This window comes from Fringilla coelebs, assembly GCF_963513975.1.
Source record: "Fringilla coelebs genome assembly, chromosome: 15".
NCBI classification, from domain to species: domain Eukaryota; kingdom Metazoa; phylum Chordata; class Aves; order Passeriformes; family Fringillidae; genus Fringilla; species Fringilla coelebs.
Genome location: NC_140041.1, coordinates 8334021 through 8405732, shown reverse-complemented (window position 1 = coordinate 8405732; position 71712 = coordinate 8334021). Strand labels below are relative to the sequence as shown.

At 45.8% G+C, this 71712-nt stretch overlaps 1 protein-coding gene across 1 annotated transcript; it reads left to right on the top strand.

The window, feature by feature from the left end:
• Positions 1-28391: 28391 nt before the first annotated feature.
• On the top strand, positions 28392-71266 carry PDLIM4 (PDZ and LIM domain 4; the record flags this gene model as incomplete). The annotated part of the gene is made up of 7 exons (XM_084215655.1): positions 28392-28484; positions 42517-42668; positions 50910-50994; positions 61943-62121; positions 66142-66299; positions 70003-70123; positions 71007-71266. 7 exons carry the CDS (start codon positions 28392-28394, stop codon positions 71209-71211), a joined length of 993 nt encoding a protein of 330 aa, XP_084071781.1. The 3' UTR covers positions 71212-71266.
• Between the last annotated feature and the right edge of the window lie 446 nt (positions 71267-71712).

The window sequence follows — 71712 nt, the reverse complement described above, 5'->3', positions numbered from 1 at the left end:
ATTTCACTGAGGCTTTCAACGACTGCTAATATCATAAACCATAATAAAAGGGTCCAGCTGTCTTGTCACCAGAACATACTAACACAGTTCCATATGTTACACATGCATACACTTTGTACATTCACATTTATTGGGTGAATTTAGAAATGATTGCATCATTATCCATGAGAAAAGCAAGATGTGAGTCTGTGATGGCATTAAAGATATTAGTACATTTTTGAGACTGTAAAAACACCATTAGTCTTCAGATCCAATGACGTGAGTCAGACCTGCATTTCTTACTCAGTTCTGATGCTTCTTTTTTAACCTATTTTTACTATAGACTTCTTGCTCTTTTATTCAGATTTTTTCCTTCTCTTTTAGTAGAAAGAATTTAAAATGTGTTTGTAGAGGTGTGTTGGGTTTGTGTGGCAACATTTTGGTAGTGGGGGGCTGCAGGTGTGGCACCTATAAAAAGCTGCTGGAAGCTTCCCCCATGCCTGATGGAGCCAATTGTCCATTGCTGCTGGACTGTGCTGAGCCCACTGGCAACAGCAGCTGTATTAATGTACTTTAAAAGGGAAAAAACCCCTGCACAACTGCAGACAGAGAGAGGAGTGAGAATATGTGAGAGGAACAACTGAACCTGGAGAGTTATGACATGGAGATCTGCTTTAAAACTAGGAGAATCAAGCATCCTGTGGGTGTTTGAAGGCCTTACATTTCTTTAAAGTAAAAATCTCTTTGCAGAGAGCTTGTCTGCAGAAAGTGCACACATGTATTTTTGGATGCCGCCTTGTCTCTCACATTACAAGGGTTTGGTCAAGACCTAGACAGAGGAAATATTAAAATTAACTGAAGAGCACTTATGTCATGCCATATAGGATTTCCCATAAAACAATGCAGTGACTCAGAACAGAGGAGGCAGAAATAGGCCTGGATAACAACACTTTCTGACCTCAGCAGAGCTCAGGTTTCTCCCTGAAACTGAAGCTAAAACTTACATGTGTAAAAAGGCCTTGTACAGGAACGAATTCTAAAATTAGCTGTGTCTGTTGCGCTTCCCTTTTTTTTCATGAATGAAAAAATAATCACACCAGATCCTAGAAAAGCAAGGATGGAAGCCAAAAGTCAAGGCATGCCAACATCCAGTGTCTGCTGTTCCAAGATCCAGCCAAAAGCCTGAGCAATGTCTTTACATCAGCTGTAGATAAAAGATTGTGCCATGCTGTAGAGGGGCTGTCTGCTGAAGAATTATCTAATTTTTAGTCTTCCTGGGTACAGGTGGATCTCACAAGCTGAGGATCTGGTGTACCATAGGAAACACTAACTGTATTGCTGATGATGGGCAGAAGCCAGGGGGCTTCTGAGGTGAAGGAAGGGTACATGGACTGGGACAAGCCTCCTTTGCCAGATGTACCTGAGGTCTTGTCACTGTCAGGTACCTGACAGCAAAATCACAGAGCATTTCCAAACACCAAAATTCCTGAGCATTGTCAGGAAGCCATCCTGAATCAAATCTTTGGAGCGTTAGAGAAACTTCCCCATCACAAGAAGGTGGGACTAAGATGCAAACACTGGAAAAAGGCAACGTGGCCAGGCACACACACACCTCACCGTGAACAGACTGAGTACATCTTCCTCTAGGAATAACACACGGTGCACAGCAGCAACAAAAAGCTACATCAGGTTACTTGCACTTCCTCAGCCCACACAGACCACTGCTCTACGTGCCCCCACTGCTCCCCACTGGGCATCTGCTGTCCTGATTGCAGGTAACTTTGTCCAGCAGCCAGCTCAGGCCAGCTCAGGTGTCTCTGCATGGGGCTGCCTGCACAGGCTAAACAAACCCAGTGTGTGAAACACAGAGGTATCAACTATACCATGCTTTGTCCTCTGACAAAACTCAGAGACCTTGGCTGCAAACAAACTCCTGCTCTGCAGGCTTCCTGAGCAGTCTGACTCGTGCCAGGATTCTCCTGGAATGGGCAGAAGGCTTTATGCTGACAGACTGTTTTGGGAAGTCAGTCCTGTGAGGCCCTGAGCCACCCCAGCGCTGGTGCAGCTGACCTGAGCAGACAGGGAGGCTGCAGGCAGTCATAACTCAGTGTTATTCAAGGCTGCACCCCTTGGGGACACTGAAGCGCAACAGAGAGAAGGGAAAGGATGGGATTTATGCCTTAAATTCTGCTGCAGATGATCTAGACAAGAGGTGAGGTAAACATGCAGCGTTCAGATGGAAAGGTCTGGCACACAGAGCAGGACCTCCAGCTGTCCCTGAGCCAGGCTTGGCACACTAAAGCTGGATTCACCAGGATCCTCCCAGGGAGGGACCTGACAGCTCCTGCTCCTATCCAACATAATTATGATCTGGTGGAGGCTGCTCTGGCAGGGCTCTGAGTCGTGCCCAGCTGCACATTCACAAGGCCAGTTAAACTTCTGCAAACACAGAAAAAAACTGGTAATTGCCTGACTGGCTTATTTAAAACTGCACAAGTGCACCCATACAGAATTTGAGGGGTCTGACTGCAGGGATGGAAAAATACATGTATTCTCCCCTTTTCACTTAAAATTGCATTGCCCATGTTTTAATTAGATTTTCCAAATTATCCAGGGATGCCTGAAAGAATCAGGAGATGTAATGATGCAGACTGCAGTCCTTGCTAAGCATCCAAGGGGCTTGCAGGACATGAGGCAGCTTTTATAAATTATCTTCTGATATTGTGCCTTGAAATCTGTCAGGGAGCATTTGGGGTAGACAGCTCTGAGCACTGTGACCTCCATCATTTGCATGCAAAAGAGGCAGTGTCCAGGCTGAAACATTTTTTAACCATATCCACATTTCATGGTTTTTAATCAAAACTTGGCCCCTGCCTCAGCAAATGAATAAACTCTTTTGTAAACTTGGCTAGCAGGAATGATGAATCACCCTGTGTTCTCTGTTTGAACTAAGAAGGAAATGCCCTAAGTGACTGGAGCCTGAGGAAGATGCTGATTTGTGCAGAAAGACACATTCCCACCTCCCTGTGTCACCACAGCTGGGGTGTAAATGAAGTGGAATGCACCTGGGTGGCTGCAAGCAGGCACTTCTGAGCATTGCCCACCCAACCCCTGTGTTCTCCACAGAGCAGTGATTTTCACTAAAAGAAAGGAAGACTTTGAAATAACACAGACAGATGACCCTGTCTGAAGCTCAGAAAGCAAACTGCAAGGGATTTAAGCTTGTGACACATTTAACATAGGGGCTTGTGGAGGAGAAGCACGTTTCCTGCATAATAAATTCCGAGAGGGAATGTGGAAGAGGACTGGGTCATCCCACACTGCACTGGGCAGGTCTTTCTGTGCATGCCCTGGATTTCAACACAGATTCTGTACAAGGCTATGCAGCCAGTGGAAAGGCTCTGTAAGTCATTCCTTCACAGACTGCAGCATAAATCAAATCCAGAAATAGGAAAGGCCAGCCAGTCACATTATTCCTTTTTGGTTTAGAGAAAGATGTTATTAAGAAATATGGGTAAAAGACATTACAAACCCATGAAAAAAACCCACAAAAATCTCTTTATTTTATTTAGACTACTAATTAGTGAATGAAAAAGCAGACCTTAAAAAAACCCATATTGAATCAGTCTGAAGTCAGACCAGGATGAAGTATTTCTCTCTGGAGAGATGGTAATTTGCAGTCACTGCACTTTAGGTGGCAATCATCTGCTGGGCACAGCTCCTGCTATGTGTGTGGGTTTTCCACATGGAACTGAGGTATATTTATCCAAAAAAGATTCCTCACATGAGGAAAGGGTCACTGCATCTGGGTTTTTTTGTACTAAAGAGAGCAGCCTGGGCAAATGCTGCTTGCAAACTCTGTAGTTTAACTGCTGACTAGCTCCAGCACTCTCAGCTCTGTGTCCTTACTCATTCAGCATCAGCCTGTGCTGGCTTTTCACATCCCATCTTTGCACACAATATAATTTACAGACACCTTGGAAGGGAAACCCAGCTGATGAAAAATGCTTGTGCAGAGGGCTCGTTAGCTTTGTGCTGAGATTCTGAAATCTCAGATCTTAGAACTGAGATCCTAGGGAGGATGACAGCATCCTTCCTAAATCTGATTAGAGGTGTAAGTTCCACTCTGACAGACTCATGACCTCCAGTCCTGCCAGTAGCCAGCCAAGGAAAGCAAATATATCTTTCCTCCAAATGCAGAATATTTTGTCTTTTAGCTTCTCATCATTCTCACGTAACATCCCTTCGTTTGTGTTTTGTATCATTCATGGTTCGTGCACAGCCATGCAGGCCAGAGGGGGACAGGGTCAGTCTTCCTCCCAGAGGTGCCTCCTCTCCTACCTGATCTGGAGCTGCTCCTGCAAAGTGTCTTTTCTGAATCCCCATTTCAGCCATTTCAGTGCTCAGTCAGGGCAACCCTGGCACCATGAGTCCTGATCCTTCCTCTGAGCAGCAACATCTGCACAGCAAAACGCAGTGGTGGAATTGCTAACTTCTGGAGTTCCTGAAATCCTTTCTGGCACATGGCTTCATTTTAAAAATATTTGTCTGACTTGAACAGTAGATCTTTATTCCTTCCCAGGCAGAAGAAGAGGCACAGTGTGTGCACTGTATACTCAGCATAAGTAAACAGTGAATACCTGAGCATGAGCATTCATGTAGAGGTATTAAATAAGGCAGTGAACTCCTTTCACTACAGCGGCTGGAAGGGAAAATACATCTTCTGCATATACCCATGCTATCATTCCATAGGTAAAGTCACACCATTCACTTGCTGGTGTTATTCCAGAGCAAACGCTTTTTCTTGGTCCTCCTGTGATAGGATACATAAGACAGGTTCATTTTTTTCATTATCTGGGGAAATGCAGAGGCAGAGATTTCTCCCACAATAACTGGCTCCATAGTAAATAGTGTGTGGGGAAGCATCTTCAGCTCCACATTTTCTAAGCACATTTAAATAACTCAAAGAGCTTAAATCAGTATGGGCTCTGTTCTTCCCTTACATTAGAAAATCATCAAGAAGAAGAGAAAAAAAAAAAGTAGACAATGGATTTAAACTGCCATTGCAAGAAATGAAATTGCATATCTGTAAAGAGTATAGACATTTAACAATTTCTAACATTTGAACAGATTCCAGTGTTCTTTATAGGCATTTTCATAACTCCTGATATAATTGCAATGATGTAATTGTGTGGTTTTATGTTCTAGTCTGCTCTTTCTTATGTATGTCTTCACTTCAGCTCTGTTGAGCAATTACTGAACCGAACTATTCTGGTTAATGAAGATTTAAAGCTCCATAGTTAATATAGAAAAATAAAATGTTTGGAAAATATGTAATGCAACAAAAAGGCTAATAACAATATTTGCTTTAACATAAAAATGTCCCTTGACTTTTTTACTTGCTGTAGAGCTGGATGGAAATTCAGAAAAAAATTAAATTGTATTTTCTCATTTGTAATTCAAGAAACACATTAAAAGGTCATAAAATAAACCTTCATTTCCACTCTGCTCAATCTGGCTAGTACTGAATTGTATGGGTGTGACAGAGGAAATTTATCACAAGGTTAATAATTTTGGCTCTACAGACAAATCCTCAGTTTATACAGATTGTAAACCCCTAATAATTTCTGGAGAGAGACCCTAATTAGCAAAGTTTCAGGTCCCAAGAGATGAAACTATTTTTAATTAATTGTGGATACAACACTGACATTGTGCCCTAATTTGCTGTCCCTGTAATGATTTTGGGAAGTCAAAAATGAAATGACTCACCCTGGGCAGAGCTAGTGTTTGTGCTCAGTTTTCCTGGAGGGTGTAGCCTGTGGCACAGCTCTGCTGCTGTGGTTTTACACTCTGCTGCGCAGATTTACACATTTACACCCTGCTACTCACATTTACACATTTATATATTTACATTTACACCCTGCTGCCCACGGGCTGCCAAGGGCAGCCAGGAACTCAGCCACAGCAGAGTCTCACGCCTGGAGCTGCCCTTTCAGCATCATTTTGCTGCGAAAAATTCAAGGACATTCTTGGGCTGCTGGGAAGTTCCCTTGGAATCATAGAATATCCTGACCTGGAAGGGACCCACAAGGACGATGGAGTCCAGCTCCTGACCCTCCACAGGACAACCCCAAAAATCCCATGATGTATCTGAGCGTTGTGCTCTTGTTAAAGAGTTGAGTCGTGTTAAACCCAGAGCCATGCGGCAGTGCGAGGTGACTTTTGGTGCCTCGGTGTGGCACTGTTTCTTTCCGGGAGCAGTTTCGGTGTGACTTTTGGTGCCTCGGTGTGGCACTGTTTCTCTCCAGGAGCAGTTTCCAGCAGGGCTCGGTGAAGCCCTGGCCCCAGCTGCAGCCCAGCGTCCCCGGCATACAGAGAGCCATCCTCGCCTCGTGCTGCTCCAGCTCGGTGCACCCCGCGTTCTGTCCTCACCGAGCGCTTCAGCCGCCATCCCTTCCTGAAGGAAGGCTAGAGCTGCTCTGCCCCAGGCCCTGGCTGCTGCCCAGACCGCTCACCCACCCTTCCCACCGGACAGAACACCGCTCTAGGCTTTGTGCATCATGTGTGTGAGCCCGGCTGGTTGTGCCTCGCCACCCCCGAGCCCAGCCCAGCCCAGCCCCGGTGACCGACAGCCGGACCCGTGTGCTCGGGGCGGACACCGGCGCTGCCTCCGGCTCGGCCCGGCCCGGGCTGCGATTCCCGGAGCGGCCGGGAGGGAGCACAACGAGCCCGGCTCCAGGATCGGCCGGGACCAGCATCGGCCGGGTCCAGGACCATCCCGGTTCAGGATCGGTCGAATCCAGGACCGGCCGGGTTCAGGATCGGTCGCATCCAGGACCGGCGGGGTTCACCAGGACCAGCCGGGTTCAGGATCGGCCGTGTCCAGGATTAGCTGGGTTCAGGACCAGCCGGGTTCAGGATCGGCCGTGTCCAGGATTAGCTGGGTCCAGGACCAGCCGGGTCCAGGACCAGGCGGGTTCAGGATCAGCCGTGTCCAGACTCAGCCTGGTGCTTCACCTCTGGAGCAGGATGAGGGGCTGCCTGCCTTCTCTAGCCCTGCATTCCCGTGCATCCATTTCCAGCCTCCACAGCTGAGACTCAACCTTGAAATAATAAACACTCTTCTTGCTGTAGGTGCTCAGAACAAATCCATTCCCCCCTCCGGGTAGCTGTACTAACTCCACATGGCTGTGGTAAAATGGTTATTACCCTTGAAGTGAAGAGTCTTAGCTAGCCAAGGAAGCAGCACGGGAAAATACTGAAGTACTTGTTACCTCACAGCAAACTGAAATAAGAACTCACATTTTGCTAACATACTGTGGCTACACACGTAAGCAATATATTTCACTATTCCTTACACAAATCTAACTCGATACCAGCATCTGCCACACATAATTGGGTAGTAACAAAGTAACTAGCAAAAAAATCAGAAATCAGATTCAACATTTCCAACAGTGCTGTTATAACCCAACTGGAAAACAATGGGTATTTCTGTATTTAGGATGTGTGCCATGATTATTTTAAAGTAAAAGAATGGAATTGTGTTCTGCAAAACCCAAGGATCTTGTCTTTATCCCTAAAAGCATTAAATATACACAAATACAGACCAGTGACTGACTCAGCAGCTTGACAGTGAAACACAGAATTAGCGAGATTAATAATAGGCTTTCAGCCATCCAGATAGCTAATGCCATTGTTACTCTCCTTATCTTGACAGAATCATTTTGATTCAGTTGAAAGGGAAATCTGCTGGCCATGAAGGGAGGGTGGTTTGTGACAGCCCCTGTGAATCACTGGGACAAGCAGAATGAGGTCCAGATGGCATCAGTTGCTGTCATAGTTCCTGCTAAATGTAGCCTTTGTTTCTACTTTGACAGGCCAGCCGTGAAACAATGAGCAGGAAAGAATGAATTCCCCTTTGGCATCACTCCCTAGAGACCTACAGAAACTATGTAGCCTGAGAGAACCTCTTTCTAAATTAATTTACTTGAATTGCACAGTCACTTTCTGGGTGGGAATTCAGGTGAGCAGGATGTCAGCAATAGCTGCTCTGTGTCTGACCTCTCACCATTGAGCCAGGAGTTGCATCACAGACTCTGTTGGGTGAAAAGACAATTGAGACACAGCAAGACTATTTATTTTCATAGTTTTAGAGACACTTTCTCAAGAAAGATGAAGTGAGCAGAGACCAAAGTTCATCCTATAACTGCCTGGACATTTCCCTGCATCCCAATGCCTCCTTTGATTGTGAGCTGACCAGAACCCTCTCCCTCCTCCTCCTCCCGGCCTTGATTTTGGATTGGCTGTGGAAGGAGGGTGTGAAGGAAGCAGAGAGGAATCATGTGGAGGAAGAAGGAAGGAGGTCTCCTGCACACCCTGTGTGTGCATCCTGGAGCATCGCTGAGCTGGGAGGATCCACTGCCCCCCGCTCTGGGTCAGACCTTCCCTTCTCTCCCGGAGCGTGGTCACCATCAGTCACTTGCTCAGCACGAGCAGAGCCCAGAACACACACTCTGTATGTAACTCCCACCCCTTGGGAGAGAGCAGAGCATCCAGGGCTGAAATCCTTCTTGAGAGACAAAGTAAAACAGAAATTTAACACAGCTGTTGACAGCTAACGCAGGTAACCCAGTGCAATGGGCAATGAGCAGGTTAAAAACACAGCAGGAATTTAGCTGGTGCTGAGCAGACACTCCTGTCAGCTGGGCAGTGTGTTTAATACAACCTCCCCGCACAATTTTTCGAAAGCATTCTCCAGAGTGCTGTGGAAAGTGGCCAGCAGCTGTGACGCTGCCTGGTGCTGGCAGGCGGTGCCGGGAGGCCCTGACAGGCCCATCCATAACATCCCAGAGCTGCTCCCGGCGGCACGGCCCCGCCGATAAGGCTGACTCGGGCGGGCCAGGCCTGCTCAGCGCCTGCCACAGCCTCGGGCTCCAGGCCCAGGGACTCATGGTGCAATCACCCCACCCTGCCCTGGAAACCTCTCCTGTATGCTGACACAAGCTCTGCGCTCCTCCTGCTCCGCTGCTACGGTGTTTGGCTGTGTGTTTTGGGGATACATCACAGATGTGCACGCTGTAAGCCAGCAGAAGACCAAACTCCCAGCAGATCTGAAGAAACAGTCCTTTTGAGGGTTCATCGTGGGCCTCGGTGGGACCCACTGCTTGCTGGGTGTTTTCTATGCCTTGACACAGCTGGGATGGCAGCTGAACTGGAGCATCAAGGCCTTGCACTGACCTGCCTCTCATCTGTCAGGTGGAAATGCCCCAATGAAGAAATTATGGGACCTGGCTCCTTGCCATGGCCTGGCTGCAAAGTTGTGGAGCTTAGTTTGTTCTAAACACATCAAACCAGCTATACATTAGCAGAGGGTGGTTCCCAGTGCTGGAAAAGGACTTTGGAGACAGAGAACATTGGGTCTGGGGTTGGGTATGACACTGAGCTCCATTCTGTCAGCACTGATGGGAATCAGCCCTGGCTATTTGAAGTACCTCCACGAGCACCAGGGAGCTCAGCAGAGGCCTGCTGTCTGCAGGACATGTGTGGAGCAGTTTGACCTTCCTACTCCTTCATAGCTTGGCTTTTTATAGCTCCAGATGTGCTCATTAACCACAGAATTATTCACCTCCTCTTTGAGTCCTACTCATTCCTAAATAAAAGCAACCCAGTCATCAGACTGAAAGATGAAAAGCCATCACGGCTGACATCTGGGTGCAGACTGCAGATGCTCATGCATTAGTGCATTAACACAAGATATTTATCGGGGCTGAAGGCAAATAGTATCTTTCATCTCTCAACAAAGTATTTTAGTCACTGAAGGTCACAGAGAGAGAGAAGAAGGGGAATACATCATCCCATTTATTAATGCAAGAGCATGAAAAATTATGTACGATAGAAGATTATATTATGAGACAGCCATAAGAGGGACAATTTATAGTTAAAGGTCAAAAGAAGCAGAAAACTAACCCACAGAGCAGTTCTTGGCCTTCTGTGTCTCATTCTTTTTCCATGTCATTGTTTAAAGACAGAATTCTGGGCATCCTTCACAACAACAGGCAGCTCCTGTTCCCACAGCAACAAAATTCAACAACGTTATTGGTATTTTCCATCTTAACATGCAATTTTCCCTCTGCCCAGGACAGAGGGCTCTGTCTGTGACTGATGAAGGGATCCAAGCATGTGGGCAGGCAAAAATACTCTAAGTGTTGGATCAAAGCAACAGAGCAACAAATTAAAGGATCAACTTTACAGAGATCCAGGATATGGTGGTAGCATCCTAACACCATGCTGGGCAGACAGACAGAGAGACAGACAGACAGAGGCTTCTCATGTTGGTACCTAAACCCAGGCTGCTCAGGCAGCTGAGAATTGCCTGACATCACGACAGAGCATTGAAAACAATGGATTAAAAGGTGTAAAACAGATCGAAGTGATGGTGGTCAGTTCTGCCCTTGCAGTCTGTTTCCAATCCATTCATTTACAGCATGAAAAGTGATGAATACCTGTCTTGTTCTCTAGTTCAAGGTGCTCCCTCCTCCACTAAGCTGGGAATGTGCTATTACATGACACATCCCCAGCACAGAACTGTGACCAAGAGGATTAAGCTGTCCTCAGAGGGGTTATAATAAAACTGATTTACACAGAGAGAACTGTAAATGCCACTTTTGCTCCCTAAAGAACAGATTAAAAAAATAAACAACAACAAAAGCACAGAGAGGAAAAGCCTGATTTCAAGCACGAGTTACAAACCATAGAAATTGAGAGATCACGCCCAGTGTCTCAAAAAGTGGTATTGGCAATGAAAAACTGTTGAAGTCCATGTAGTTTGTGTCTCTGCCCTAAAAAGGACCAGCTTGCATGACAAACATCCTCACCAGCTGGGGCCTCTCCCACAGCAGGCACAGAACAAGGGTTCCTTCAGTGCTCTCACATCCAACTCTGCTTCTGTTCCAGCACCATGCTGTGTGTCCTGGCAGGACCTGTGCAGATGGGATTTGCTTGCCCCCCCACTTATTCTGTGCCCCTAAAGAGTTAGTTCAGAAAGCCCAACCCAAAGCAGCCATGGATGCACAGCTCTAACCCATAAGTCAGTCCAGCAACTGGCCAAAATTCAGCTGCTGATCTAACATCTCTCTTGTTCTGAAGGGATTTTTTCCTGGGGGTTTCATACTGAATGAGTCACTTTTCCTTTTAACCTCCCAACTCCAACTGCATGGATGTATATCTGTCATCCCAGCCACAGCTGGGGTAATGCAGAGGTCAAAGGGATAAATAGCAGAGAGGCTTTTTATGAACTTTCTCCCCCACAAAAAAAATCCCGTTTGTAGCCAGGAAATAAAAATCACACTAAATCCATCCAACTGCTTGCTTGCATCATTGCTACTATAAAAAAATTATTAAAAATGTATATAAAATACCCTTTGTCTTTCTTTTCCTTTTTTTTTTTCACCTTCTTTCTTAAAGTCTGTGGAATAGGATTCCCTATTTTCCATGTTCTCCTGACATGGTGCCAAACAGCAGAGAGCAGCTGAGGCCATATTTTGTCAAACAACCTAAAAGCCAACATACTTGGCAATGAATATGCACAAGATGCTTCTGATACAATGAGTGGATTTCATTCCAGACCAGTCTGTTTTCATTGCTCTTAGAGTTTTCATGGCAATGGTCTGGCAGGGTGATTATTTTTATTCACAATCAAGTTAGCAATTTGGTTCTTGCTAACACTATTATTACACTAAATTATCATGAGAGCTTGAAGTCCCTGCTCACATCTGCTGTCCACTTCAGAGACCAGAAATAAGGTCCCAGTCCTCCTCTTGTCTGGAGGTGGAGTCAAGTGCATTTCTGCCTCTCTAAGCGTTCCTGACTTTATTAAGGAACAGTTTGGAAAACAAAGCAGGGAGCTGGGACCCAAGGAGAGCTGCTGGGAATTACTAGGGTGCAGAGCTGAGGAAGGGAAAGCCTTGCTCTGCTCCTGCAGAGGATGAAGATGTTCATAGGTATAGGTCCTTTCAACAAGAAGACATGGATCCGTTAGAGGAGGTTCTCAGGAGGTCACAAAGATGCTCAGAGGGCTGGAGTCCCTCTGCTTTCAGGACAGGCTGGGAGAGCAGGGGTTGTTCAGCCTGAAGAGAAGCAGGGTCCAGGGAGACCTTAGAGCCCCTTTCAGTGTCTAAATGGCCTCCAGGAGAGATGGGGAGGGGCTTTGGACAAAGGCCTGGAGTGACAGAACAAGGGGGAATGGCTTCAAGTTGATGGAGGTTGGCTTTAGATTGGATATTAGGAAGAAGTTCCTCCCTGTGAGGGTGTTGAAGCACTGGCACAGGTCATCCAGAGAAGCTGTGGCTGTCCCATCCCTGGAAGTGTTCTAGGCCAGGCTGGACAGGGCTTGGAGCAACCTGGAGTAGTGGAAAGTGCCCTGGCCATGGCAGGGGGCTTGGATTGAAATGATCTCTAAGGTCTCTTCCAACTCAAATCATTCCTTGACTCTGTCAGGATGAAGCCACGTGTCCCACGGGGACAGGGAGGAATCAGGGCAAAGGGCTGTGACCTGCCTCAGCCCCTGCACAACCATCCTGCACTGGGCACAACACAGAGCAGCCTGACTGTGTGGAGCTCTTTGCACAAGGGGATGTTTGCAGCAGAGCCAGAAAACTCCCTTTGACAAGGATGCTAACTCTAGAGAGGAGTGGTGACAAGTGAGGATGTGTTCCCTGCTCCATCATGGCAAGCAGCTGGGGCCCCTTGCACCTCTGCCCTCCTCAATCTGTCCTGTCCCCACTGCACCTACTGAGCCTCTTTTAGGAACCTGCTTGTTTCCCATGCAGATGGACACACTCCTTGATTGGGGTCCCTGTCTGGGCCTGTCCCATCTGCCATGTCTGGGTTCCTGGGTGAAATGGAATCCAGACTCCTGTGATGCCTGTGCCAGTAAAAATCCACATGTCAGAACCACCACTGATTCCTCAGAGGAATAATTAGCTTCATTAACTGAGGTACTCTCTAGACTAAAGCAAGCAAAGAGGCTGAGTGAGCTGCTCACAGGAGCTGTGGGAGTGACTAACTCCACGGGCACTTCCCAACCACAGGGAAGGGCAGTGAAGGAGCTGCTCCCTGCACTGCTCCTCAGGATTCAGCAGCCGAGGTCAGCACTGCTGGCTCCAGCCTCTCAGGGTTGTTCTTCCAAGCCAGGACTCACAGCTGCCACCACCGTGAAGGTGGTGACAGGAATTTGGGGGTTCTGGCTGAAATGCCTCCATGCATTTCACGCTGGGGCACAGCAATTCAAACAGCTGGAAGGGGAGGAGAGGGCAGCAGCTGAAAATAAACAGTGTTTAGCCAGGGTGAGCACAGCCCAGTACAACCAAGTGATGTAAACACAAAGCATATCTTCAGCACTTAATTGGCAGGATTCCTAATAAACAACCCTGATGGCAACCTGAACTTGTCCTCTGCTGTAAAAACAGGCTCTGATGCCCAAAATGCTGCAGTCTGAGACTTATAACGTCCCTTTTGGCTACTGTCACACCCAAAAAAGGCAAAAATTTTGCTGGTTTGGCTCAATGAATGAATAAATAAAGAGCAAATCCTTACAATGCTCTGAGTCGATTTCAAAAGTAAAAAAAAATGCATCCAAGCTGAAGATGCATTCTTTTAAATGAAAGATTTCTATGAATTTATTAGAAACTCAGATTCTCTAGGATATTGCTGTTGTCCTGAATTTAATTCCAGCTGCAGATTTAGTAGTCAAACACAAATTAATCAAGATTGGTTGGGTTCAACTCAAGATACACACAACACACTGAGAATTATGTAACACGTTTCTTAACAGGATCAGATTCTTTTTTCTGGCCAGGTTGTTATTAATAGTAGCACTATACCAACAGTGTAGACCAGCCTACATACATTTGTGAGCACCTGGTCCAAGAGCAAAAAAGCAAAAAGCCTCAAGGTAAAGAAAAAAAAACTTAATTTTTTTTCCTTGGCAACCAGAGCAAGTGGAATATATGATTCTTTCCACATTAAAAAAAAAAAAAAAAAAAAAAAAAGGAAAGGTTTCCTCAGGGTTATCCTGAAGTGAACTCCATTTAGGGCCCCAGCACAGCCTCAGCAAGTTAAAAGCCATCTTTCCACTAACTTTGGTGGGAACCAAGGATTTGTGAATAAAATGTTGGCACATCTTTAACAACACAGGAATTCTGTACTAGGTCCTTTAGGGAATAATCCCCTCGTAATGCAGCAAAATATAGGATTGTGTGTTAGTTATTGTCCGTGAAGAGAAGCAGGTGCTCCTAACGTGACTTCCAGACACTGAAGGAAATGGAAACCCTGCACAGCCTGTAAGTTCTGCAAGCAGGTTTTGTGTGGAAAACATCCACCACAGCATGCTTGATTCTCTGTGTGCTTTGGAAATACACAACTGGAAGATCAGGGAGCACTGAGAGGAGCTGCCAACCTCTCCAGGCACATTCCCTCTGGGCTGACTCCTGCTGCTCCTCCCAAAGGCTCCGCTAGCGCTGAACACAGGGAGCAGGAAGGATGGGTTTCTATGAATTCACAGCACTGCAATTGGAAAGACATGGACCATGCTTTTGTCCCCAAAGGCCTCTGTCAGGTCATTTCTACATGTCTCAGCTTTGCAACCTGGAAAACAGTTCTTCCTTCTCTCCACCTCACAAGTTGTCCAGTCTCCATCTGTTGGCCCTGGAGTCACTGGACATACCAGTTCCAGCCTGGGGCCAGGTCTGTCATTTGTCCTGGCTTGAATTACTTCCAGGAGCAGGAAGAAAAGCCAGGACTGCAGCTGTTGACACCAGGGTCGACAAAGGTGCCCCAGTGACAAAACACTCCACCATTAGCCATTGAATCATAGAATGGTTTGGGATGGAAGAGACATTAAAGATCATATAGTTCCAGTTCCCTGCCAGGGGCAGGTTGCTCTGAACACCACCCAACTGGCCTTGAACATTTCCAGCAATGGAGAAGCCACTGCTTCTCTGGGCAACCTGTGCCAGTGCTTCACCACTATCACAGGGAAGAATTCCTTCCTAATGTCAAATCTAAAACTCTCCACTTTTAATTTCAAACATCTTCCTCTTGTTCTATCACTATCTGTCTCTGTAAAATGTCTCCCTCTTTTTAATGGACATCCTTTAAGTACTGTAATTCCCTAGAGCCTCTTCTTCTCCAAGCTGAACAACCCTGATTCTCTCAACCATAGAAAGAGGAACTATTGCCACAAAAAAATTTCTTTACTCTAAAAGCCCCATTCCAGAATATCCCACTCACACCCACCATATGATTTTATTCACCATATGATTTATTTTCATTATGATCACGTTTATGATATAGTTGTATTTTGCTTCTGGATGAGATAAAGCACTATTCTCAACAAAGCACAAGCATTTTCACTCACCCAGAAATGTTACAGGCATTTACAATTCCACCTGTACTGTGGGATAGAGCATGGGGCATATCTGGCTGAAAAAGGCCAGTGGAAATGAGGGCTAAACATGTGCTGTGGCATGAGAGTGACACATTCCTGACAGAACTGGGGCTTGGTGCCTGTATGGGATACACCATTACACCATGCCAGGCAGTGTGTGCTGTGCCTGCATGGGGTGGACACTGCATGAACACACCAGCATCACCAAGCTACTAATGCCCTGCAGCGAGATAAGCCAGGGCTGGGGGTCCAGGGAGACAGGAATGTGGGAGTGGGGCTGGCCTCTTTGATAATATCTGCTCAGTGGTGGTCTTATGGGGGAATTTATTTCCAGTCAATGCAAAACAAATGGGGTGGTTTTATATGTCACGTAATGCTGGGCTACAAAAGGCAAAACAAGGGCAGGAACTTCATTATGCTGAGAAACATCCCTGTTTCATTAGAAACCAAATACACTTTGTCTTCAGTGACTATAAAGCAAATGCCTGGGAAATATTGCAAGCAATCCATTACTGCTCCTGGCTGCTCCAAAAGCCACACTGACGGGAATGCTCACATGGCTTGGACTGGAGCCAATACAAAGTCTTTAGGGGCCCCTCAGAGCATTCAGCAAAAGTAAACCCCATTTAGGCTCCAGCCTCACTCAGAAACTTAATTCTTAGGCACTTCCAATGGGCCAGAAAGCTTTTTCTATAACCCACAATTATTTGGGGTGATCTTTGCAGGATGTATCACCTGGAACTTGTGTCTCTCTGTGAACACCCACCTAAAATTGCTTTTAGTGAGTGGGTCAGCAGAGAAGGGATCATGTGTCCAACAAGGAAAACACAAGTTTTATACAAAGCATCATAGAAATGTCCCCATGCATGACAGGGCACAGCAGGCATTTGTTTAAAGTCCCAAGGTTGATGCTGGCTCACAGCACATCAGGAACTGACCCTCTATGTTTTATACATCAATAGGAAACCTTTTTTTTTATTTTTAAAAGGGTGCTTAGCATCTATAATTATAAGCTGCAAGCTTTTCATGCTGGGGAGATGTAAAAAAAACATTGGGCTGACTATTCTAGGCACTCAACTTCACACTTTCATTCTCCCATGGTGATGGTTGCCAGCAGCCAAAGGTTGAGGCACCTGCATTTCCTACTGACACACACCCAGGAATGCAAAGGAAGTGCCTGGGAAGGGCGATGGAAGAGAACGAGATTTCTTTATAAACTAACATGCCTCAAATGAATGCTCAAAGGAAATTACTTTAATTTCTTGCATAGAATGCTTTAGGTGAATGTGATTTGGTTGCCTATGAGAGGAAAAAACATAAGACAGAAAAAACCTTCCTAGTAACACTTTATACTGGAGTTACACAGTACTGGGAGTGGGAGCTGGGAGAAGGGGAGATTTCTAGATTTCTAGCTATAAACAATCACAGAGTCATGGAATGGTTTGGGTGGGAAGGAATATTAATGCTCATCTCAATCCAACACCCTGCCATAAGCAGGGACACCTTCCACTAAACCAGGTTGCTCCAAGCTCCATCCAACACTAGAACATGAAAATACATGGGGCAAATTGTTCGCTAGCACAATTCAGCAGAGATGAATACACTGGACACAACTACACAGGCTAACACCAGCCAGGGATCCAGCCTCGCCAATCAGCCGCCCATGAGGAGGATTACAGAAAAAAGCCCTCTGAAAACATGAACAATAACTTTGCCACCTGGAGAATTTGGTATTTGTTTAGGTCATCACATATTTCCTCTCAAATGAAGCGGTCATAAAGTAGCTTCATATTTTGTCCAACATCAAACAACTCCATAAATAGAGATACATTAGCAGGAGTTCAGTTCAAACCAGAATCAGACTTTGTGGTTTGTTTGGGTTCTGTGTCCTGCCTTCTCCTCCACTTGGGTGTGATTGATTCAGCAGCCAAAAGTCTCTTCTTGACATCGAGCTGAGGCTCAGACATGATGGGGTGTTCAATTTTATCTCTTTTTGGCTTTTTACAGTGGGCAACCAAATCTGATGAGCTAACAGGAACCTTACATCATTACAGAGGAGAAAACTCTCTATGGGGCTAGGCTAAAAATACCACATTTGGTTGTCCAAAAGGAAAGAAAAAGTGTGCTTCCCTCAGCATGTTGTAACTGTTGAGTTGGACACCAGCTGTAAGGGCCTCTTACTCATTAATTCTGTCTTCATAGTTACAAAAATACAGAAAATACCTAAAAAGTTGCACCACTCATTCAATGAAGAATATTTTCCTGACAGCACTGTCCAAATTTTTTTTGCCAAGTCCAGTGAAGGGACTTCCCCTATTTCCATTGTCAAAACCCTCAAGGAGCAGAAACTCTTGGGGATTTCCTCCTGTGGTATCTATTGTTGTCAGCTGGACTCATCCCTGCCCGACGCCGCGGAGACGTGCAGGGGGGCAGTGGGAGTGGTGGGATGGAGGCTTTGTGCTGCCTGGGGACAAGCTGCCAGCAAAGCATTTCCAAGTGACTCATCAGCAGTTGAGCTCAGTGGCTGCAGATGCAAACAAACCTCTCTGCTGTTAACTCAGCTACGTGCTTGCTCCATCCCAGCTTCAGTTTACAAACCACCAGGATGCTCGAGCTTTCTGTGGCATTTCAAGAGCACTATGCATCTCTCCCTCATAGAATCATGGAATGTTTTTGGTGGGAAGGCACATTTAAAGCTTATCTAGTCCAGCCCCCTGCCATATGCAGGGATACCTTCTACCAGACCACTTTACTCCAAGCCCCATCCCACCTGTCCTGGAACACTTTCAGGGATCAGGCATCCACAGCTTCCTTGGGCAACCTGTGTCAGGGCCTCAGCACCCTCCTGGGGAAGAATTTCTGCCTGATATCTAATCTAAAGTGACCTTGTCTTGGGATGATTCGTGTGGCTGCAGTATGGCTGGCCAGTGGCTTCCTGGGGAGCCAGGAGGGTGAGGAGCTGGAGCCATTCTGGGCTGCCTCCAGGACTAACTCAGCAATTTCACTTCCTCTGCAAAGTGTGCTCTGAAAGATATTCCTTCTGCCCTCAATTATTTTTTCAGTCTGCTTTAGAAGAACAATAGTATACGTATTTGAAAAATTTTACCAAAGCACAATTTGGAATAATACCTGGGGACCCATAAACTAAAAATCTTCCTTGAACACATGTTTAAACTATTCATGCTTCTCCTGAGACATTCTGAACAGGCACAACTGACTCCACATCCATGAAAACAGAAAAGTAAATGTCCACCTTTGCCAAGTATTTGTATTCTCTTTCCCTAGGCAGTGACACTGATGGTTTTAAAAGTAGTGCTGAAATTAAGATAATGAAGGAAGCCGTGAAAGGTTTTGGGGTGAACTAAACAAAACAATGGATCTTGGGCCAGGTGAGATTTTCCTAGGAACAGGCAAGCTGGGGCCATGGCACAGGGCTGCACAGCAGGGCATCCTCTGGCTAAGCTCAGCAGAACCATCCCCAGATTGATGTTGGGGCTGCTGAGAATAAATAAAGAGTTTTGGAGCACTGTGAAGATTTAAAGCCAACTTAAAAAGCAAAACAAAACAAAACAAAACAAAACAAAACAAAACAAAACAAAAATACCCTCTATTAAAGCCTTAAATTAGAGTCATGGAAGAATTTAAAAAGATGAGTGATTCACCCTTCCTGCTAATTTTATGAGCATCAGAATTGCTAGGTTCTGTTTGATCTTGTGACACCTCACCTTGCATGCCTAAACACTCATAAAATATCTTATTCTTTGGCAACCAAGTGTTATTTTCTGTGGTATCTTTAACAGATGAAATACCTTTGGTGGAACATCATTAGCTCTTTCTGCTAACTGGTTGTATATCCAGTTGGACCTCAGGACAATTGATGGGACAGAAAAGGACCCTCAGTCCCTCATGGGTTTTTCAGACACACCCATCATTTGCTCAAACAACAGTAGAGTGAACTAGAAAATTTGGTACAATTTCTAGCATGATTGTTTGTCTTGGAACTGGTTATTTAACCATTTGATGCCACAGTCTCATTTATTTTTTAAATATAATTTGTTGTATGTGTGAGGACAAATTTGGGGCTAATGTTTGCAGAAGGCTCTTAAGTGCCTGGGTTAGAGAAGCAGATGGGTGCTATTTTCTTAATAATAAATTAAAGTACAGACCTATATTCACTACCACAGTGTGATACTGTGCTTGAAGCAGACAAACAGTTCAATGTTAATAACATTTACTCTTCATGCTCCTTGGATTTTAAGTGATTTTTATTATTTTGTCAGACATAAGGCTTTTTTTTCCCACAGTCAGGTCATAGCCTTTCCTAAGAAAAGCAGAAATAAGTTGAAGAACATAAGGGGCAGCATGTGTTAAAAAAGAAACAGTGAGATCTGACCCTTTTTTAGGTGGAATCCCTGGTGATCCTAATGCCCACTGAACACTTGGAATAATGGCCAAAATGCTAATTGAATTAACCTTCCCCCCATCACTGGTGGGATCTTTTCTATTGACATCACTGAATCTTGGATCAAAGTTTGCAGTGCTGCTAGATAAGGTTTTGTGCAGTATCACCAAACAGCCTTGCAGGTTCTTAAATAACATTCAGGTTCTTTAAGCTGCAAGGGCAAATCCTCCTCCAAATCATGTGACACAGCTCTCAGCCTAAATGAGTTGCCCAGATGGAGCCCAAGGCAGAGCTTTGGCCTGGCTGAGGCAGTTTCTGAGGAACCCATTTTGTTCCCTCCACTTCCTTGCACTCAAGTGAATGTCAGACCTATTTCTCTGAGTAATGACAAATCCTTCAAAATACTTTAAAGGTTTATTTCAGGCTCAGCTTTTCCACAACCCAGTAACTGGATACTTGGAATGAGGGGTAAAAGAAAATTAAATTAGCATTTGTGCAGCATCAGTTTCTTCAAGGAATATGCTCCAGAAGATATCCTGGGGCAATGTTCTAGAGAGAGCTGAGGAGCATCATCAGCAGCAGGATCCTGCAGCTGATCAGCCACAAGACTAATGTGCTAAGAACCTAATAATAGCAGAGGAAAGACATGCTTGAACTGCTCTGAACAGGGATGTTGATGCATGTTGTCCTCTGACTGCAGCCACCACACTCCCAGTCTCAGCCTAGACTGTGCCCATTTAACCATCATTTCAGTCCCCAGTATGAATGCCCTGTGACAAAACCTGCCAAATCTAATCTTGCTTGACTGAACCCAATGCATGCAACTGGCTGAGCAGGTACAGGAGGGGTGCTGAGGAACTTGAGCAGTCCCTTCGTTGCCCACACAGCTCCAGCTGCAAAGGGTGAGCATCTACACCCTGAAACAGCAAACATGGGGGAAATCCAGACAGCTCAGACCTGGGGAAACAGGTATGGAGCTGTGGGCGGGTGGCTGGAGGGCCTGACAGATGAAAGGAGCAGTGATGGATGGTGTTGTAGCAACAGTCACTGCAAAGGCAGAAAAGGAAACAAAAGAAACAGGATATGGCTGTTTAAGGAGGCTGATATGTTACATTCCTGCAAGCATTTATGAATTCCTACTTATGTGCTAGAACATAAATATTGGCAATTACTTTGATTTTTTTTTTTTTCCCCATTCAATAAAGTCACTGCCTGTGTTCAGAGTATGGAATTTCTGTTGTATTTGTGAAATCTGGGTGCACAAGTGCAAAGTTCAGGAATATTAAGAGAGAACAAAGACAAGACATACTAATTCAGAAAACTAATCTTGAATTGTTATAGAAATATTTAAAATTCTATAGGCATTTATTTACCTGCTTTTGGTCTCAGCTGGTGCCCAGGAGATTCTCTCCCAGAAAAGGCAGGATTCGGAGACCAAAGCATCTTAATTCTGGCCTGCAAGCCCTATTTGTTTCTTTACAGTAGCCAAAAAAATAAGGAGTAAGCTAAAGCCTTTGACATCAGGAAGGAGTTTCTTCATTTTGTATTATTGAGTTTCTTAATTTCTTGCTCGTGGATGATAAATGCTTAATCTTTTATCCACCTCATAGCATTTCACCTCAAAGTTCAAGCACAATATTTTTCAAAAGATTCTTGTAAATCCTCTTCTGATGAACCGACAAATTCAGGACATTGGGAGAGTTCAAACTGTTAAACATACCTCTTTCCTCCAGGATAAACACCCCCAATTATGCACTGCATTTTCCATGTCCTTCTAGGGGATATTCCCTTCCCTAAGATGTGACATAAACGTGAATTAGTGAGTAGAACCTTGGCATGAGAGATGCCTTGGGCCTCTATAGACACTTCTGCAAAAGTGCTAGAAGTGATGAAGCACAGCCTGGGTGGAGGGAGAACGCATCTGCTCCAGGAGCTGAGCTGAGCTGTGTCCTGTTCTCACACCCTGAGCTATTCTACCAGCATTGCTTTGCCCCTACCATGCAGTTTACACTTTGCAGAGCACAACCTCTTAAACTAGATGAGGACTGATCCCTCTGGATCCTCCCCAGGGAGAGTATGGAACACCCTCAGCACAGCAGGAATGTTTTACATGGGGTGAGACAGCAGCTGATGGACTGGGCTAAATGAATTCCAGCAGAACATAGTGGCATAAGATATCACAAAACTTGTTCCCTCTTTCTTAGCCTACTGTTTGTACCCCTGTCCCTATCACTTTAAGGCTGAAATGAATGGGAAAACTCCTGTGAAATCCAACTACAGGAACCTTTGTGATCACTGAATCTTAATGCTGGCATCTGTGGAACTCAGCCTTTCAAAAAGAGTTAGTTTGCTGTACTTATCTCTGAAGGATAAAAGGCAAACTCTCCTTGACCTGCATAAATTTGGAACATTCAGCTTAATTCTCTCCAGTTGTCTGCATTCTGGAGCTGTACAACACCCAAAAAAAGGATGCATCACAGTAAACAGAGTCGAGAGAGAGGGTGATAAATGCTGAGATCCCCGGGAAAGGCTGGGGAGCTCTTCTGCTGGATAGGTACAGTCACTTGGATTCTACTGTGTGAAAGAAAAATATGCCAAATTTGTTTGCAGAATATAGCAACAGCTGACATCTGTCATGATTTCACAAGAGAAAAACCAACAAAATCTCAGTGTTTAGCTGCTCAGTGAAGTGACTCATATTAGACCAGAGATTTTGACTTTGTTCTTCCAGGCACCGTTTCTGATGGGAAATCAATCAGTTTAATCCCATAATGGGAACAATTATCCTTGCAGAAAAAGCAAATCACTTGTAATCTCATCCTCTGCTTGCAATATTATACCAATATTCCTTTTGATTTTCTCCACTGCCATTCAGTGGTCACAGTGGCATGGCTGTGAAAAGGTTACAGCTCTTGCAGGGCGAGAGCCAGGGTTAATCCTGCCCTTGTTGTCAGCAGCAGCTGAACCCTGGGAGGAGGTCATGCCCCTTCCAAGCAAACAGATCAGCTCCTTCCATCTGCTCCCTATATTCCAGGCTTGCAGCTACGCAGGTGAGGTGAAAAAGACCCAAGGATCTGCTCTGGTGAGGCATCAGTGAGTGTGGCAGGGCACCAGGACAGTCCCCTGCCTGCTCTGTGCTGCCTGGCTCGTCACCGCATTAGTCTCAGTCTGGGGATTAAGGTGAGAAAGGTCAGATGTGACCTAACAGGCACTTGCTCATCTGTTTGCTCTGACTTGAGATGGAAAGTGAGACTGAGAATAGGGTAAACATGAAACCAATTCATTTTCCTGCAAAACTGGTAAGAAGGAAATATATATATATATATCTTATTTTTTAAAGTGGTTTGTTTCTAACATTTTGAACGTGCTGTGACCTTTCTTTGAGCCCTGATGTCAGCCTTGTCCTTGTCCACAGCCTTTTGCAGAGCTGCCATTATCAAGGACAGGCTGCTGTTGAGCTCTGATGTGAGCTGGCCATGCTGTGTCACTGCTTCCTGGTGTTCCCCTTGGGAAATCCATCACAAGCTCTTATCATGTGTTTAGTCTGCAGGGTTTGGGACATAGGGACATGTCCTTGCTGCTTAGCAGGTTGCAAAACCCCAGCACATGAAGTTCTGGTAGATGACTGGTAGCCTGATGAGCAAGACAGAATATTGTCTCAGGAATATTTGCCAGAATAGAAGAATAAACTGCATTTTACTCTCTGAACACATCTTACAAAGGATTTACCTTTGCCCCTTTTATGACTCTGCTCCTGCTGCACAGTCTTGCAAATCAAAGCTTAATCTGACCGTGCACAGTGAAGCTTCTTAAGTGTTTATAGACTCACTGACTGTTTTGGGTTGGAAAAGACCTTAAAGATCATTTTGATCCAACACCCTGCCATGGGCAGGGACACCTTCCACTAGACCATGCTGCTTCAATCCCTTAAATCTCCAAAGCCTTGGGAGGCAGCGTCTTCACCTGAACGTGATTACAGGGAAGAAACTGTACTGGAGGAATGAGGTTTTTTTCATTACCCTAATGTTTCTATCACAGCTGGGTTTTTCTCTGTGGGATGCTTAGATCCCTGAGACAAACTTCTTAGAAATGATTTAGACAAATAAATGAATTAAACAGAATTCAGAATGACAGTTCCCAACACTTGGGCATCTGCCAAGGAGCTTTCAAAAGCCAAAATAATAACTCAGATCTGAGAGATCCTGCAAAGCCTATAAATTAAGTAATCCTTTGGAAACCTGCAGCTAAAGCTGCCATAGGGTTGAGATTTGCCTGTATTTAATCCAAGTAAGGAGTTTCAAATTTAATTGTTCACAGGATGTTGAGGCTTTGGATTTTTACTTTTTTTTTTAATCTATTAAGTAAAGGAATAAGCTGGAACCCTTGAGAATCTTTGTATGTGAATTCTCTTGGGATAGGAAGGCACCAGAAAGGATTAATTCAGGCAATGGAAATGGAAATTAAGATGAAAAAATCAAGGATTACTGATTAATGTAAGCAAGGAAAAGAGATTGTAGTCTGAGAAACCCTGACTACTGGGAGGGCAAACTGCACAAATGCCGTGAAACATAGCTTGGAGTTCTTTACTCCCATGAGGATTTTGAATTCATATGATCAGCATCACTTTTAGGCACCTTTTCCAATCAAAAATATGAGGAGGAGTAACTAGCATTAAAAAATACAAATAACCATTCACAACAAATGATTTACAAACACAAACCATGAGCCTCTGACATATAGTTTTAACAGAAGTGTGGCTATTGGTAAGGCCAACCCACAGGCTAATGGCTAGTTTGTGCTTAAAGCTACTTTTAAATCATAGAACCACAGAATGGTTTGGATTGGAAGGGATCTTAAAACTCATTCCAGTTCCCTGCCAAGGGCGGGACACCTTCCATCAGACCAGGTTGCTCCAAGACCTTTCCCACCTGGTCCTGAAGACTTCCAGGGATGGATAACTCATGACTAACTTCAGCCACTGAAATGGCCCCAAGCAGAAACAGCCAGAGCCCTGATGGCAATTTGTACAAGCAAGAAAATCACCTGACCTGGAGAAGAGCTATCTAGCTATCATGATGCTTTAAATCACTCTCATATGGGCAGATGTTCAAAAACAAAGCATTGAAGAGTCATTATCAGACTCCCAGATAAACACAGACCTCTGCTAAATATTGGGAGGGTGGCAGATGGAAAACCTGAATGTTCATTGAAAATGGGACACAAAGATCTGTAGTTTACCCAGTCAGTCTGTGATAACAAAGGAAGGAAACTGAGAGTGTCACCAGCGGTGAAGTAGAGCCTGAATGGAATAGTCAAAAACAGAAACAAAGAGGTGATAAGTCTCTGGGGTGGAAAAATACTGGAAACAAATATCAAGGAAAATATCAGGGAGGGGAAGGATAAAGTGAACAGAGTGGTGAGATTGAATTCATGAACATGTTTGACCTCCCTTTGAATAATGTGTGGTCTTTGTTAGAGCTCGCTGTCGGGTTTCAGCACTCAGCTGAAGAATGAGCACATTGGCAATACTGTATTTCAGCTGGATGTTGAGGCTTGCTCCCACAGCAAGGTTCAGCTGCTGTTGGTCCTGTTAATTTCTCTTAATTAGTTCAAATTAGATTTCAGAAATTACCTAAAACAGAATTGAAAAATTCTCACTGAGCATCCTCCTCTAGAGGAATGTGTCCCTGTCAGTAGGGGTTGGAATAAGTTGATCTTTAAGGTCCCACCCAACCTAACCCATTCTGCGATTCTATTATTCTATCAAAGACAAAAGCAGAAATTTGTAAGCCCTCTTTAGGTGGCTGAAGTGAGAGCCGACTGGGTCCTTTGTAGACTGCAGAGTCATGTTTGCTTTGCTCAAAGAAAGCACATACAAAAAGGTGTGTGAGCAGCTGAGAGAACACGGGACACCTGTGAACCATGGACCTCTTTAGCTAATGTTCTCATTCCCTGCATCCTGGGGAAAAACACCTCTGACAGAGGGATGCAAAATTAGTTTCTGATACAGTTCTGAATCCTGAGAGCTGCTCTGCATGCGAACACTTTCCATCAGGAGCAATTCAAATGCATATAGTTTTCTTCATAGTAAAACTACCTCTGTTTCACACAGTGTAGTATATTCTGGAATATAGTCTCATTTGGAATAAACACACCCACAAATTTATACCAATTTGGCTAATTTTGTTTTACTTGGGTTAAGTTTTAGATGAGGCATCAGTTCCAAAAGAAGTGATCTGGGCTGAGCATTCAAAAAGCCTTGAAGAGAAAGTGCCTCAGAGCCAGCAGTTTCCTGTCTGCTTTTGAAATGAATACTCTAATGGAGGGGATTTCTGTGTTTTGATCATCTTTTGCCTCTGCCAGCGAATTACTTGGAAGCCCTGAAGCTTTGCTGCACAGCAGAGCTGCCCTTCACAGCAGGGTGCAGTTCAGAACCCACCCAGGGAATGGAGCACCAGCGAATGGCAGTGGGAAATGTTTGACTACAGAACTGCGGGTTGCGTTTTTTTCTCTTTTTTTTTCCATAGCTCTGGTTTATTGTTGCTACTTTCCAGTAAACTTAGTGCCCTTCACAGCAAGAATTTTTTCTTTTCCCTCCTAAGAGGAAGGAGATGCCATTGCTGACACGCTGCATTTGCGCACATTTTTAACTCTGTCCTTTAGAGAATCCTCTTCATCACTGAACAGCAAGAGCAGGAGAGGTGAGACATCAACCAGTCCTCCAGCTCTCTTCCTCTCAAAATTCTGAGAGGAATTTTGCTGTTTGGCTGGGTGGATTTTCTAACACAAGCAAGAAACCTCAGACCAGCCTACTCCCAGGCTTCTGCAAGCTGGGTGATATCATGCAGGAATAAGGAGGTATGATTCATCACCCAGACAAAAGTCAGCCTGTGTAGCCTCTGTTGGTGAAGGCAGGCACTTGTGAGAACAAAGAGTAGGGGAAAGCTCTGCTGGTATTGGCTGCAGCTGAACGTCTCCTCTGGACCTCTCCTCTGCAGGCACCTTTCTAGCAAAGCAAACCAAGTGTATTGTGTTTCAGGTTTGTGACACAGCACATAGACTGTACTCATGCTGCTATATCCCAAAGCTGCAGGACAGCTCAGGAGCCTATTTAAAAGTCACAGTTGTGACCCCTGTCCCAGACCAAAGCCCAGAAATTGGGCTCAGCAATGAGCCAGTCATACAAACCTTGCTGTGTCACGAGCAAAGAGCATTCACAGCAAATGGCACATAAATCAAACTTGCAGAAACCAGGCAGCGAGAAGGTACTCAATGGAACTGGACTTTTTAAACAATGAATCCTTTGTTAGGTCCTTCTTTTTTAAGTGGGAAATTCTGGTCCAGCCCTTTCCAGGAAGAAACAGAAATTTTACAGATATTTGGTGATTTTTTTCTCAGCTTCTGGGGGACATGCTTTGCAGCTCTGCTGATCACCCACCCCACCTGCAACCTACCACTCTGTGCCTGCAAACCATCCCATTCACTGGCAGCATGGGCATCTCCATGGTGCTCTAACAGTCACTGATCCAGCTGTGCCACCAAGAAACTGAGATCCTCTGCAGGGCCAGGTGCTGCTCCAGAGACCCTGCAAGGACACAGTAATGTTGGGGTACAGCGGCTAAGAAGATGCTCTGAGGGCTGGAGCACCTCTTCTGTGGGGACAGACTGAGACACCCAGGAGCATTCAGCCTGGAGAAGAAAAGGCTCTGGGGACAACTGAGAGCCTCTTCCAGTACCTAAAGGGGCTCCAGGAGAGCTGGAGAGGGACTTGGAGCATGGAGGGACAGAGCAAGGGGGAATGGGTTCAAATTGACAGAGAGCAGGGGTAGATTAGGTATTAAAACGAAATTCTTCCCTGTGAGAGTGATGAAGCCCTGGCACAGGTTGCCCAGAGCAGCTGTGGCTGCCCCATCCCTGGAAGTGTTCAAGGCCAGGTTGGATGGGGCTTGGAGCAACCTGGGATAGAGGAAGGTGTCCTTGCCCGCAGCAGGGGGTTGGGTTGTGATGACATTTCAGGTCCATCCCAAACGAAACCACTCTGCGATTCTGTGATTATTTTCCTGGAAGTTTATCTTTTTCCCAAGTGATGACCGTGAAAGATTCACAAACTGCTTTAAACCAAATCTGATTATTTCCTTGAACTTTTTTCTCATTCGGGAGACTTATTGTAATGAATAAAACAGTCACAACCAAACATTTACTGACCTATTGCATCATTTTCCTTCCACTGCAGAGAATGGAACTGCAGCGAAGGGAGCTTTGACCAAAACCACACCAAACTTTACTTTTGCATACTGGTAGCATGCAAAAGTACTTTACTACCAGTAAAGTACTACAACGTTACCACTACGAGTAGTCGCTCCGAGCCCCACTTATAAAAGGATCCAGGGGGAAATCAGTACAGAAGCTCCTACAAGGCCAGCCGGGCTGGGTCCATCGCTCCTCCCTGGCACGCCTTGAGGGCGGGCTGTGCCGGGAGGCGGGATCGCTCCGTGCCGGCGCTCGGGAGCCGCGGCCGGCGCTCGGAGTTGCAGCAGTCCGCGGGCAGGGAGCGCCGCCGCCGCTATGGCCCACTCGGTGGTCCTGCGTGGCCCTTCGCCGTGGGGCTTTCGTTTGGTGGGCGGTAAAGATTTCAGCGCCCCGCTGACCATCTCCAGGGTGAGCTCGGAGGGGGAGCGGAGCGGCCGCAGGTGATGGGCGGCGGGCGGGTGGTACCCGGAGCCGGGCGGGCTCTGCCCGGGCCCGGCGGGTGGCAGCGCTTGGGCTCTTTTCAACTCCAAATTATTCTGTATGCACTCAAATAAGTGCTCCCCTCTGAGCTTTGCACTGTTTCAGCTGCTTTCCCCAGCGTTACAGCATTCTCCATGGTTTAGTTTTTTGGATGTTAATTCATAAGGATCTGCTTTCAAAGTTTTTAGTGTTCACAGGGTTTGGATTCGTGCCCTGGACTGAGTTCACAGGCTGTTGGGGTTTTTAAAGAAGGCATGAGTTAAGTCAGCAAGAAGCTTCTCCATGCAGGCTGCAGTGTTCTGGGGTCTATGTGGGCTGGTAATAATTACTGTGTAAGTGTACTCACACTTGTATTTGACCTCACAAATATGTATTCTGGAAAATTCTTTGCTAAGACGCCCCGGATAGATCGAAATAGGCTTTGTGTGTAGATACATGTGCAAACGAACCATCCCCCGTGCAGGAAGGCTCGCGGCGCGGTGGTGTGATGGATGAGGTGCTGTGTGAGAGCTGGGCACGCTCCTTGGGGCACTGATGTGTCCGCGGCCGTGCGGGAAAGGGCTGGGTGCTCTGAGCTGCTCTGCCTTCCCGGCATGTCGGGCTCTGCAGCACTGCCCAGCTCCCCTGGGCAGCTGCTGCTGAATTTCTGGAGCAAACACTGAGTGCGTTTGAAAGGAGCTGTAACTTAAAAATACTGTTGTAATGCGCACAAGCTGTTTGCTGTCTTTTCATTCATCTGCCAAAGCTGTGACAGAAAAGAGAAAACATGTATCCTGAGTTTCAGAGAAATAATTACGGAAGAGAGCGTGTTTTAAAGAGGTTTAGTTTGTCTTTGAGTTCAAACATGTCTATTGCATGGCTTTGTTTCTGTTTTTACTTTGGCCTGTCCCTTTCCAAGTGCTCCAGCGAGGGCTGTTTTGGAGGAGTAGCAAGAGGAGCTGGATGGAGGAGAGGGAAGGTGGGGTGGTGCAGGTGGGGCTGGCTGTGCAGCACGGGGGGGCAGCTGTTCACACAGCTGGGGGGCTGTGCTGTGAGAGGGGCACTCAGCTTTTGGGCTTCAGCCTGAACTTCCTGGACATGGAGAGTTCTATTTCTCCCCTGGTAACCTAGGATCTATCAAAAATCACTTCCCAGCAACTGTAGAAATGTTCTTGTTATGGAAGTAAACATCTGAACTTAGTGGACGGAGTCAGTTTTCCTGTTACTTTAAAAAAGAAAAAAAAAACTGGTTTAATATTAAACAAGAAAAACCTAAGTCTGCTTCTGCCTAGATAGGTGGCTTGCCAAATTTCTTGTTTGATTCAGCAAACCTGGGAGGTGTGAGGAGGATGATTCTCCTCAGGCCAGTCTTGCAGTGGATCACCAGGAGTTGTAATGCAAGAAGCAGATGTAGGGTGTTATTCCATTTGGCAGCCTTTTAAATTGGATCCTTTTTAAATTCTGTTCCCACTGAGGAGTGGGCTGGTGCTCTGATGTGCTGTACTCTAACAGCTGCTCCTGGAGGGTGGGAAACAAATCACTAGGATGTAAATAGAGATGTAGGGTGCTCTGCTTGGGCTCTAGTCTCTAAACACAAGAAAAGACCTCACTTGCTTTGCAAATACCTGAAAATGTTAAAGCTGGGGAAGAATTATCTTCTGCTGCAGCTCCTAGCCATGGGGGTGCAGGAAGGGGCTGCTGGAAGGATCCTTGGGGAGCCTGGGCTTTGCTTGGTGGTGGGTATGTGCAACCCTGCTACTGTGCAGAGGACTGATCATGGCTGTTGTGGTGCCATGTTCCCTTTTATTCTGTAATTGTCCAGGAAGTCTGTTCTTTCTGGCTTTAAATCTTGGCAAGGGGGCTGGGGGCTTCCCGTCTCCAGGAATGAGAAGCCTTCATCCCCTTTGCCCAGCCTGACTCATGGCATTAGAGCAAATTGCCTATTGTGGAGGCTTTTGGCTGACTTCTGCTTCCCTTCAAAGTGCCTTTCTTCTTTAATTTCAGTTTTATTTGTTTTATACTAAAATGCCATTAAATTACAAACATCTTTGGAAAGGCAGAAATCCTGCTGGGAGGCAGGACCACACTCTCAGATTCCCACATCCAGCTGTGGGCCCAAGATGCCAACACGTTCTGGGTGTGCTGGGCTGCCTGAGGGGTGTGGGACTGCTGTGTCCCACTGCTTGGCCCAAAGGGGGCTGAGGATCAACGTGTCACAAGGTGTTTGGGCTGTACAGCTCTGCAAGCATCCTACCTGGACTGGTTATGTTGGGAAATCAGGTTGCACTTTGGGATTTGAGGCATCCAAGGCCACTTACATTCAGCTCTGGGTGGTGGAGGCTGGAAAGAATGAAAGGAACTGCCAGGGGGAGCTGAGGAAGAGCCACAGCGGTGTCGGGCAGTGGACAAAGCTGAAGGTGGTCCACAAAAGTGTCTTGTGATAATATTCTTCAGAGATAAAGACAATATATGGATTTGCTAGTGTGGAACGTGACAATGACCCTGTCCTCCTTTGGGATGGAACTTGCCTTGCTCACAAGGGTTTACTTTGGCCTTTAGCCCTGGTGAGGTGGCTGTGTCTGTGCAGGTGCTGATGGTAATCAATCTGTCCCTTGCAGCTGTCTCTAATAGGCTCAGGACATTAGGCAATGATTTTTTTTTTTTCTTGAAAACAGGTCACTTCTCTCTGTGATTTGATAAGTCTTAAGTGACAAGGGGTAAGGATCTGATTGTTCTGCTGAGCAGCTGATGCTGAACTCTGCCCTGGAGAGGCCAGGGCTCCAGGTGGGGTGTTGTGTTCTTTGGTAGTAAAGATAAATGCAAATCCAGAAGGGCATGCTTAGGGCATCTCTCTCATAAAGTCACATGAAAAGTTAGGTGTGCTATAGCTACCCTTTTATCCTGTTTCTTCTTGTATATTCAGGAGGACCCATATTAGCAGGCTGGAGTTTGCTGGGCTGGTTTGGGGGCATGCAGCCCTGGAGGGTGATACTGGTGTGTTGTCAGCACAGGGCTCAGTTTGTTTTATACCCACTCTTACAGTGAGCTAACAGTAGGTGTAGGACATCACATCATTAATGGTTACTCCTCCTAATGATATTTATGGGGGTAGGATATTATCCAAAATATCTGCTTTGAGTTGACCTTAATGCCTTGATAGAAAGTGGTTTTAAGATTTAATTAAATTTCTGTTAGCTGCTTTTCCTTGGTTGAGCAGGCTAATACTGGGTGCTGTGTTTGCCCTCTGTGGGAAAGGGGGTTCCCTGAGGCTTTTACTCCAGTGACAACATTCCTTTTGACCAGCAGCCATGGCTCAGGAACAGGAATGGAATAACTCACTTGGCTGTTCTCAGTGTTGTGCTTGTAACCACATCAGTGAGTGCTGTGGTTCTGTGTGGGATCACAGTTGATCTACCCCTTGCCTGGGATTAAAAGATAATCAGTCATTAGCGTAACTGGAGGAGCTGAATGCATTTAATCATTTGAACTTGCTTGTCCTGCTCCTGGAGCAGCTGATGTCATCATCTGCCCAGTTCTGCCAGTGTTAATCCATGCACTTGCTGTTTTTGAAATCATAGATAAATTACTTAGCTAAACAGATAATTGACAAATGGACCAATTCCAGTATTTTTGAATGAGATTTTAATACAATTTTTCCTTTATCTGTTGGCTTCAACATTAGTTTACCCACTGGTCTCTAGAGGAGCAGCAAAAATGCAAGTTTCAGCTTTGGCTGGGAACTGTAACACAAGAAGGATGAGAAATAATTGGTCTGCAATCCATTATCCAGGTATTGTTTGAGTTAAGGCTGACTTTTAAACTTAAGCAGCTTTCACATTTGAGCAGAGACGTGTCCTGTTAAAGGTTAGGATACTCGAGAAAGAATTCTGCTGAGGAAGGAATTCCAGTAAAAGTGATTTTGTTGACTCTGTCAGGGCAGCCAGCAAATGCCCAAGTCTGTGCTGTGATCCTGTGTAAATGCAGAGAGAACCCACTCCATGGTATAATACCTGGGGAGGCCTGGGAGGGTTGTTCTTGTGTGGGTGGGATGGCTGAGCAGAAGGGGCTCCCCAGAGCTAAGGCTGGCAGTAACAGGTTAAGTTACCCCAGGAACTTCACATGTGTTGGTGTAGAAGGCAAGGAACAGAGACAGCAGCAAAAGGAACAGGAATTTTGTCTCTGTTTGAGACAAGTTAGGAGGATTTCAATTTCCATAAGGTGGGGTTTTTTATTTGGTATAGTTCTTTTGTATTTGATAGTTTATTAGGTGAAATGATGCACTCTGTTCAGAGCTCCCAAATGGACTGAAGAAGCCTCTCTGTGTTGCTGAATCCCAAAGCTATGGCCCCACCTGATTTCTGCTGACTTTTGTTGGATTTGCTGCCTGTGTAGAGCTGAGTGATGAAAGTTGTCCCTCGCTTGGTTGCATAGTAAAGTTGTTACAGTATTTCAAGTGGGATGATTATTTCAAGTGGAAGGAAATACTTTTGCTAGTCAGTTTTTGTTTTTCTCATCATTCCTATAAACTCAGGGCTGAGAGGTCTGGGTGTTTAAGTGTGAAGCTGTGCTGGTACAGAACACTTAATCTGAGCTACAGATAAGAACTAACAGAAATATGTCACAAATATATTTGCTGTGAAGTGTTTCTATTGCTGAGGCTTTGTTTAATAACTGAAAGAGAAGAATAAATGCTTTTTCTGGTTCAGGAGACAGTACTGATGGAGCATACTGGAATGAAAACCTAATACTAATTACCGTAATTAAGCACCCTGATAATCCTGAGTGGGAAAGCAGGTGGAAGGAATGATTCATGTAGATCCATGTAGGCAGGGTCTGACCTTGGGGCAAGTTAACAAAATAAACCCAGCACACCCGTGAAAACACCAGGCCTCTGCCAGGCTGGACAAGGCAGCATAGGTTCAGTGTCCATGAGTATTTGGGATTTGTAGGTTTGGGGTTTTTCTTCCTTTCCCCTTCTTTTTGTTTCAAATGGTGGTGATGTCAGTTTTCCTTGAAGATTGAAAGATTGCCTGTTGGGACAGGTATTCAAAATTATTTTGTAGAAGTGTGCACTTAAATCCTACTTCATAAAGTGGGTTAAAGAGCACAGTTAGATAACAGGCTTACTAGAACAGCCCTGTTGGTGTATGTAAGAAACAGGGAGAATTATGTGCAATTATTCTTTTTTTTCCTAAACTTTTTTTGCTATGTTACACAACAGATGGCTATAATCCTGGTCCTCCTGAAATTGGGTAAGTCCTTTAATTTTAATACAAATACATCATTATGAATTGTGTGGAATTAATGCAGACCAATGTAATTTAATTTCATTTTTGATAGCTTGGAGATGAAATACATGGCCCAGGAAATCCTAGAAGGAACAATATAGTATTTCTAACTGAATTTGTTTTCTGATTTCTGAGCTCTCAAAATGCCTTGACTTGTGGTTCTCAAATAACCAAATGCTTAGTAAAAACATTTTTATTTTTTAAGTCATCTGTGACCACAGGTTCTAAAGTGTGAAAGAAAACAGTAGCTCTCTCAACATCTAGCAGTGTTGATAGAAAAGGTTAAAACAAACAAGTTCACAGAAAAATACTCTGCTTGATTTGTTATCAGTGCCAGATGTGTGCCAGAGCAAACCCCCTATCTCACTGAGCTTGTTTGTGTAGTGGGTTTGTACACAGCCCCTAACACCCCACTTGCCCCAGGCCCTGGTAGATAAGGTTGTGTTTGGTTTCTACTTCAGAATTTACACAAAACCTTCAAGCAAACACAGGTTTCACTATGTTACTTGAGCAACAGCAAAGATGTCAAGCCACAGTGTGGCTTTTGAGGCACTTTTACAGCCAGGAGAAGCCCGAAACAAACCTTGCTTTCTCTCCATAGAGAGCACAGCTGTATTTTAAAAAAGTAAAAAGTGCTGTTCAAGAGGATTTCAGCCAATGAGTTTTCCAAACGCCATAAAGATGCCTCACAGCCACACTCAATCCTTCTTGACAAGCAGAGCATTTTGCATTCACACCCATTAAGCCTTAAGTAGTTTTACATATTGTGTGGATTGATAGCAGATTATGTGGCAATGACATTTTACAGCCCAAGCTTCAGAAAACAAAATATACCAGAATAAAGAAGATTATTTGAAGTCATTATTCTAAATTATTAGAAATGGGCAGTGCACAGCTAAAAAGAAGCTGTTTTGAGCAGTTGACTTGAGGACTGGTTGTAACAGCAGAGGAGATTGTCAGAGGGGAGGTTTGCAGGATGCTGACCCTGCTCTGAATGCTGTTGTTTACCATAAGCAACAAAACACTTCAGAAACCTTTATCATGTGTAAAGGTTCTGCTCCAAAAGACCAAACCCTGCAAAATACTTGACATTGACCATTAAAGCAGCTGTATAGCAAAGGCACGAATCCCTGCACTCTGTGATTAACACCTGAGTGTGCTGCAAGAATGAAATTTCAGGTATGCTCACCAACTGGATTAAACTTTTTATGTTGAAGAACTTTTGCTCTTTGGAGATCACTCTGTGTACATTTTCTTTTTGATGGGAAGGAAAGTGTCAGCCTGCCTTCCTGGCCAAGAGGCAGATGGTTTGGAAGGCAAACTCTAAGCAGTTCCTCTATGTCTTCTGCACAGTGCTTAAAGCTTGCTCCTGAGGAGGGCTTGAGAAGCCCTGCTGCTTGTTGAGGGGTGTCTGAGGGGGAAAACTTCACTGGAGAGCTGGCTCCTAAGCCTGAAGGAGATGAAGCAATTCTGGCCATAAACACTTTTGTGATGCTGCTCAGTCTGGTTTGTGCAGTACCTGAGGGACTGCAATGGTGCTCCAAGCACACCCACACCAAGGGCTCACTGATGTCCCCAGGGCAGCTGTCCCTCCCTGACCTTGCTCCCTAACAAGACAAAGTAAATATAGAGCAGATTGAAGTGTAGTAGCAGCTGTATTGCTGAATGGGGCTGTTCTGTGCAGAATTTTAACTTGTCATTGGAGGAGAGAGTAAGGGGCTCCTGGTGGCTGTGACTGTGGGGAGTGCTGCCAGAGCTGTGTGCCCTTGGGCTGAGCAAGAGAGCTGCTGACAAGATACAGCAGATGATCCTTGTGGATCCCTTCCTTGTTTTTCTCTATCCATGTTTTGAGGTCTGCACATGGGTTAGTGGCTGGTGCTCTAAAACACGTGTCCAGTTTCACTGATTCTCAGCCTCTTCTTTGTCCAGAGACCTCACACTTTGGGCTGGGTTAGGATCTGCTCTATGAAACTGTTTCTAAATTTGGATTTGGATCCATTAGTATTTGGATTCAATAGGATTTTTGACTGTCTTGCCTTTTATAATACTTGTACTCTGATTCTTTCCCTTCAATTGTTTTAAGCTTGTTTTCTTCAGTAGTTAAGTGAATTCAGATTCCATGAACAGTGTTCTTCATGTACTGGGCTGTGAGCTTATCTAAATAATGTCTTGATATATCAGACTTTTATATAAGCAACTAGAAAAATGCAAATGAATTGGCAAGGAATTCAAGGCAGGATGCTTTGAAAAGCTGAAGAGAATCCCTGGAAAGAATGTTTAAAGGGTTTAGGGAATTTATTTTCATTAGTTAATTATTTGACTCTTGGTTCATCTTGTTTTAAAAGATGTAGCTATGTAAGATCATTCCCTACCCCACAGCATGGAACAGGCAGGCTTTGTTTAAAAGCTGAGAATTCTGTCACACTATCTTGAAAGTTTCTCAAAGACTTTAATCAGGTCCTTTTGATCACAATTGCAGAACAGAAAATTCCCTCAGCCTTGCCTACAACAAACTACCGCTGATTTAAGAGAAGAGTGGTGTGGTCTGTGTAGGATTGTTTGGGATTGCACTTTTTAACCCATTAAATCCTGGCTTTGTTCACTGATGGGATGCATTAGAGTGGCACTTTTTATTAAAAGTGGAGATGTGGCAGAGATAAAGCTGCCTTCATTATGTAGGTGAGAATGGCCTGGATAGGCACCTTTTGTTGATTTGGATAACAATTCTGTGAGAATAAAGGCTAACCTTATCTTTTCTGTGGTTGTGCCGAGGCCTTGCAGGCAGTGAGGAGCTGCATCCCTCTTCCTTCAACCCTGACGCAGGTGACCTTAGATGCAGGTTTCTGGGGAAAAGAGTAGAAATAAAAAAGGATTATGTTAATATTAGAAATTAACCTTTTACTAAACTATTGATTGTTTCAGCGTGTGGTGTTTGCCCAATTCTGAAGTTGGCTTGAGCAAAGCTGTTTGAGTAGAGCCATCCTTGTGCTGGGCAAGGCTCCCATCACTGTGAGGGCAGGGGGGGTGCAGGTGTGGGGATTTCACCCTGGTTTGAATGCTCTCCCAGCCCTGGCTCCCTTCTGTGGCCAAGCTCCAGGGCAGACAGTAGAACACTGTGTTTCAAGAGCAAACTTCTCTTGGTGGAAATAATCTTGCTTACTAAATTAGACTGCACAGCTCCAACACCAACCAATTTAGGTTAAGCACAAGGCAGTTGCCCCAGTGTACTGTATTTTAATGGCCTGTCATTGTCAGATGCCAGCACTCAGTAAATCCTGGTGATGCTCCAGTGGCCAGATAAAAGAACTGCTGCTGGCTTTGGGATTATCCCAGTCTGTTTCGTAGCATCAGAGTGTGCACTTGGCTGGGGAAGGGGGCTGCTGGAGGGTAATTGCCTTAAAGGAGAATGGTGAGGTGGATGATAATCCTGGAAAAAGCAGTGGAGAATATGATTGAAAAAACTTATTTTAAAAAATTGGTTGTGTTTATTGAGATAAGAGTTCCCTGGTGGATGATTTGGCAAAAGGCATGGTGTGGAGGTGATGCTTGCAGTGCTGTCACTGAACCTTCTGTGGTGACTGAAGAGGCAGAGGGCAGTGAAAGAAGAACTGTCCACTGGGAGCTCTTTTTTAAAATTTGTCTTTTTCTTACTGGGACAATAGAAGGGGTTGAGACAGACACCAGTATTGGACCTCTGGTATTTTTTTGAAGCACAGTGCTATGTGGAGGACATGGAAAGATGTCACAAATGAGACATACCTTGAGGGGATTAGGAAGAATAATACTCTTATTAAAAAAGGGGAGAAAAGTACATTCTGGCTCTCTAGGGGAACAAATCCCTACAGGACACGCCCTCCACAGGCATGCTGTGTGAGGAGGGGCTGCTCTCTGGGATCTGGAGAGCCTGGAGCTGCTTACCTGGGGCATGTGCTCTGCAAACACCCCCTTGTGCTCTGCTCTACCATAGCATTGCTGGGCAAGTGGTTTGTTTCTTTTAGTCTTTTCTGTTTATAAGCTTTCTGAAGCATCTTCATTTTTATGAGAGAGAGAAGCGAGGAAGCAGCTGCTTGTTTATGTGGAGGGGTTAAACTCAGAGGGTTGTTCTTGATTTAATTTTGGGAGAGCAGTAAAGCTGGCAGGCGTGCACGCCGCGTTCTCAGAGCGGCGGCCGTGCTGTGCATGCACGGCTGCCTTGGGCAGAGAACACACCAGAGCTTCTGTGGGCATAAAAGGAGCTGTGAAAGCACCAGTGCCAGTCACCTCCCCAGCACGTGAACTGCTTCTGCACATATTTCATGCTTAGTTCCTTCTTTCTGAAAATGTAGCATTGCTTAGGTGGTGGGTAGCACTGGGATCTGCTTAACCATCTCATGAAGAGCTCACCCCAGCCCTGCCATGGTCCCTGATGACAGGTCACTGCACTGAAGCTGTTCCTCTGAGTTGCTTTGATTCACTCACAGAAAACTTGGGGGAATTGCCCTTAAGCTGAAGTAAGAAAGATTTAGATTAGATATGAGGAAGAAATTCTGTGGGCATGATGAGGCATTGGCACAGGTTGCCCAGAGAAGCTGTCTCTGCTCCATCCCTGGCAGTATTCAAGACCTGGTGGGATGGGGCTTGGAGCAACCTGGGATAGTGGAAGGTGTCCCTGCCCATGGCAGGGTGTTGGAGCAATATGATCTTTAGGGTCCCTTCCATCCTAAACAATTTTGTGATTCTATAAAACGTTCAGCTCTTCTGGATTGCATCCCCGGCTGTGCTCAGAACCTGCTGAGCACCAGGGATGGCACACAGGCAAGGCTGGATGGTACTCCTGGAGCAGGAAGATACAGAGAGATGGTCCTCTCCCCTTTCTGCAGGACTGGCTTGTCTGTGTTGGGCAACTTCACCCCAAGTCTCCATTAGTTGGCTTTGGATTTATGTTGTTGGGAAAATACTTTTGCATGCAAGACAGCAGGAACCAGGTGTGTGTTAGCTGATGGCTGGGGGTTTACCTTAGTGCTTTATGAAGTTGTGTCTTTGGGAGCTCAGAGCTTCCACAGGAAGCAGGAGTCTTGTCTGATTGAAAAATAAAAACCTTTAGGGGAATTTTGATACAAATACTTATGTTTCTTTAAGCTTGTGGTGTTTGCTGTGGTTTTGGCTCTTGGTGCTGTACACTGGACTGCTCTGAAGGTATATGGAGGTTGCTGTCACCCCATGGCACAAGCAGGGGTCTTTGGGAGCTATGTGGCCTCCCAGGGAGCAGGACCCCACTGAGCTGCTGATGGCATGGGGGCTTAGACCCCCCCACTGACCCACACAATTCCCCTCCTGAAACACCAACACTTGGTGGGGCCCTGCTGCCCCGGGGCTTAGCAGGGTGTGAGGGACTGGGCTGGCTCCTTGCTGGTGTGCGACTGCCCTGCCCGAGCTCTTCACTGCAGAAGAGGATGCCAGCAGCCCAAATCCTGGCAGGCACCTAGCCTGGGCAGGGTGAGGTGTGGCACACACAGGGTGCAGCAGGTGCCCTGGCACATAACCCACATTAGGCGCTGGTGCGTGAGCTGGGACTTGGCTTTAGGGCACTCTCTGCTGCCTGTGGTGGCTAGATGGCTCACACCACCCTGAGTTATGTATCCATTGGTCTGGGCTTGGTCTGTGCTCATTCAGTATTGATTTTTGAAGTGGTTTTGTTTTGGCATAAATGGAGAACTTCAAAACCAAATAAAATCTTCCCATTGTTTTTTTTAATCCTCTTCTGTTCTCAAACATCAGCTTCTTTGGAGGCCCCTTTGAAGAGCACAAGGCTGCAGTGACTTGTTGCAGGTTTTCTTTGCAGTGTTTTTAACTTCATAACCTGTCTGATTACTCTAATTTGTGTGTGCTTCCTTGAAGTCCCACACACTGTGGTTCTGGCTCAGGGCAGACCTGAAGGCTCTCTGGAGAGATGCACAAGTGAGTGCCTCTGATGCAAGCTCCATCCCAATACCTCTGTGCACTGCCGGGCTCCAATGCCATACAATCACAGAATGCTTAGTGGGACAAGATTTTTAGGACCATTGAGTCCAGCTGTTAATGCAGCACTGCTGAGGTCACCACTAAGCCATGTCCAGGTAGAATCCCTGCACTAGGATTCAGGCACAGCACTGACCCATAACCAGACTTGTCAGGCTTTCTGTGGAGTGTTTGGTGTCAATGGCTCTGCACAGCTGTGGGTCAGGAGAGCTTAGTCTACAGTATTTTAAATATTATTCACTAAAATACAAACTTTGGGCCTGACAGACATTACAGTAATGATTCCCAAGCTGTTGAGACACCGATGCTGTATCTCAGATGAATTCTTGGAGTGCAACTCTGTTTCAAGTCCTCGGTCATCTCCACAGCTAGCATAAAAAGCTAATATGAAAATACTGCCAAAAAAATTTGAAATAAAGCAGAAGCTTAAATTAGGAAACAGCTAAAAGTCCCATTTGTGAACAGCTTATTCTTCAAGGAAGCTACAACATGGTTAAGATCAGTAGAGGGGGGAAAAATCCATCAGACATCTAGACAGCACTGAATAGACAAGAACAAAATACAGCTGTCCTGGGTCAAGCTGAGGGTCTGTTCGTCTAAAAGCCTGCTGGCAGCCAGGACTGAGGGATGAACACAGAGGGGAGCATATAACAGCAGGCAAGAGCATGGAGGTGCTTCCTTGGAACTGCTGGTTGAGCTTTAGGTTGACTTTCTGATGAGTCTGGCAGCTTCTGTGGCTGTAAAAGGACCCAAATGCCCTGTGAATGGATACAGGGGACAAAAACCCCTAACAATGCCAGAGGAAAAGTAATCCTGTCCTGGCTTGAAATGTCCTGTGTCAGAGCTAATGTGTGTGGAGCTGAAAGCCATCTCCTGTTGTTTGCTCTGAGCTGAGTCACAGGGCAGCCCCTGAGCAGTTGGTCTGGGCAGGTTTGTTGGAGCCAAACAGCCCAGCTGAAACTATTGAAGGGCAAATGGCAAATACTGATTTACACTGACAATGCAACAAAAGCTGTAACTTGGGCTGCCAGTTCTACTTAACTGTCAGAAGTGGTTTGGAGCTTCTCAAACACCTTCAGGTTCATATTTCAGCAGTGCCAGGAGCTGTGGTCCTGCAGGGAGCAGTGCAGCAGCCCTGTGTTACACTGGTGCTGTCTGCTTCTCACCAAGGATAGCTCTAGTGCAGTCCACAGGGGCTGTTGTGGTAAGTCTAAATCCTCTTCTTATTCCCTACAAAAATAGACCAAATTGTCCCTGGAAGTGTTGAAGGTCAGGTTGGATGAGGCTTGGAGCAACTTGGGTGGAATTTGCTGCTGTGTTGGAACAAGATGGTCTTTAATCCTACAGGCCTTTGTAGGATTGTATGAAATCAAGATGAAAGCTGGAATGTGCATGCCCCTTTCTAAAAAAAACACCTGTTTAATGATGGCCTGTGGTTGGGGGGCTTCTGGGCACTGGGGAACTGCCCCACTGGTCTTACTGCCTGAAAAACTGTGCCTGCTCTGCCTGGTTGCTGTCATGCACTGCTGTAAACCAAGGGGAGGTGATGGGTACAGCAATGCTCCTGTTGTCTGGATTTCTCCATGAGCGTGGGGCAGAGACCCACCACCTAAGACAGGGAGTTCCATCTGTGTACATCAAGAGTAAACAGAATCAAAGCACCAGCTTGCCTTAGTGCAGTGACACATGAATAACCAGAAGTCAGGCTTGCCGTAACTTCTCAGTTGATAAAATGTGTTTGGTTAGCAAATGCTGTGAATAAACTGAAGAGGAAATTAGAGGGAAAGCACATAACATAGAGTTTAACCAGACATGTTTACCTGTTCTGAATATGCCTTGCGTCATTCCATATTACTGTAAAATTAAAACCACATTTAGGATGATGTAAATGAAATGGTAATTTCTCAAGAACCTCTTTTATGGGCTATAGGATTGGTCTTGTTGCTGACCACAAACTGTACCTGGACCTGTCATTAGTTCCTCAGGAAAGAAGTTTGAAGTTTTATAAGGTTCTGGCACTCTGACAAAACCAGAAGGAAAGAATTGTGGAGGCTTAAAGAGCTGTGTGATATTTATAGAATAAAATCATGGAATCATTTAGGATGGAAATGATCTTAAAGAATCCTCAGTTCCAGCTGTTACCTCACCACTGCCAAGGCTACCACTAAACCATGTTCCCAAGTGCCATATCTGCTAAATCCCTTAGGGGTTAGTGAGCACGCAGGGCTAGAAGGAGACAAGTCATTTGGTGTCAGTCCAGAAGAAGTGATGTCAAATGTGACCACTCCCCCAGCCAGGGGGATGGTGGTTAACCAGAGAAGGGTTTCATGTGCTGCTTAGGGACAGACTCTTGCAGCATCATGAAAGGTCTGCAAGCCAAAGGAGTGTGAAGTATCTCTCTGGAAAGAGTGTATTACATTTATTTCAAGCAAGAGACAAATGTGAAGGTGGGACCTGGTCACACAGTGGCTGGAGTGGACTGAAATGCCTTATTTCAGACAGTGTTGTTGTAGGGGATGGCCCTCGGAGACCTGAGAGCTCTGACATCCATCCTCAGGTGGGTGACGATGGTGTAGAGAAAACACATAATCTCCAGAAATAACTGTTCCCTTTACCTGCATCTTATTCCAAGAAACTGGACTTCTTTAAAAAAAAACCCCAGCATTCTTTTAAGTAACACTTTTTTTTTTCCCCAGATTAACCCTGGCAGTAAAGCAGCCATGGCAGACTTGTGCCCAGGGGACATTATTCTGGCAATTAACGGAGAGAACACGGACAACATGACACATCTAGAAGCTCAAAACAAGATCAAAGCATGTGTGGACCAGCTGCTGCTCTCTGTGAACAGGTTGGTTCTCTCTCATGTTCTCTTGTGTCATTTTTGCTCAGAGGGCTTTTGGCTGGCCCTGGAACAGATGAGCTCTCGGGCTGGGTTCTTGGAGCATCCCCATGGCCTGGGTAATTGTCCTGTGTTTTCAAAAATAGTAAAACAAAATTATTTTTAATGGTTCACTGGTAGAAAAAGTGGGTTCAGTTCATTTTTACATGTGGATTTATCAGTTGTACCTTGTAAAACTTGTCCAGGCTGTGGCCTGGGTTGAGTCTTTGTGGTTGTGTCAACTCAAGCAAGAGTAGCATGGGAATCAAAATGTCCTTTGGACAAACCCTTCCACTTCATTAACATCCACCCATCGTTTTAAGCATCTGTTCAATAAAAAAGCATTTGAAGGTCCTGCCAAATTTGCTTTTTAGGGCATTTCAAAGCAAAATGAAGGCATGAGTTTGGTATTGAGTTTTTTTGGTTTTTTCTTTTTTTTAGTTGGGGTGTTTTGTGTGTGTGTGTTGTGGGGTTTTTGTTTATTTGTGGGGGTTTTTGTTTGGTTAGTTTTGTTTTCTTGGTCTTTTTTTTGATTTCTATTGGAATTAATTTTATAGCAAAATCACAAATTACCCAAGCAAAATGAGCACTCCTTATAAGGTTCACAAATGGCTAATAGTATCTGGCATAAGTTAAAATAAGTGAATATTGTTTTCCACTTCAGATTAAAGAGGCATTTCCTGATATAAAGAGCTATCATTTACTGTTTATACTTTTCTTGGAAAACCATGTAGTTCCGACTGGATGCCTGGGCAGTGGGGAAGGAGTGTTGCCATAAATGGAGCAAACCCTCAGTGATTCCTCATGGTTCCTCAGACAGGCATCTCTGAGCTGCCTGGCTGAAGCAAAGTCCCCTGAGCTGAGCTCATGGTTGTACAGATGATGTGGCTTCAGTATTACAAAAGAAAAAAGATAAGAAAGCAAGCAAAACCCCTTCACACAGGTAGAGTTTCCCATAGCCAAGGAGGGCAGTTGTTCTGCTTTCCATCTGCAGCAGTTTTTGGGAGACTAGGTGATTTTCTACCCCCAAGAGGACCTGTGTCCAGGGCAGGACCACAGTTCCCTTCCTGACTGTCTGCAGGCTACTGGAGCTCTCCTTGGAAGAGGAGAAAATCCTTGTGTAGTGACAGGAGGTTCTGGTGAGCCACCAGCTGCTGGGGTGGTCTGGCAGCAGAGCAGCTTCATTGGGAGTTAGAACCAAGTTTTGCTGAAAGCAGCTTTCATCTGCAACATGGCAGTGTTTATTCTCATGGATGAGGGTTTCTGCTGTGTGAATTGGTGGACTGGTTTCCTACCTTGTGGTCACAGAGGTCTCAGAGCAGTGTTGGTGTGTGCCTTGCTGAGGTTAGGGGTGATCTGCCTGCTTGCTTTCCCTTTCCATGGTCATTCATGACCTCAGAGTGATCTGCAAGATGCTGTGTGGGGGGTCTGTGGCTTCAGGTTATGTTTCCCAACTGTACCTAGAAAGGTGTGGATAATTTTAGCAGTGAGACCTTGTGGTGTGTCCAGAGGAGGTGAATTTTCTAACAGAGATGTTGCTGGTGGTGGCCCACAGCCTTTCAGTGGTGCAGGGTTTGTGGGTGACATGGTTGGTCTTTGCTAAGCAGTAGGATTGCAATGGTTTTGTCAGGCCTTAAAGTCTTCATAAAGACAGATTTTAAAGACTTTTGTATCTCATAGGCTCTGCAAGGCAGGAACAGATGGTGAGGTGAGGAGCTGCTCAGCTTGGTGTGGCTCCTCTTGGCGGTAACTCTGCTTGGTGGCTTTTCCAAGGACAGAACTGAGCTTGCCTGTGCCCAGAGATGTCCATGAGAGAGGCATTTCTCTTGACAGGAAAAACTGAGGAGTTTGTTTTTTTCTGCAGTAGGGACAGCAGCTCCAGTGATGAGCTATTAGGTTTATTTTTAGTTTGGCCCAAAGCGGGTGCACAGTCACTTGGTTCTTGGATTTCTCTCCAATCTCCCAAGTGACTTGTTGGATCCTGTTGCCCAGCTGTTGGTCATTGCTGGAAGCACATCTGGCACTCCCTCCTAGGTGTGAGTGGATCCCTGCTCCAGGATCTGCCTCCTAGAACGTGGGGTGACCTGGTCCTGTTCAGGGAGCCATGTCCTGGGGCAATAATGAGGGGCTTTGTTGGTTTGTGTGCATGTCCAGCCACTGTGTTTGTCACAGCTGTGGATCAACACCCTGGACCCTGCTCTGAGGCTGAGCTTCAAGGAAACCTTGCCTGTGGTGGTGTGGGTTAATATCTTTTCCTTTGGGCAGAGGTTGCTCTTCAAGCAACATCTTTTCTGTACATTGCCTTCAACAAAATACAGTTTGCAAGCCAACACAAAAGATTTATTTTTAAATGTGTTTGTCTGAAACACATTTGAAATAAGAAGCCTGCTTGTTGCACGTCTTTAGTGAAGAACTGTTTTGTCGAAGCAGGCTTCCTCCAGCCAGGCATGCGTGTTAAGGGGAGGGCAGGGAGCTGTGCAGTGCTTCCATCCCCCTGGTGCCCTTTGGACTGCTTCATCCCATGCCCTTTCTCCATCAACCCTTGACATTATGTGTTACTGAGCTAGAGAACAAGATGGGTTTTGTTTTCAGACTCTGGTCAGCAAATGCCCTTAGACTAGGAACTTCAGTAGGAAAGTCAGAAAGTGGGGAAACAAGAAGGGGGAGTTACTGAGTGGCCTGACCAAGTATCATGAATGAAATAAAGGCAGCCATAAAATGGGGTTGGAGCTGTGTTTTGCTGAAATCACTGCCTCAAAGTACCTTGGGTGTGGGATGGGAGACCTCATGGCATCCCTGTTCCTGCTGACACAGACTGCCAGGAAACCCTTGGCAGCACTGTCCAGACCTGCCCATCTGTTCCAGAGGGCCAGGGCGAGCCCCACAGCTTTTTCTGAACCTTTTGTCATCTGCCAGGGAGGATGAAGGCTTGTGCTGCAGCTTTCCTGAAGAAACTGGCCCTGTGCCCACGTTGGGAAAACTGCTGGCAAGGGGATGTCACAGATTTTTAAAGCATGTTGGGCTCCATGGCTCTCCTGTGCCCCTGGAGCCCACAGTCAGGTTGGTGTCTGTGAAGCTGCCCCTGCTCTCAGGCTGCACTAGCAGATATTTCCTTTTTTTCAAATCTCTTTGTCCTTTATCAAGGACAAATCTCTTGAGGGGGTTTTCTTCCGTCTTCATACCCTCCATTTTCTACCTCCTGTTTTGGCCAGACCCCTGATCTCCGTGAAATTAGTGGGTGTTTTGTCCCTGGATTTTTTGGATCCTGCTTTTCCCCAGCATGTGCAATTCTCTCTTTGGGCAGTGAGGCAGTGAAAGGCAAAGCAGCACAGTGGCCTTGCTGTTCTGAAACAGTGGTTGAAAATCCTCATTGGTTTATGAAAGGAGTTGATTTATGTAACTGATGCCTATGTGGGCACTGATGTAAGATGTGAGGAATTTCTTGGTGTGGGCACTCCTGGAACAAGGGCTGGATGTTCAGGCTGTGGTTAATGGCTCCAGAATGGGAGGCCAGGAGTTCACATGGGCATAGTGAGGCTGTGGGGAAGGCAGTGATGGTGCTGATTAAGATTCAGCAGGATGGTTCAGGCTGCTCTGGTGATAAATTAGGCAGCTGTTCCATCATCATCTTCCCAGCTGCTGAATCTCAAGCCAAGGTAGCACGAGATGTACTTTGCCTGCCTTGGTGCAGGAAGGGTCAGGCCAGTTATGTGGCAGCTGGATGGAGAAAGATCAGGGGTGTTGAGCAGCCCCATGAACTATTACTCACAAACACCTGGTATAAAACTTGTTCTTTTTACTCACTGTGAAGTTGCTTCCAAGTTATACAACAAATTCCTTAAGAGGCAAGAGGTGTGTTAGTGTGTTGTGCCAGGGGAGGTTTCAATTAGCTGTTAGGGAAGATTTCTTTGCTGAAAGGGTTTCAAGCCCAGGGACTTCTTTTAAATCCCTGGAGGGATTTAAAAGACATGTGGATGTGGCACTTGGGGACATGGTTTAGCAGTGGGTTTGGCAGTGCTGGGGTAGCACTGGGGCTTGAAGAGGCTTTTTCAACTTTTACACTTTTATGATTTCCAGTCCAATCCAATTCCAGCCCTTTCTTTTGGTTTCAGCTCTGGGGCTATTGTGCACAGGGCCAGGTGGATGCTGGACAACTGGGAGCATCTGCCTGGCCCCAGGTGCAGCCAAGAGCCCCAGAGTGCTTGACTTGAATTTATTTCCTGACTGTGGTGTCAGAGAATAAATCCTCAAAAGTTCAGCTTTGATTCCTTCTATCTAAACTAAGTCCTGGAAGCAGTTTCTTCCCCCTTGGTTTGGCATGTATGCCACTGCTGAGTGTGCTTGGAGAATTGACTAAGAAAATTCACTGTCTATTCCTGCTCTATGTAAAGAGAGGGACTTTCTCTGAAAGTTTCTGTGTAACAAAGCCCAGTAATGAATCTGCTGGACATGTAGCCCCAGAAGTACCTGGAACCTCACGTAGTTGATGTTCCTCCCAACTCCCCCAGTTCCTGGGGATTTTATTGGGGTCCGTTAGCTGTAAGCAGCACAGGCAAGATGGGAAGGATGACAATGTATGTTCTCAAGTTTCCAGTAAAAGTACAGCTGAAAAAGTGAATCACAGCTTCCCCTCTGGAGCTCCTTGAAGACTAATAGAGAGGAAACCCGGCAGCTTTCCAGAGCAATACACAATGGTTTCAGCTGAGAGGAATGAAGGAGGAGAAATCCTGCAGCTTCTTCCCATTGACTGAACAAGCTGGGTCCTTTGGGGTGCTCAGCAGAGCTCAGCTCCTGTGCTGCTCAGCTGCCCTGCAGAGGGTGGATCCAACGCCCCACAGTTATCGGGATGAGGTTCACAGCCCTGGGAAGTTTGAAGCATTGGCTGTAGCTGCTTCTAGACCAAGTTCAGCTTCTAGAAGGCTGATGGCTATATCAGTGATAACAATCAGCTGTGAGCGCAGTGATGTGCCATGGTGGGAGGTGAAGAGCACTCAGGACATGGGCAGGACCCTGGAGTCACCCCCCAAAGAGAGGGGGTGAGATAAAGCAATGTGATTATTCTGGTGGTTTGTGGCTGCATGGTGACAGCAGTGACCTGGATCCAGGTCAGCACTTCCCCAAGTGATAAATGTTAGTTTTTAGGGGCTGGAGAAGTAAGAAATTTGGTAAGACACAGGAATTCTTGCAACTTGAAAGCAGCTTGACAAACTTGAGAGTGAGACTTGCAGATCGCTACCAGGTGAAAAAACATTCTGGTAAAATATTTGAGCATATGCAAGTAATCTTTTGAGAATGACTGAGACTTCTAGAAAGCAAATGGTGGGATAAAAGGTGTCTGCAACTTTGGTTTTTTTTAGTGATGTCCTGTTTATGGGTCCATTTCCTATGAAGCTCTGTGTGGAAGGCCTTGCACGAACCTAGGTCAAGTTATTTTTCTTGGGATTGTCCTGGATGCCATTAAGAGAGCAGAGTGGTATAAGTGCAGGGTAATGATTTCCACATAACTGCCTTTAATCCCCTATAGCACATCTGAGAACACTTTTCCCGTCCTTGAGCTGTAAATTAAACAACTCGGAACATTTGAGTGATGCCTGATCTGTTGCCTGTGACGGATGAGAAATGTGTTGGGATTTTGCTGTTGCCTAAACACAAAGTTCTGACTGTTGGTAGGCTGAACCTGCTCCTGGGAGGAGTCTCAGTTTGGCCCCTGAGTCCCAAACTCTGCTCTGGAGCTTGTTCTGGGGGTACAGGGGACCCCCCTGCTGCTGGTCCTTCTGGGGTTGTGGGCATGGGATGTTCCTGGCAGCTTTGGGTGGGGTGTGAGCTCCAAGCATCAGCCCCTCCTACAGTAGCTGCTTGTAGCATTGTTCTTGCAGGCAGAGTAATCTCTTAACTATTTTGGATTATTTCAGATTACATGATATTTTGCTGTTCCCAGGGAAAAGGGGGGGGGTCTCCCTGTGTAAGCATAAATGCTCATTAAATTTACAACTTGACTTTCTTCTTGGTGAGGCTGGTGGTTCTCCCATTCACCTTAGCTTTGCCTTTCCAAGTGCCAAGTGCAGCCCAGATTGTGCTGCATCAGCTTGTTTCAGTGTAGTTCAGGTGGAAGCTGGAGCTGATGTGAGCCTGGCTTTGTTAAGGCTGTTGCTGGAAGCTGTCAGAGTTGGTCTCAGTTATACCAGGAACTTCTTGTTACTCTGCAGAACTGATAGTGAAACCTTGAGTTTAATCATTAAAGTATTAACCATGAATGGGCTTCTCCATACAAACTGAAGTCTGTCCATGTCTGTCATTTAGTGTAAATATACCCATGATGCCTTTTGGAAAGCACAGTGTGATCTCTGTCAGGGGTATGGAGAGCTGGGAGTTCTGGCAGTGCTGGTGACTGCATGCCATACCTTCACACCGAATGAATTTACTGCTCTTGCTCCTATCTTCTGCAATCAGAATCACTTGCTGAAGCTGTGTTCTTATTTACTGGCACATTGAAGTCTTTGGGGATGCTTTAAGCTGTGTTTGGCATGTGGGCTCCAGAGCTGAGTGGGGGGAAGTCATCATGGACCCTCCTTGGGGTACTGTGAGCTCTCCTCAGGCTAGCTCAGTGCAGGGGAAAGCACAGAAATAATAATGGGGATCCCTGCCAATGTAATTAGGCATTTCCATTGTTCTGGGCCTCCAGATTTGATTTTCAATGTGGAAGCAATGTACCCAGCACCAGATCATGGCAAGAAGCAAGCTGGGGTTGCTAGGAATGCTGATGTTCCTGGAAGGGACTGTTTCCTTTTGTCCCAGTTGGACAGACCAATTTATAAGTGGATTGTCCCAGCCTAAAATCAAATAATAACAGTAAAGGTAAATTACCAGAACAAGATACCTAGCTATGAGAGTAATCACTCCCTGTTGAAAAAGCTGTAATGGCAGTAGTAAGGAAAAAAAGCTGAAATCCTCAGGGGCTGGATCCAAAGTGTTTGAGTCAGTGGGAGTCCCTGCATTTGGTAGGTTTTGGGTCAGACCCTAGATTTGTAAAGGCAGCTTTGTATGATGACTTGCATAGCTGCAGAATACCAAAGGTAAAAATCACCTTGAGAATTCCTGGGTTAAAATCATGCTCCTTATTTTTCAAGCTTGGACTCTGCAGATAATTTAACTGAAAGTGAACATGGTATGTGGCAGGGGTGAGAGTCCACAAAGGATGCTTGGATGCATCTGTGCACCTATTTTTGTGAAGTGCTGCATATACAGAGTGTGATGATAAACAGAATAGTTTGCATGTTGAAAGCTTTATCTTGAACTTACTCGAGTTTCCATCTTCCACCTTAACCTTCTTGCATCCTGAGGAGTCTGTGGATGTACCTGCTGGACCTTTCCCAGGCCTCTGTGACTCCCTCATACCCTAAGTGCTGGAGATCACATTCCAGCCATGTCCCCAGATGCCTTTGTGGGGAAAAAATGATCAGGCACATGGAAAATCTTTGGACAGTGACAGTATTCTGCTCTGCCTTGGCAGGACTGGAGATGCATTTGGGAATGGAAATTGTATTTTTAGGGCTGTTTCTATCTGGCAGCTGTTGAAAGGGTCAGGATGATTCATACAGGGTGGTGAAAGCCTTCTCCCTGAAAGGTGTTTATAGAATTCCTGATGTGGTCTAGTACACAGGCCTGCCAGGGATTGCATGTATGTATGTATACATAAATCTATACACATGTGTAATCAGAATACTTTCTGGATTCAGGGCCAGAATAAAGGGGCAAAGCCAGGAATGTGCAAAACAGGAGCCACCAAGAGCCTGTATTCTGATGTCTGGAACCAAAATAAGTTTGTCTCTTTAACCTCAAACTAAGACAGAACCTTGTAGTTCAAGGATGGTTTTGAGCTTCATGGTTTTAATAGGATGAAACTGTCATCTTCTCTATTTATCATTGATGTCTCTGAGGATAATTTTGGACAAATGCAAATATATTATAAACCTACTAGGGAATTAATAGATGCTATATATATATATATTTATATATGTATTTGGCTTTTTTTTTTTTGCTTGTTTGTTTTGGCTTTTTTTTTAATTTTGTTTTATTGGTTTTTTGTTTTGTTTAAGGATCTTGTTTCTTTCTTTGGGATTTTTGTGGGTTTTGTTTGTTTGGGTGGGAGCACTTTGGTCTGGGCTTTCTTAAAAGCAATTTAAGTAGAGTTTACTTAATTTCCTGCTACAGATCTGAAGGGAAGACCTGGTCCCCCCCTGTCCTGGAAGATGGCAAGGCTCAAGCATACCGGATCAACATCGAGCCAGACCCACAGGTATGGCAGCTGCAGCTCTGCCCCACTCTGCTGCTCTTCCAGCTTGCTTTGGAGGAGAGGAGTCCATGTCTCTGGAAAGCCCTGTGCTCTACCTGTGCTCCTTCCAGAAGTGAAGGAGTTTCCATGTGTGGTTTTAAAGTTCTCTGCAGGTCTATCTGTGCTTTTCTTGGGCTGGTTCCCATGGTGAGCCAGATCCTGAGCAGATCTGGCACAATCCCATCTGTGTCATTGCCTTCCAGCCAGGCCAGGCTTTGCTGGATGAGCCTGCTGGGGACACAGGATGGCTGGGCAGCCATGGAGGGTGACACTGACCCCCTTGAGGCTGTGACCAAGCTCAGAGTTAGTGTTATTTTGGATGGAGCTCTTGGGAGTCCTGTGATTGTCCAGTGCCTGCCCTTCCCAGGGTACAGCACACCCAAGGTATGTCTGCATCTGCCTCAGCTGGTGTGCCTCTACCTTGGCTGCTTCCAAAATCTGCTGCACCCTCCCAATCCCATGACAGTGATTCACCTCCCATGATAGTGGATTTCTTTCTTTTTTTTTTTTTTTTTTTTTTTTGTAATGTTCTCATCTTTTTCCTTTGTGGGTTGTTATGGTTTTTTTCTCTCTCACTCCTTTCTCTCTGTTTTGCAGCTTCTCTCTTCCCTCTGTCCTCAGCTCTGTTCCCTGGAGCCTTCTACCTGTATCCTGCCCTGCCTTCTACCCTGTCTTCTGCAGCAGCCAGGTGGTGGATGGAGCTGAGCAGGTCTCCCCACCTTTCCTACCCATCTCTGATGGCTTGTTAGCAAAGTTAGAGGTGACTCTCATTCTCCTTTGACTTCTTGATGGAAAGAGAAATGGGCTTTGTCTTCTCCCTCTCTGCTTATAAGGTACTGGATTGTCAATTTTTGCATGTGCTGGTCCATGTTGTGGAGATATCTGGGGAACAAGGAGGAGACCAGGAGGATAGATGGGCAGAGGGCAGCTCCTGCTGTCTGGCTTCCCCTTGAATGTGTGCTGAGCTGGTGCAGATGGTGCCAGCCTTCCCAGGACACCCGAGGTCATGGATGGCAGGGCTGGAGCCTGCTGAGGCTTCTCACTGCTGTAGGTTGGCCACCCCTCCCAGGGCAGGATAGAGGCCTTGGGGCTGCCTAGAGCCTTCAGAATATCAAAGTATGTCAGTTCAGGCTGACAGAATCCCCTGTGCTTACCCCAAAGCAAGTGAGGTCCCTTTGGCTGATGCTGAGTGTTCAAGTACTGCTCAGATGGTTGTCTCCTCCACAGAGGTGGTTTATGTCATATGCTTTTCCGTGCTTTTTCTCCAGGCCTTACAAAATGCCCGTGTGCAGGGTCTGCTGGTTTAGCTCAACTGCTCCTTTCCAGAGGGGCTTTTAGAGTGTCCTGATGAGGGCTTCAGAGTGCCCCTCAGCCCTCCCTTGGCTCAGTTCAGAAGGATTACAAGAGCTGCAAGGGTGGAAGAGAGGGGGATGATGCTACGAGTGTAGTCTCCTTCAGTGAGGAATGGGGAGAAAGTACTCTCCATGTACTGGGGTACCTGGGGGTGGGCAGCAGAGGGCACACCAAGTGCTCAGGACAAGGGTGAGATCCTCCAAACCCCGTGAGAAATGGACCAGAGTGTGAGGCTGTTGGGTCTGTTGGCCATTCCAGCAATGTGGAATTTGCAGGTATTCTGCATTTCTGCCCAGGACAGCAGGCAGAGGTACAGCACAACAGCAGCAATGGCAGAGCTGCCTCAGTACCACACACCAGCAACATGTGGGGCTGTTTGTCTTTCCTGCCCTGACTCACAGCACAGGCTGATGTGTGAGCTTGGGCCTTGCATTCTGGCCATGTTTGCTTCATTTATCAATTACAGCCATCTTTTCTGACAGATATTTTTTCTTACTAGACTTTACCTATGAATAATATTAAATGAGGAACAAATGTGCAGCAGTTCCACTGCCAGATACAACTTCCTGAGGTTTAATGCAGATTGGATTTGAATCTGACTATTAATATATGTTACATATGGATCTTTTTAAAAATTAGACAGTTTTATAGAATATAATGAAGGGGGTAGGGATGAACTATTCTGAATCCAGACCTACACTGAAAATATGTAAATCTGGGGAGTAGGTGTGTAAGGCAGATTTGTTTGTGGTAGGGCACTGAGAGAAGTGTGTGAACAAGGGTACACAAGTACAGGCAGCAGATTCCTGCTCTTGCCCTATTTTTTTTTTTTTTTTTTTTTTTTTTTTTTTTGTGCCTGTATCCGTATGTTGTCTTCCTTAGTGGCTTTTTGGGTTTCCCAGAGAGGAGGTGAAGGTGGTTCCACACACACCTCCAGGTTGCTGTGCTTTCACCCAAGATGTTTTGGTTGACTCTTCTCTCCAAACTGCCTGTGCCTCCGGTGTGGTTCATGCTGACAGCCTGGAGCACATGCCAGCAGCTGTGCTAACCCAGGTGTTATCACTGATGTCCTCTGACCTGTGTGAGGCTGAGGGTGACCATCAGCACCCAACGAAAGCCAATCTTTGCTGCAGGCGACCCAGGGCTGTCCTGTGCTCTGTTCATTCAGCCCCTCTGGCAAAGGCACATACTAGATTGTGAGAAGGAAAAATCTCATTGTAAAGTAATAACTTGGCTCAATATGTGCAACCTTTAGGTACACTTCCTTGCATCTGGAAAAAAGCAATCTGCTTTGAAACACAGGAAAAAATTTCTGCTGGAATTCTGCCCTCAAATCACAAAAAGAGGTTGGGGGTTTGTCCCTGAAAAAAGTTTTGAGAGTTTTACCCCAAGTGGCCTTTGCAGTAATAGGGAGCACATATCCTTTCTTCCTCCAGGTTTTACTCTGTATGCTTTTTCATCATACTGGACAAAGATCTGTTGAAAATCTTGACTTATGACTGCAGTAACTCTTGCCTGAAACACATCAGCATAAGCAGAATGCCTCAGTCTGAATGATTTGTAGGAAAATCTGTATTTCTGTTATTACAATTTAGGTTTTTAGGTGTAATCTTTGTCTTGAAGGCAGTGAAATTTGTAGTTACCTTCTGTGCAAGAGAACTTGGAAGGTGTGGAGTAGTTGGTGAGTTTTCCTCTCTCCTTTTTCTAAATCTCTTGTGGTTTCTGAGTTGAGCTTTCTGGTAAACCTCCACTCAGAGTCCAAGAATGTGATCAATCCTCCTTATTAAAACTTTGATTATTGCCATGACTGTGGGGAATAGCTACCCTCAAACTGAAGAAGCTGGAACTGGAGAGCTGCTTTTTCACAATTAGCAGGAACAACACTGAACAGGATGAGTGAGTAACTTTTTGGAAAAATAACTTTTTTTTTTTTAAAGCAGACTTTGGTTATCAGTTGATTTTGCTAGGTGAGTGTGTCCTTAACAGGAGGGACCTACAGACGAGGCCACAAATGCAGTGATGTTCAGACTTGCACCCTAAAGAAGGGCTGCCTGTCTGTTGGACCCGGAGATGGGTGGAGGTGGGACCTACAGCGATGCTGGGGACAGCTCAGAGCGTAGCAGCCAGCAGTCCAGATTTCCATCACACATGATATCCTTGCTGACATGTTGGGATCCCCAGTCTCACCTGCATGGTGTTGGTGTCCTTGTGGGCACTGGTCCCAGCCACTCCTCCCCAGCAGACAGTGGGAGTGGGAGCACCCATCCATCAGTTTCTGGAGATCCCACTGTTATTGGCTTCCTGTAGCATGAGCTTGCTAGTTAAAATACTGCCATGCAGTGCTCATAAAAAGAGAGGATGTTTGTTTTGTTGTTCATTCCCAAACTGCCAGAATTGGCAGCTCTCTGGTCCAAGGGGGCTGGAAACATGGGCTTTGGGCATCCTGTCAGTGCTGACTGACAATAGATCGAGTGTGTGGGTGGGAGAATAATTGCAGCACAAATTAAATTGGCATCACGTAGCCAGAGCTGGAATAGGATGCAGGTCCTCCCAAACCTGAATGCTTAGCTGAAATAGGTGCATGGGGTGAAAGGCTGAGTTTCCTCTGGCAGTGCAGACAGGCAGAGACACTTCCCACAGTTATCCATGGGGAACAGCTTCCTGGTGCTACTGAGCTATAAGAGCAGCCCCGTGTCATTCTCAGGGGATGGATGAGGGAGGTGTGTCACCACTCTTGGTCCTCTCTTATGCTGTGTCCTAAGCAGTGGCTTTCCCAGCCTCACCACCTGACTGAGAGGGTGAGCTCTGGGCAATGAAGAGCCACAGCACCAGGGGAGCTGCACAGGAACAATGAGAAGGTTGTTTCTGCTCATCACTTACCAATTATTTTTCCTATATGTTACTCTGTTCTTGACACCCAGGTCTCAGTCCACAGAGATTTGTTGTTAGTTTGCTCTGACTAAAATCCAGGTGCAAGGTGCGTAGCTTGCAGTGTGAAAATGCCAACCAGAATGGGATGAAGAGGAGGAATTGGGATAAGCTTGCATCTATTGTAACTGTTTGAGCAGCCTAATACAGGCAGTGCTGGGTGTGAGCCAGGCCAGTAGAAATGTGAACACACCTTTGTTTGCTCTTGTCAGAGGGGCTCAGGTGTGTCTGGTTGCAGGGCTGAGGACCTGCCACCTCTCATTGCACATGGCATCCACCCAGCATGGACTCTGCAACATCATTCCTGTGAGTTTTCCATACTTGCCCTGACTTCACAAATGGTATCACTCCTGATCCTGCTTGCTCCTAATTACATAAATAAAGTCACATGTGGGCTTCAGGGCAGTCTGAGCCTCTGGTGCCCCAGCTCTGGGCACCCAGGGACTGCAGTGGTGTCCCACAGTAGAGCAGGGAGGGTAGTTGGCTCCTAACCTGTCCCTCAGAACTGGTTTTAACACCTTTAAAATGTGTTAAATATGCTCATATTTACTGTTTTCTAGATTATATACATGTTTTTTTTACTAAGGGTTAATGTCTCCTTATGTAATTAACTGAGTAATAGATTTAAGTTAACTTTAATTAGATGGAGTATTTGTTTTAAGTTCTCTGTGGGTTGCTGCCAAGCAGGAAACTTCTATGTACTTCTTTGCAAAAGCCTGGCATAGGCCATGCTGAGTTCTGTGAGCTGGGGGTTAAAGCCTCTTGGCTGGAGAGATGGAATTTCCTTTCTCAGAGAGACTGACCATCCTTCCTCCCCTGCTCTTGGGGCAGGATGGGCCATGCATGCTTCTGGGAAATCTCCTGCTGTGAATCCCCAGTCCCAGCCAGCAGGGTACCAGCCAGCACTCTCCTGAGGAAGGTGGGAAAATGTCTGCCTTGGGGAAAACAAAGGATGAGCTCATGCCCTGGCACAAACCCGGGCTCCCTTCCATGGGAACCCACAGCTCGTTGTTTGAGGACTGATTTAATAGCAGAAACATGCTGAATGCTGACAGCCAGTGTGGGTGCATCAGCCCTGAGCTCTGGGTGCTCAGGCAACATTTCACACCCAGATATTGGGGTTTTACACTACAAAACCCACTAATCTAATTTGCTGGGTGAAAAGGTTACACACACATAGCATGTACACTTGTGTTTACTTTTGCCTTTGATATAATATTGCATCATTTGAAAGCAAAGGAGTTTTCTGAGTACCATTGTAACATCTTGAAGCTGTAACCTTTTATGTGAAATTCTCTGGGTGTGTCTTAGGTAAATTAGCATCTTTAAGTGAGTTTAGATAGTCCTGCTATATGAAAGAGGCAAAACCAATATTAGGATAAAGGATGGAAAAAATGTGAATGGAAACTTCAAAATAGTGTTTTCTCCTGTCCAGGTAACTTGAGTAATTTGTTCTTATTGAAGGTACATAGGAATTATACTGAAATGGGGGTTGGTTTGTGACAAAACAAAATGCTGTTGGATTAAGTGCTAACACAGACATATACTGTGTTATTTTACTTGATAACATCAGTTTCAGTGATGACTGCATTAACACAGGTAAGGAAACTGCTGCTTGTGTACTCAGAAGTGCCAAGAGTTTGGAAGCACAGGTGTAGTTCAGTGTTTCTGTTCTTGTCTGTCAGGAAAAACAGCTTATCCCCTTTCACTTTTCCTTCTGTCTTACTTAAGAGTAATTAACTGCTCTTGGAGGTCACTTGAGTGGAGAGAGCCATCCCCAGTGGTGCAGAGAGGGATGCTGGAGGGATGCTCACTGTGGTCCCTCAGGATGATCAGGCTGAAGCATCTGCTTCTGTTCTCTAAACAGCTTGTGCCACAGAGGGCTGGGAAAGGCTGAGACATGTTTTTGAATCTGAATTTATCTTTTTTTATTAAGGAGGAAAAACAAAAGGTTGGGACATTCCAAAATGGAACAGTATCTCATCCTGTTGCTTTTTCTCTGTTTTTTTGGGGCACCTTACCCTGGCTTTTACAGAAGGAGGTGTTTAGATAAGCCATGCTGGTGAAGTAGGCACCTTTGGTTTTAAGCATATTTTTGTAGCCTGAAGCTTAGCTTGTTGCCGGTGAAACTTTTCGTTTCAGTTAGCTGCTGATAATGATTGTGGAAAAAAAAATCAGAAAGTGTGATATGTTAACACCTGAAAATGCAACAATTCCCTAACTGAGAGAAAGGAGAGTGACAGTAAGCTGGAGAGCATGACATCAGGGCATAGTCTGTTAGCGTTAAGCTCACCAGGTTTGTCCTGTAAGCCAAACACCAGATGGTGAGTAAAGTGATTCAGTGGAAGCATGGACTGAAACAGGGGCAGCAGCATCTTCCCTGGGAGAAAGGGGGCAGTCAGGAGGGCAGGTGGACACTTGCTGTGATGGTTTCAGGATTTTTTCCATCTGTAGCGGATATTATTTTCTGTCAGTGGGAAAGGTAATCCAACAGCAGCCTGTGCATGGTGGGGGCATCAGTCCAACACCTGGACTGAGCAATGCCTTCCTATTCCTGAGCTTGGAAGGGGACCCTGAACACTGGGATCTAGGACAGTCCTCTCTAGGGTTTAGACTGTTGTTGAGCCCAGCTCTAGTGAGGTAGTCACCTGGCAGGAGCTTGCTGCTGCTGGGCAAAGGAGGAAATTTCAAGGCTCTTCTACCAAGACAGTCATACACAGCTCTCCTCTGTCTGCTGGGTAAATGCCCCTTGCACCCTTATGTTAGAAATGTGCTCTCTGCTCATTTTAAATGTTTTAAAACATTTTAATCTTGACTGTCTTAGGTAACTTTTATCCAATGCTGTGGATTTTTGAGAGACTGCTGGGGAGCCAGGTAGGTTAAAGGATAAAGCCTTGGCATTGCAGCTCGAGTCTCTCCTGAGCTCTTTAATTTGCATGAGGGGGCAGCTTCTCCCTGGAGCTGTGGGAGGAAACATCCATCAGAGCCTTGCTGATGGCCATCCATCCACGTGGCTGCTCGAAGGTGGAGAAATGTTATGAGAGATTTGTCCCTGGGTTAAATGTGTGCTATACAGGTCACAGAATGGTTTGGGTTGAAAGGGGCCTTAAAGCTCATCTAGTTCTACACCTCTTCCATGACCAGGGGCACCTTCCCCTATCCCAGGTTGCTCCAAACCCCATCCAGCCTGGCCTTGAACACCTCCAGGGATGGGACAGCCACAGCTTCTCTGGGCCAGGGCCTCACCACCTTCACAAGAAAGAGGAATATTAGGAAGAAATTCTAAGCCTGCCCTCTGTCAGTGTGAAGCCATTCCCCCTTGTCCTGTCACTACATGCCCTTGTGCAGTACAACCTGTCCTGGGAATATGGGCGGGCTGGGGTTCTACCAGGCTCCAGCTTGAGTCATGTTTCATGTGAACATTGTCTGCAGCCTTTTTACAAAAAGATCATCTGATTTTAAGAGTTGGGTCTCTTACTTAGATCTGAAAAACTAGTTTGATATTTAGCTGACAGCTGTGAAAGGAGTGTAGTGAGAAGGATGTGATGGATAAGGCTTTCCTTCAGACTGTGGTATACATTTGTTACAATCCAGTTTAAACCCAGAAAAGTGAGGAAAGCTAAGTCTCTGTGTATAAACCGCAAAGAACTTTGAAGGTTCGAAATATACCCAAAAACTAGATTAAAACCAAATGAGGCTAGATATTGGTGCCAAAAAATTGATGTATTTTTTAAAGAGAGAAAAAGAAGTGTGTGTGGGGGGTGGGGAGGAGAGAGAGAGAGTGACAGGGGTTAGGTGGAAGCATATCATCCATCCAAAAATGGGGTCCCAACAATGTCTCGTCTCATTTTATCTGGTCTTCCCACATCATGCTGCCACACGCCAAAGAGTGCAGAATTCCATGGACAGATAGGACATTTTGCAATATGCATTAAAAAAACAGTCAATCATGAGAAAAAAAATCGGGAGTTTCTGGTTTTTAGGCTGAAAGAGTTCTCCTTGGTGAGAGTTCACAGGCCAGCTCTTAAGAAGGGTTTGCAAACTCAGTTTAAGAAAGGCCATAAAAAGCAGGAAGAAAATCCAGCAAAGAAAAGCAAATTAGCCCTCAAAGGGGGGAAATTTGAACTGATCTTGAATTTGACAACTGGAAAGAAATCCATCTGGTTCTGGGTTTCTGAGGGGGAATGTTTGAGTGTTTTGCACAAAGTGAAGCCTTGCAGAGGTCTCACAGCTTTTGAGGAAGAGGACCCTGAGCTCTGGCCTGGGAACAGCATTTTGTGCTACAGGAGGAGCCTCTTGATCCCTATGGATGCTGCTGGGTTGCCTGTGGCTTTATAACATGGCTGAGCAGAGGAAAGGGGAGCTGCCACCACCATGAACATCCTCTTCCCACAGGGACAGGGAGCTGGTGGCAACTGGGGATGCCAGGCAGTGCAGGCAGGGCTCTGTTTCCTCCCTTCCATCAAGGGCCTCCTTTTGGAGAGTGCCCAAGCAATAAGTTTTAGCTTTATAGCAATATTTATTCCTGATGTACAAATTGCTGAGCTTAACAGGGACAAAGGGGCAATGCTTTATAAACTACCCTGGATTTAAGCAAGTCCATGGAGATGATGGTCTGGAGGAGGTTTCTGCTCTGGAAACAGCTGCCAGTTCTGTGCTCCCCAGCAAAGGTCTGGATGGCACCAGTGTGCAGGAACATGTGAGGTCAGAGGAGAGGACCCAGCCCTCTCCTGCAGCCACCCTGGACTGAGAGTGAATCTAGCCCAGATAATTAAAGGTAATGGCTTTCTAAAAGCATTGCTGTCAGTGCTGCCACCCATATGGGCCATTGCTTTTATCCCCAAAAAATGTTTATGATCCTTCTTTTCCTCTCTGTGTCATGTTTGAGTGTTTTCTTTATTTCCCTTGAAATAATAATCTAAATCTGGGAATTGGGAACACATAGCCTCCTTGTGTGTAGATATATATATGTATTTTTTTAAGACTATAAATTGGGGAATAGTTAAAATTATATTATTCCTGGCAGCAAAATTCCTTTTTTAATAGACAATTTGAAATTATTATGTTGGAAGCAGTTTTCCCCACGTGTTTGTGCATGTGTGGTGTGGAGGGAACTGTGCCAAGGGGGCTCCAGGCAGCTTCTGAGGCAGGGGAAGGTGCTGGGAGCTTGCTGAAGGCTTCAGGCTTTCAGCTGATGGTAGGAAAGAAACCTCAAAGACACCATCCTTCAGTTCTTAAGTAAGCTTGGTTTTATCAATGGACATTTTGCCTTAGGAAGAACTGAAGAATTGCACTTTTAAGATCTTTTTCTAGCAGGATCTGTTTTTTACTTCTCTTAGCTGTTTGTTTTTACAAGGTTTGTGAGTGCCAGTGTGTTCTCCTGTGCACTGGGGTAGACGCTTGTTTCTAATTAGTATTTATTGGATTATTTTAGTCAAAAATAAGCTTTGTATCAGAGCCCCACACTATACACTTCATTATTTGTTTACAGGATGGTGTTTTATTTCCCTGCTTGGTTTTTTATCAGCTTCAATCTACTGAAAAGCTGGTGGAAGGCAGCTGTGTTGGGGAGCTGCCCTAGAACAAATTAAACCAGGTTAAACAGATTCCAGCCTCTTACACAGCATCAATGTCTTTCATCAGTCCAGGCAAGTTTGTGACTCACATGGCTGGAAATAGCAGCCAATGTGTGTCCATGGGCTGTGTCCAGCTTCCTGCTGCTTTTCCCAGTTGCTGGGGTTAGCTCCTCTCCCCATACTGAGTTTTTGCAGGCAAAGCCTGGCTCAGGTGACATTAGCAGTAGGTATTGCTTGGTTTATGGGTGTGGATGGAACTGACTAATAGCACACCCATGTATGTGGAATTCCATGTGTGTGAAATAACACATAGGTAATGTTTGACATTGGTAAAATGTTAAAATAATGTGGAAAATTTGTCGTTTAATAGCATCTGAGTTCCTGACTTGAGGTCATATGACAAAGATATTTCCACAGCTAACCTTGGGACTTAAAAAACAAATGGAAATATAAATATCAAGCTAAACCCTTGACTGATGTGTTTCTCACACTGTAAATGACTAATCTTATTTCTGGGAGAAAACCTTCCTAAGGGAACATGGATCTGTGTGGACAAGGGTGGCTGCAAGTGAAAATCCCAGGACTGGTCCCTTGGCCTCGGGTGTTGCCCATCCTGCACGTGAAGCTGCCTAGCATGGATTTATTCTGTTTTGGTGATAGAAATGGAGGGGATGGCCCTGAAGTCAGGAGCACAGCAAGTGTGCTCAGAGTGATGGAACATGGAATAAGAAGTAGACTCACAGCCTTTCTTTTAAAGAAACAGCACATATGCTTTTAAATATAAAATAAGTGCAGGAGAAATAAATGCAGAATATTTGGCAGTGGCTCACCATGGAGAAATAGCAAATTCATTTAGTTGGGGACCAAGGGGAGCTGTGTAGATTCAGCACAATTTAACTGCAGGTCAAGGCTGAATTTTCCTTTTCCAGCTGCACATCCCTGTTTTCCGCAGCACACATAAAATCTTACTGTGGCAAACTGCATGTCCCAACACAGCCCCTCCATGTGCATCACACACTGTAAATCTCATGTTTTCTGCTTTCTTTCTCTTCCAGGACAGTGGCCCTGCCCAGAGCAGGAGGTCCATACCCCATGGAGCTGGGGGCAGCCCTGTGGACAGCAAGCAGATGCTGAACATGCAGCATCACCAACCCACCCGGCTGTACACAAACAACAGCCCTGAGTCAGCCCTTCCAGGCCAGCTGAGTGGACTCCACATCACTCCTGCACACAGGTAGGACCAGGGCAAGGCTTGGCTCTGCATCTGCTGCTGCTCCTGCAAACTAAGGTTCAGGGAGTGCACCGAGGCTGTTGTGCTCCTGAGGTCATGGAATCCTAGACTCACTTCAGTTGGAAAGACCTTCAAGATCATCCTCTCTAACCATTGACATAACTCTGCCAAGTCCATCAGGATGCTGGGCTGGTCAGGTGTAGGACGAGAAAATCAACTAACCAAATAAAACAAAGCAAAAATAAAAAGGCTTGGAGACAGCAAATTCGGAACAGAATGGCCACATTTACATAGGTAGCAACTGCAACATTAAACTGAAGCTTGTGATGCTGAAGCAATGCTCAGGCTTCCATCTTGGTGAAGGTGCTCACTCTCCAGATCTCTGTTAAGATCCTTCTGCTGCTGATGTGAGTAGGTAGATTAGTGGCCCCTAGGTATGGTCCCCTCAATAGGATTAATGCCAAGGAAGACAATAGGAGGAGAGGTTTAAGGTGGATATTAGCAAAACTTCCTTCACCAACAAGGTTGTCAAGCCCTGGCACAGGCTGCCTGGGGCAATGGTGGATTCACCATACTTAACAAAGGGACTTAACAGACATGTAAATGTTTCTCCTGGGGACATGGTTTAGTGGTGGCCTTGGGAGTGCTGGGGGAATGGTTTGGCTTGATGATCTTAGAGGGCTTTTCTAACCTAAACAATTCCATGGCTCTGTGAGTGTCACAGAGGATAATATTTTGTTTTTTCAAAGTGTATCTCCAAGGCAGGATGGAGGGTGCTGCCTTCCTAGGAGTGAGGAACACCTTGCCACATACCTAGGAGCCAACACTTGCCCTGGAAGCTGGAAATAGGGGCTGAAAGCATGAACTCCAGTAACTGGGATGTTTATAAATGTAAGATCTGCTCAGTGCAGCTGTCCGGGAGGCTGAGAAATAAATAATGCTCCTAGGAAAGAAAAGGCTTTTGTGTAGCCAAGAATAGTTTGGGTGAATAACTCAGACTTTGAGACAAGCCAGGTTGTGGACTGACATGCTTTCACATGGCTTATGAAGATCTTGATTTATGTTCTTCCAAACTGGCAAAATATCCTGCAAGAAAGTAATGTCTATATCACATGCAAAGAGAGTTTCTTTTCAGCTTGGGAACTCTGCATGAATCTGTATTTCAGTGATGCAGCAAGCCAGCTCATTCCCTGTGCTGCGCTGGGAAAGGTATTGAAGTTGGAAAGAGGGAACTGCACAAAAATAGAGAACAAAATCTGGTATTTTCTGCAAACGAGACTAAAGCAAGGACATTCACTTGGGTCTTTGAGTAGAATTGGGGCAGGAGTGCATTTTTTTGGGGTTGGAGTACATTTTCTTTGATGAAGCTGGGCTGGTGTCATCGTTTGGCACCGGCCAAAGCCCAGGCACTACTAAAGTCACTTGCTTACCTTATCTTACTTTCAGCTAGGTAGAGGAGAGGGAAAAAGAAATAATGAAGGGCTCATGAGTTGAGATGAGGACTGGGAGAAAACACTCTGAAGGGCAAAACGGGTTCAAATTCAAAGGTATAAAGTAAGTTTATATTAACAGAGTAAGAGGAGGCTAATGAGAAGTAAAATACACCTTTAAAACACCTTCCCCCAGCCCCTCCCTCATGTCCAGTGACAGTGCAGGGAGACAAGGTGTGGGGGTTTTGGTCTGTTTGTCACTCAGGATTTTCTGTTCTCTCAGGGAGAGGAGTCTCTTCTCTGCTATGCTGTGAGTCCCTCCCATGGGCAAACAAGTGTTCCCAAAACTGTTGTGGCCTGGGTCACTCATCCACAGGGTGCAGTCCTAAGGATAGGCTGCTCTAGTTTGGAAGCAAGGCCCCTCTCTCTGTCTCTGGAAGCAGGAGCCCTCCCTCCATTCGGGTCTCCCCCGGATCACAGCTTTCTCTGCCATCCACCTGCTCCTCCATGAGCACTTTTCCCATGGGCTGTGAGTGGATTTGCGTCCCCCACGGGCTTCCTGCATTACAGGGGGACAGTTTGTTTCATCACAGTCTTTACCAGAGCTTGCAAAGGAATTTTGGCTCCAATGCCTGGAGCACCTCCTCCCCCTCTTTGTTTCTCCACTGACCTTGGTGCCGCCATGTTGTTTTCCCTCACGTGTTCTCATTTCTTCCTCTTCTCTGACTAGAAGAAAAGCTGCCGTTCATAGGTACCATTGCCAACAAGTTCCACTAATTCAAAGATTCTTACAAGATCCTGCAGCACCAGGAGGTTGATCTCATCTAGGTTCTGTGTCAGGGAGTCTCTGGCCGTGTTTCCACCGCAGGCCAGGCCCTGCCGCCATGTTTCCAGCAGCGGCGGTGGCCGCGGTGCCGGTGCTGTTTAACGCCTCTCTTCCCTGCAGGGCACGGGGAAGGAGAAGCCACTGCTGTCCCCCTGTCCCTCTGCCCACAGCGGGGCTGGCCAGGCATGGCTGGGCAGGCAGGGCAAGGCTCGCCACAGGCTGGGCCAGGGATGGCGGCAGCCGCGTATCGCCCACAGGCCGGGCCAGGGATGGCCCCCGGCAGCAGTGCCTTGCCATCCCTGGAAAATCTGCCCCGTTTTGATTTTCTACTTAAATATGTCATCACAGAGGCGTTACCAGCCTCTGTAATTGGGCAAGCAGCATGACCAACTTCAGACATCAGAGATTGGCTCTGTCAGACATGGTGGAAGCTTCCAGCAGCTTCTCACAGAAGCCACCCTTGTGGGCCCCCTCCCCTTGCTACCAACAAACCAGGCTGGGCCAAATTAACACAGCTGGCCAAAACCTGCTCTTTGCCATTGAAAATGTGTGAATTGATGTAGGAGTGAACTCTGTCAGGGTAGAGAAGCCCTTGGAGCACACCTGTGGGGTTTGGACTGGCTGGGAGTCACGGGGATGGGTCCATGGCTCATGCCCAGCATGGCTCAGCCCCACCACCCAGGCTGCCCCTTGCCTCCCACAGGGAGCAGAGCTGCTGGGGAGTCACTACCAGAATATGGAGCTCTAGCCATTCTTTGAAAGTGACTTTTGCTGGAGGTTTTTTTTTGTCTTTCTTTTTTTCTTCCTTTGAAAGTGAATGTTATTTCTTTTGTTTATTTGTATAAGACATGAATATAACAGTGGTGGAGAAAATGATCCAGATGATAGCTAAAGTATGTGAAGCTGATGGAGTTCAGGGCTCTTGCTATTTTTATTGGTTTTATAATGACCTTGATGACCTGCTCTATAAAAAGGAAGAGGAGCCTCTTCCCCTGGAGCTGTGCTCTGTGTTGGGGCCTCTGGAGCACAACAGCAGTTGGATTCGGCTTTTCTCAGCAGGACATTTAAGCATGTACCTGAAATACATTTGATTCCAGACCATGTTTTTCATTTTTTGATGTATTGGACCGGAATAATGGTTTAAATTGCTGTTTGTTGTGTGTGCATCCCAAATGCTCCTTCTACAGAGCAGGAGCAGCTCTAGGCTGAAGGCTTGGGGGAAGGGGGGGGTTACAGGGCAGCCCCTGTGTCCCCCTCCCTCGTGAGGTGTTTTTCTCAGTTAAGCTGTGCTCTGTGTTTGTGATGTACCTACAGTAACACCAGCTTCACAGGAAGCACTTGTGGGTGGTGAGGGGTTTTGCTGTCCTGCCTGGCACACACTCTCCAGATGCCCTTACAAAGGGTGGGTGCATACCCTGGCCCTGCATAGTTAATGAAATGCATGTTTTTTTCCCATTTTATCAATAAATTGCATAGGTAGCAAAGCAATTTACAGCGTTTGCAAGCAGCTGCCCTCTTTCCTGAAGGCATCTGATAACTGAGCCAGCCCTTGCTGTGTTGCTCAATTGGAGCTCAACAGGGAACAAGTTTAACCTCCTCGGTTCAGCAACTGTTCCTGTGCCAGACATACCTCCAGGCAGGGAAACACATGAGAACAGAGGTGCTTAATTGAATCTGTGGGAATGTGGAGATTTCAGTACCTCCCTGATGAGCTGACAGTAGCTGTTTCTGTTTGACTTGAACCTTTCTTTCTTTGCTTTAAACCAGCATTGACCCCGTGAAGTCTCTCCCACGGAACAGAAATGGGATTGATGTGGAGTCTGATGTCTACAAGATGCTCCAGGATTATGAAAAGCCCATTTCAGAGCCAAAGCAGTCTGGATCCTTCCGGTACTTGCAGGGCATGTTGGAGGCCAGCGAGAACGGTAAGGAGGTTGGCATCCAAGCACCCTCCTGTGAGGAGACCACTGGGATGGCAGGTTTCAAATCAGTGTTTCACATACTCCTGTTTACCAGACTTTGTGGCTGACTTGAGCACTGTGTGAAAGCTGGATTTGTAAGCAGTGTGGCAGCTGTTTTCTGAGATGGTTTATGAGATGTGATGGCCTTAAGCAGTTGTGTAAGATCACTGTTGGGGAACCTGGTCTGGTTAAGTAAATGGCATTTGCATAAGGACGTGGGATGGTCCTCAGCAAGGCAGGGATAGAGATCAGGAGCTCTTGGCTCACTTCTCAGATCTGTCACAGCTTCCTGCCCATGTTGTTAACATTAAATAATAAGATCCCCAATCTATATGTTTCAGCTTCTTTTTTATTTTATTTGCCTTTCACCGTTAAGTCTATTGGGGCTTTTATGTTCAAATTTTTAGGCTTTGCTTTACAATCTTACAGGGCAAGACCCCTCTTTCTGTTTCCTTCCAAGGGCCCCATACTGCAATCATGTGAATCCAGGAACATATCTTTTATGAGAAAATACCAACTGCTGTAAATCTCATTATGGAGCTGTGAGAGGTAGTGAGTTGGGCTGTTGCATTTCAGTTTCTGTTTGTGTAAAATGTTGGAGAAGTCTGTTCTTTGACTAGAAGGATGTTGGTTCTTGCTTCACAAGATGCACAACTGCAGGTAACTTCTGATCATCATGGAATTTCACCAGTATTGGTTTTCTCAGTGGGATTGAGCTATAGCTGCAAAGCATGAGATAGGATCAACCTCAGAAGCACTGGGTATATTATTGTATTTTATATTAGTATTACAGCCCCTGGATTGGCAGAAAAACTGATATTAAATACAAGCCCCAGTTAGACCTTCAGGTCCTTCAAGACCTCCAAGAGCAAGGACAAATCTGCTGCTTGCCCAGTCTCCTTATTAGGAAGAAATAAATGGGAAGTGACTGTGTTAATCCCAATTAGTAATGCTGCTATCTTCCTCCCTTCTCTGTGCCAGGGAAAGGGAACAAAATTCAAGCTTTGCTGCTTTGCTTCTGCCTCCCCCTGCATCCTGGAGCCCTGGGCTAGCAGAAACCCAGTGCTAGGAGGAAGGGAGAAAGAAAAGGCTGGGGAACAAAGAGGTGCCGGGACAAGTCCCCACATCCCGGGACTGTGCATCCAGTCCTGGATGTGTGCTCATGAGCATTCTCTTTGCTCTAGCCCATCACCACTGCAACACTCTGTGTTTGACTGGAGCCTGACAGGTTGCTTTCAGGTACCAGCCAGTATGGGACAGGCTGGAGCAGTCACTGTCCCCTGGGTTCTACCGTTCTCCCTCTCAGTAGTGTGGAAGGGTTGTGTGACTGCCTGCAGGCACAGCCTCACTTATGCCATGGTCATTCCAACACTGTTTATTTCACAAGGGATGAGAAATTAGGTGAAAAGCATCTCTGCTTGGCATGAAGCTCTGTGTTGTTCCAGCACGTTTTCAATCCTAAGTGTTCCTGCTGGGTTTGTTTTACAGTTGCCACCCCTGCTCCTTTTTCCTTAAGCCTAAAATTACACATTTTGACCTGAGCCCGCTCTGCATTGTCCTTTTAAAGTCAAGCTCTCCTCTCCCAAGTAGCTGAGTGTCTTGGACAACGACCTGTTTTATATGGAATATGTTCCTACTGGAAACATTTGAGCCCTATCCCACACCCTTAGGGAGTAATGCTTTGTGCTGAGGTGGAGGCTGGAGGAATGGCAGTGTCCACCCTCATATGCACCCATAACCCAGAAAGGACAAAAATCTTCAGCCATAACGGGGATGGCATGGTTGAGGCTGTGGAGTTAAAGCATTTTGCTGCCTTGCTGAAGATCATAAATCACCATGAGGCTGGGCTGGTAAACAGAAGGAAATGATACACAATTCAAGAAGATGGGAAGCAGCCTTCTCTGCAGGGTTCATTTTGCTGTAAAATCCTTTTTTCTTTTTTTTTTTCCTTCTTTCCTTTTTTAAGCAGCTTATCCAAGCACTCTGCATGAGAGGCAGTGACAGCTTAACTGTTAAATGTTGGCAGATGAGCCTGTCTAGTCCAAGCATGCTGTGTCTCATGCTGGGGGAAGCCAACAGCCTGAGCAGTTGCTTCAGTTTATTCCCAGCAAGGCAGCGGAAGGATTCAACAAGGGGCTTGGCTGGAGCCAGCCAAGTACTGAGGGAACTCCTGGGGTGGAGTAGCCCTGCTCTGCTCTTGGGCAGGCACTCCTGCATGTATGAAAACTCTTGGCATTGCCAAACACTGTGTTGTGTTTTGGGGAGGTGGGATCTGGTGGGAAGTTGGTCCTTTTGGTTTTACCCACTTGGCTGGAACTGCTGGCAGCGTTGGCCTCTGTGTCAGAGCCGTGGCTGGAGAGGGGGCCTGTGGTGGGAAGGTGCCTGTGCACCCCAGGGGATGAGTCAGGGGTGCACCCTCCTTTCCATCTGTGCCCAGGACAATAAGCACTCCTGAGACACACTAGAGGAGCAGGGGTCTCTGTTCTGAGTAATGCCCTTCAGTCTGTGGTGTGACCCTGCCCTGGGGCTGTGAGCAACCAGCAGTGATGATGTATCAGGCTCCAGGTACCCAAAATTCCCTTTAGGAAAGGCAGAGATGTTCCTGGAGCCATGGGAGGCACTTACACTGGATTTTGCTCTGAAGCTGCCAAAACTGGCACAGAGTACGTGCAGATACCTTGGTCAGAAAGTGCTTGTGGCTACTGAGACCTTCTGGGCATCAGGGCTTGAAGCCCATGTTTACAATGGGCCCTGGACTGAAACACCTTGGAAGCTCAGGGAGTGTGGCAAATTAGAGGTCTGGAGAATGACTTGTTCATCCAAGAGCTCCTTTGCTGCTTTTCCAAACTGTGACCCAACTGGTCCTTCTTCATGAGCTTCTCCTTTCTACGACCTTAGGCAATCACAGAGGAACTGTAGATCAATATATGCCAAACAGGCCAGTCAGTTGTCATCTTTGGAAAACCATGCAGTCAATACTGGAAGGTTTTAAGTATCCCAGTAGTTGGCAACAAGCATGTTGGTGTTGTCCAGAATCAGAGGGTAGATGGTCTGTAGAGAGTGGGAGCAGAAACACTGAAAATTCTGCTATGATATTTTTCATATGCACAAAATCTTCATCGCTTCCTTTCCTGTTGTTGGATCTTCATGAAAGGAGGCCTAGTGCCTCAGAAGACCTTACCTTTTATCACAGTATTTTGGTTTAGATTATTTGAGCTTAAATGTGTGCTCTAGGAAGAAAAGTGCATGTATTCTATTATTGTTTGGTTCAATTCGCCTCATTCTCTGAAATTCTTTCATCTATATCTCCTTGACAGATGGTGGTGTGTCTACCAAGTGTACCTGAAATGTTGCTGTGATGGAAACTTTTTTTTTTTGGTGGGGAGGGGTGGCTTTTCTGGGCTCTTCACTTTATAATTTTTAACTAAGTAAGTAGTATTACAGCCAAATTAACTTCCGATCTCTAGATCACAGCTGCTTTGCCTTTTGACAAGGTCCATGTCTGTTGAGCTGGTGCTGTCCTGGAATTTCCAAGAGAGTTGCAGGTCCTGTTATGACAGGCAGGCTCATCTGACTCTGTAGGGGAAAAGGAAAAAGAAAGAAGAGGGGAAAAAAGCCAGCTCTAAGAGGACGAGTTTTTAATCTGTGTCTTTATAATTCTTGGCAGGTGAAAAACTCGACAAACTGAGCAATCCCCGGAACATCAAGTCCCCAGTGCCAAAGCTTGGTGGCCCCATGTCTGGGCTGCAGATGCTCCCCGAGTGCACCCGCTGCAGGAATGGCATTGTGTAAGTGTCCTGCCTCGCCAGAGCCCCTGGTGCAGTGGGGACAATGACACTGGGACGTGGCTGGGTTGGGTCCTGCCAGGCACATGGGTTAGAATTTACAGCAGAATACCTTGAATCCCTTTCTGTTTTTTTCTAACCATATCTAAACCTGAGCAATGCAGTTTGGATTGCCCCTTTTAAGGGAATCTTGCAAGGGATGATTTATGGGATGGTTTGTGCCCTGCTTATCATAGTAACTGCCCAGGGACTATGAATAGCTCCATGGCACCAAGCACTCCTTCACTGCCTTACAAGGGTTGGTGGGAGAAACACCTTGAGTGTTGAGAAGAAGACAGCTGTTTTGTTTATTTCTTGAAGAGTTACTCTCTGACAGATGGATGTTCATTTCAGAGAGTATAGGTGTTTTTATGCTTTGTTTGTTGTAATTTATGACCTGTTGTCATTTATGTTCTGCTGTAATTTACATCCTGCTTGAGCCAAAATTGCTGGCTGAGTGTGAGCTGTGCAAATGCCTGCATTGATATTCTTGCTGGAGCTGTGAGTGAGGGTCTCTGTTCCCAAGTCATAACGCTCAGCCCCAGTACTTGCAGGTTGCTGGCTCCTGATTTTCAGATCCAGGCTGAGTGTAGATGTTCAAGGCTCTGTTTTGCATCAAGCTCTGGAGCAGTGCTGCTGGGTGTGGAGCATCCCTCCCCACAGAAGCATAGTGAAGCCACACCTGAGTGAGGTGGCAGCTTTGGGTGGGCTGAGAACCCCTGATAACACCCTTACATGTCCCTGCACGCTGCTTTTCTCCACTTAAGTGTTTCACTTGAGGCAGCAGGAAAAGCTGTTCATGCTCCTTGTTCCTCCGCCTCATTTGAGCTTTCCTGATCTCTCCCAGGGGCACCATCGTCAAGGCTCGGGACAAGCTCTACCACCCCGAGTGCTTCATGTGTGACGACTGCGGCCTCAACCTGAAGCAGAGGGGGTATTTCTTCATTGAGGAGCAGCTGTACTGCGAGACACACGCCAAGGAGAGGGTTAAGCCCCCTGAAGGATATGACGTGGTGGCTGTTTATCCAAACGCTAAAGTTGAACTTGTCTAAGGCTGGGCTGTGCTCTGGAGAGGTGGGGTGGCCCACCCACGTCCTCCTGCCAGCTGCAAGCACTGGGGCTGTAATCAACCCCCATGACCAAAGCCCAAGTTCAAATGCCTTTTCCTAGATAAAACCGTTTACACTTGGGATCTCCGGGGAATGGTGTTGAAAGCATTCAAACAGGTTTTGCCCTTCTTTTTTGACACTCTGCTTTTTGCTGTGTTGGGTTATTAGTCTGTGCTGTAATCTTATCTAAGATCTGTGTAAATATTGATTAATTCTCTACTCTCTTTCATATAAAACCTGTATTCCTTTTTTTTTCTTATTTTTTGTGCCCTCCTTCTACTGAAGATGTTTTAGAAAATGTTTTAAAAGCTCAAAGAAAATAAGGCACTTTAAAAAAAGAAGCTGTCTCTTATGTCCTGACCCTAATCTCCTGTCCTGTGGCTGCCCCAGTGATTCAAAACCAACCCCTGAGAGTCAGGACAGTACCAGTGGGTGCCTCACTTA